Here is a 72089-nt window from a genome sequence, read left to right as displayed (position 1 = left end):
TTATGGGGAATTAAACATTAAAGGGGGTTTAAACAGGATATTTTAAACTAAAGGAGCAGCATTTTCTTTAAGAATAAAGATGTGAAAATGATTGTGCACATTTGTTTGTGTGTTTTCTAGGAGTTTGATCCATTCCATCAGAAGAGATCAGACTCTTCAGGACTTCTGCTGTGTGTTTGTGTAAACTTTACTAATATTTAAAGATGGAGACTCCTGATCTGGACACAGATAATGTTTCTACACTATCAAACAACTGGTAATCTACAACATCCTTGTGTTCTAGTCTTTAAGTATTCACATCTAAATTATTATTAGTAAATATGAAATGATTTAACCAAATGTTTTACTATTACAGTATATAACTATACACATCTAACAGTCACTAATTCACAGTAAAAATGTATTGTTTAATGTAAGTAAAATAAAGAGTTTATATAAATGACTAAAGGACTGTGTATAATGTTGTACAGTAAACTCAGGAGAAAGAGATCAGAATCACCAACACACAGCTGTATCTCCATGAAGAGTGATGCATCATCCTCCTGTGTTTAAAGATGGAGACCCATCATTTCCACACAGGTACAGTAACATCTCCTCACTGTTAATGTCACTGATAAAGTCACACTTAAAGGGAAATTTAACTACATAAATAGGATGACAAACTAAATAGGTTTCCTATGTAGGTTTCCTTCAGGTTCTCTAGTTTACTCCCACCTCCCAAACACATACCAGTAGAGTACCATACCCTACTGTATGTGTGATGGACTGGTGTCACATTCAGGCTGTAGTGTTATACTGGTTATAGTTAGGGATTTTATGCCTGTGAACCTTTCTAACATGATTTCTTATAAACTGTATCTGTATTTGTATCTGTTAAAAACACATTACCTGTTCATTCAGAGTGATGGATTCAGTCACATCTCTAACAGACACACAGAAATAAACCTAGAATAACTAGAGTTAAAATAGGACCAGAGATTTTTCTGAAGTTTTATAATGTTCCATAGTCATGTGGAAAACTACCACTACTGTAGTGTGAACTGATGAAATGATCAACTACAATTTTCATTCACAGTGATCTACAGAAGACTGGAAACAGAACAGAAACGAAGATCACAGATACAGAGTAATTATGAAGTAGTAGTAGTAGATGAAGGAAAACACATAGTGAGAACATCATAAAAAAAACTATCTGTGGTGACCAGTCAGACCAGTGATCTTAAAGTCTAATAATTGAAAGTCCATGTCTCACCACATCTTCCTGTTTCTCCATATCACAGGCACGACCCAGAATCTGCTGCTGGAAATGAAATCCAGAAAAAGTTCAAATCAAATTTGATGAAGAAGTTTCAGTGTTTGAATGGAGTGATAATAAACTTGGGAACCCAAACACTCCTGAGTGAGATCTACACAGAGCTCTACATCACAGAGGGAGACAGTGGAGAAGTCAATAATGAACATGAGGTGAGACAGATCGAGGCAGCATCCAGGAGAAGAACAACAGAGGAAACACCAATCACATGCAATGACATTTTTAATCCTTTATCTGAACAAGACAAACCCATCAGAACTGTGCTGACAAAGGGTGTCGCTGGCATCGGAAAAACAGTCTCTGTGCAGAAGTTCATTCTGGACTGGGCTGAAGGGAAAGTAAATCAGGACGTCCACCTCATATTTCCACTTCCTTCCAGAGAGCTGAACTTGATGAAGGACCAGACACTGAGTCTGATGGAGCTCCTTCATGTCTTTTTTAAGGAAACAAAAGAAACAGAAATGTCCAGTTTGGAAAAGGTTCTGTTCATTTTTGACGGTTTGGACGAGTGTCGTTTTCCTCTAGATTTCCAGAACACAGTGAGAGTGTGTGATGTAACTGAATCAGCATCAGTGCCTGTGCTGCTGATAAACCTGATCAAAGGGAATCTGCTTCCCTCTGCTCTCATTTGGATCACCTCCAGACCTGCAGCAGCTGATCAAATCCCCTCTGAGTGTGTGGATCGAGTCACAGAGGTACGAGGGCTCAATGACCCACAGAAGGAGGAGTACTTCAGGAAGAGGATCAGTGATCAGAGCCTGGCCAATAATATCATCACACACCTGAAGTCATTAAGAAGCCTCTACATCATGTGTCACATCCCAGTCTTCTGCTGGATTTCAGCCACTGTTCTAGAGAGAATGTTGGGTGAAGCAGAGAGTGGAGAGATCCCCAAGACTCTGACTCAAATGTACACACACTTCCTCATCATTCAGACAAACATCATCAGAGAAAAATAATCAAAGAAGCAGGAGAGTGATGAAGAAATGCTTCTTAAACTGGGACAACTGGCTTTTCAGCAGCTGAAGAAAGGGAACCTGATCTTCTATGATGAAGACCTGAGAGAGTGTGGTATTGATGTGAGAGAAGCAGCAGTGTACTCAGGTGTGTGTACTCAGATCTTCAGAGAGGAGTTTGGACTTCACCAGAGTAAAGTGTACTGCTTTGTTCATCTGAGCATTTAGGAGCATCTCGCAGCTCTGTATGTGTACCTGACCTTCATAAAGGAGAAGAGAAATGTTCTTAAACAGAATCAAGATTCTAAACGTTTGATGAAAGAAAAAAGAATATCGGATATACACAAGAGTGCAGTAGCTCAGACTTTACAAAGCCTAATCTTAATGAAGGAGAAGAGAAATGTTCTGATACAAAAGCAGAGCTTCAATTGGTGGATGATATATTTTAAATTTATATGCATCTCAGATGTACACAAGAGTGCTGTAGATCAGACTTTAGAAAGTCGGACTGGACATCTGGTTCTTTTCCTTCTTTTTCTTCTGGGTCTCTCACTGGAGTCCAATCATAAACTCTTAGATGTTTTAGTAACACAGACAGAAAGTAGCTTCCAGAACATAAAGAAAACGTTTCAGTACATAAAGAAGAAGATCAGTAAAAATCTTCCTACAGAGAAATCCATCAATCTGTTCCACTGTCTGAATGAACTGGGCGATAATTCTCTAGTGGAGGAAATCCAACACTACCTGAAATCTGGAAAACAAAGTGAACTTTCTTCTTCACAGTGGTCTGCTCTGGTGTTTGTGTTACTGACATCAGCACAGGAGCTGGATGAGTTTGACCTGAGTAAATATTTCAGTACAGATAAGATAACAGAAGATGTTGTTCTGAAGATTATGCCTGTGATTACAGCATCCAGTAAAGCAATGTACTGTAAGTAAATCTGAATATAACTGTTCTACTGTTACAGTGTTAGAGAGAAACTGAACACACTCTAATATGGACTTTGGGATGTTCTGACCTGAAGGTGATACAGAGTGGAGTTAATGTAAATAGATAAATTAGGGAATAAAAACTGCATTAATAAATGAATGATACTGAAGGGCAGCTATTAAACATGTAGAAGCAGCTGATTACATTTGAGAGAGTTTTGAAGTTTTGTAGTTATGACTTATCTTAATATCTTAAAATAATTAGGAAGTTAATGCTGGGTTTATGTTGGATATTTGATGTACATTTAGCACACCTGTTTATAGAACCATGTTTACTGCATTAATGAAAAATTACCTTAATTACTAGGTTTTATTTGTGAGGTGGAAATTCAATTCTATTCAAGTTTATTTGTATAGCGACTTGTACAATTGTCATTGTCCCAAAGCAGCTTTACAGAACATAAACTTAGAACAAAAGGTTAATATAAAGAATAATATAAATATTAATAGAATACAAAATTCAAGAGTAATATTAGATATATTTAAATGTCTATGGATTTATCCTCAATGAGCAAGTCTGAGGTGACTCAGGTGACTTGGGGAGGAAAAACTCCCTAGAATTGAAGGAAGAAACCTTGAGAGGAACCAGACTCAAAGGGGAACCGAATTTGTATTGTACAGAATTGTACAGAATTATTTTTAATTCATTTATTTTTTATACATTTAAATTGTTCTCTGTAGTTCTGTACTTCTACCCATTTTGCTATTTTTCCTTATACTTCTGCTTTACTAAAATAAGGAACAGACGTAAAACACATTTCACTACATGTCATACTGTGTATGTTTATGTATGTGACAAATAACATTTTATATTTAATTAATGTCTGTAATGGGCACGGTGGCTTAGTGGTTAGCACGTTCGCCTCACACCTCCAGGGTTGGGGGTTCGATTCCCACCTCCACCTTGTGTGTGTGGAGTTTGCATGTTCTCCCCGTGCCTCGGGGGTTTCCTCCGGGTACTCCGGTTTCCTCCCCCGGTCCAAAGACATGCATGGTAGGTTGATTGGCATCTCTGGAAAATTGTCCGTAGTGTGTGATTGCGTGAGTGAATGAGAGTGTGTGTGTGCCCTGCGATGGGTTGGCATTCCGTCCAGGGTGTATCCTGCCTTGATGCCCGATGACGCCTGAGATAGGCACAGGCTCCCCGTGACCTGAGGTAGTTCGGATAAGCGGTAGAAAATGAATGAATGAATGATAATGTCTGTAATATAATGGATTACAGACATTGTAACTTTGAATGAAAATAACTTTAAATTTCCACAGAAATTATTTTGTCTTTACTGTGAGCATGACGTATCTCAATATAAAGTGAACTGATTCAATTTGATCAACTAACAATTTGAAATATTTATTTTATTATGGATTAAAAGTGCCTCCTGGCAAGAAATTAAAGAGCAAATATTAAACATTTCCACAATAAAATTGCTTGATCATTGTAGTGACCAATGAATAGGCCATTATGAAATTATCTGACTTTGATCAACTAACAATTAAACTGTCCAATCAAAAATCAATCAAAAATCAATCAAATTTGGAAATGAATCAAAATGTCAATTATATTAAAACATAGACAGTGAGTTTAAAGAGCTATTACTTCAAAATCCTACAGTAAAATTGTTTAGCTGTTTATTGTGAGCCTAGAGAAGGGCATTCTTAAGTGATCTGAACGCTATTGTTGAACGCTGTTTCTCTATTTATTGTTAATTTGTGTATTGTCTTGTAAATTTTTTTGCTTGAACTGTCTTTTGTCCTGCACTGTCCTGTCTGTCTTGTCCTGCACTGTGTGCACCAGGTTGCATAGATGCACTTTATGTGTCTACTTACTAAGTCCTTAGCTCTGTCTTTGTTTTATGTAGCACCACAATCCTGGAGAAATGTTGTCTCATTACACTGTGTACTGTAACAGCTATATATGGTTGTAATGACAATAAAAGCTTCTTCTCAAGAAAGATCTGTTCATGTGAACTCAGATTAAAACAGAGATTTTGTTGAGATGTGAAGCAGAGAAAAGTTACAGAAAATATTTACATTCATATTTTATTTCTCACATACACAACCATACACAGTACGACATGTAGTGAAATGTTTTTAAACTGTCTGTGATTTAAACATAAAATAAAATAGAATAATAAAAAAAAGAAAATAGAATAAAAATAGAATAGTTGTAACAAATAGAAATGTAAGATTCAGTGGATCAGAGGCAGAACAATGTGACTGTTTTAATAAATTTCAGATGTGTTAAATACTGCAATATATGAAATATGTTATGTGTAAAATAAAATCTGGCTGATGTATCAGTGTTGTGTATGAAAGTCCAGAAAAAGTCCAAGTTCTAGTCTTATGTGTTGGCCTGGTCTCTAAAGTATGTGTTACTCAGTCCACAATAATACACACTGTCTACAGTCCGGGTCGACACTCGAGCCCCAGTAAAATGTTCCTGATAAATCAGTGTCTGATTATGTAGATTACAGTAGATATGTCTGAAAATAGGCTTCGTCTTCATCAAACATTAATATTTACATCATGATTTAAAACATGAAGACTGATTGTAATGTTAGCTGAAGTGAAAATATCCCGTACCCTTCCGTCATAAGCCCTGCCCATCACAGTGCCCCGCCCATCACTGTGTCCCACCCCATTACTTTGTCCCACCCCCTTTACTGTGCACTGCTTTTCACTTTTCTCTGTAGTATCTGTAATATCACACCGACAGGCACGGGCAAGAGTAAAAAAGGTTCCACGGTTTATTGTGTTCAGCCAAAACATGTAAAAGCCAAAACATCATCCACCATTGGCTTAGAAGCATCGCCTGCTCATCTTCTCACCCAACTAATCCCACGGGAACAACTAAGGTCTCACGGGAAAGGTCTGATAAATGCAGTGTTGAAAAGAAACTATAGTCACAATAGCTACCAGCCATGGGAAATATAGAAGCATAGAAGGACAGATTCGTGTGAACATCTCTAAAGTGAAAATTTCCACTACACATTATATGATGAAAAACAAACAAACAAACAAACAAATAAATAAAGGCTTTGATGGTGTTTTTGCTGAAAAAATAAATAAATAAATCTGTGTTTTCAGGGTTCTGTAAAATTCTTAAGGGCCTGTGATCAAAGTGATTAAGCATTAGAAACGTCCCTGTGTACAACCAGTGAAGAGTGTGTCATTGTGTCTCTCTGCAGGTTGTGTGAGTGTGGTGTCTCAGATGAAGGCTGTGCTGCTCTGACTTCAGCTCTGAGATCAAACCCCTCACACCTGAGAGAACTGGATCTGTCTGATAATAAACTAGGAGACTCAGGAAAGAAGATGCTGTCTGATCTTAAGGATGATAAACATTACAAACTACAGACACTGGAGTGAGTAATCAATCAATCAATCAATCAACTTTTATTTATAGAGCACCTTACAACAGCCAAAAGGAGCACAAGGTGCTTTCCAGAGAAACAGCAATAAAAACAATAAAAATCAATAAGAACACAAAGAACATAAAATAGCAGTTGAAACAGGGTCTACATGTTAAAAGCTTGTTTGATTAAATGAGTTTTCAACTGCGATTTAAAAACACTCAGCACAGTAATGGATCGTAAGTGTGCTGGAAGTGCATTCCACAGCTTTGGACCCATGATGGCAAATGACCGGCCTCCAAACTTCTCATATTTGTATTTGGGAATGAACAGAGAGGTATGTCCAGAGGAGCGGAGAGTTCTGGCTGGTTTGTAGACTTTTATTAATTCGGCGAGGTAGGCTGGGGCAAGACCATTGATGGCCTTAAACACAAAAAGAAGGATCTTATACTCCACCCTAAACCGCACCGGAAGCCAGTGAAGCGAGTGGAGGACAGGGGTGATGTGTGAGCGTTTAGAGGTGTTGGAGAGAAGACGTGCTGCCGCGTTTTGTACCATTTGAAGCCGATTGAGAAGTGATTGGTTAAGTCCAGTGTAGAGAGCATTACAGTAGTCAATCCTAGAACTGATGAAGGCATGTATAGCTTTTTCAATGTCCGCTTGAGACAAAAATGATTTTACTTTACTGAGTAGTCTTAGCTGGTAAAAGCTCGCCTTCACTACTGCACTGATCTGCTTATCGAAGTGCATACTCTTGTCAAAGAGAACACCCAGGTTACGCACGGTAGAAGCAAACTGAGGTGTTAGAGGACCAAAACTAAAAGAACTGCTGGGTGAATCTGGGCTAAACAGGATGTACTCAGTCTTTTCTTCATTCAGATGAAGGAAGTTCTGGGAAAGCCACTGTTTGACATCATGAAGGCAGTTATGGAGCAGGTCCAGTGCAGAACGATTACTCAGAATCACAGGAAGATAGATCTGGAGATCGTCAGCATAGAAATGAAATTGAACGTTATGATTGGAGATGAGTTGACCAAGTGGCAGCATATAAAGTGAGAACAGAGTAGGACCAAGAATAGATCCTTGAGGCACACCAGATGACAGAGGAGCAACCGAGGAAGAATAATCATTAAGCATTACTGAAAAGGTTGTGTTAGTGAAGTATGATGAGAACCAATTTAGCACCGCACCCTGCAGACCAACCACATTTTGTAGACGAGAGATGAGGATGGCATGATCCACGGTGTCAAATGCAGCGGTTAGGTCCAGTAACACCAAAACCACAGAGCTTTTACCATCCAGGGCTCCAAGAATGTCATTATGGACCCTCAATAGCGCTGATTCAGTGCTATGTCTAGACCTGAAACCGGACTGAAATGTATCACCAATGCCGTGCAGTTGAAGGTGAGACTGAAGCTGTGCGAAAACAAGCTTCTCCATCAACTTAGACAGAAATGACAGGTTATATATAGGACGGAAGTTGGAGAGTATGGAGGGATCAAGGTTGGGTTTCTTGAGCAGCGGTCTAACAATAGCGTGTTTGAGAGCAGAGGGGACAGTACCCACCCTAAAACAGCTGTTTATGAAGGGGACAAGGATGGGTCCTAAGATGTCAATAGCCTCCTTCAAAATCCTGGCAGGAACAGCATCTAGGGGGCAGGTGGTAGGCTTCAACTCATGGACTGCTTTTTTGAGGTCCACCAGAGTAACTGCAACAAAGTTCTCTAACACACATTGCGCCGCACGAGTAGACATGGCAACTATGGGGACTTGTGTAATGGTTTGCCTAACAGACAAAACCTTGTCCAAAAAATGTTGCTTGAATGCATTGCATGCGTTTACAGATACGTCATTCAAGGCGACAGACACCGGATTCATAACAGAATTGATAGTGCTGAATAAAATTCCAGGGCGGTGGCTATTTCTATTGATGAGAGCAGAAAGATACTGTCCTTTAGCTTCCTTCAGAGCACTCTGATAGGTGGCAAGACTGTCTCTGAACATCTCCAGTGACACCTGCAGCCTGTCCTTCTTCCATTTTCGCTCAGCCTGTCTACACCGGCGCCTGAGGGCCCGAGTTGTATCATTGAGCCAGGGGTCCAATGCACCATTGGTCGACTTTACCTTGTAAGGCGCAACAGAGTCCATAATCTGGGAGCAGATGGTATGGAAGGAGGCGAGGAAACGGTCCGGGCAAAGAGGCGATGCTAATTCAGCAGTAGAGGCGAGATCAGAAACAGAGAAGGCAGCAACAAAATCATTGACTGTGGATGAGGTAATAATGCGACGGCGATGGGGGGCAATAGACGTTGGTGCAGGTGGAACAGCACAAATGTCAAACCGTATGAGAGAGTGGTCAGAGATAGGAAAATCCATGACCTCACAGGTTGACACAATCACCCCACGAGAGATAATAAGGTCAAGAGTGTGACCTAATCTATGGGTGGGACAGGAAATGGATTGAGCCAGATCTAATGAGTCTAAAAGTGCCTTAAATTCATTTGCAGGTTTATCAGAGGGGCAGCAAACATGAATGTTAAAGTCACCACAGATTAGAATATTGTCAAACTTTGCTAAAAACTCTGTCAAAAATTCTGAGAACTCAATTAAAAAATCCTTATTTAATTTGGGCGGCCGGTAGATTACTGCACATAAAATTGGACAGGGTAGTGTAAGCACAAATACTTGTAACTCAAAACTGGAAAACCCTCTAGTGGACAACTGGCGGCACTTCAGGGACTGTCTATGAATGGTGGCTATCCCCCCGCCCCTACCCGTTTGCCGCGGCGTGTTTAGGTAAAGATAACCAGAGGGGAGGATTTCCGAAAAGGCGCTGACGTCACCTGGGGGAAGCCAAGTTTCGGTGAGGATAAACAGATCCAGATTGTGAGAAGAGATGACATCATTGAGGACAAATGTTTTGTTATTGAGCGATCTGGTGTTACAAAGTGCCATGCGGAACGTGGACAAGTTGACAGGCGACGATGTCACACGAGGAATTGGACGGAGGTTTCCTTGGACACAACCCCGGGTGGATGTTTCAGCGCGGCGGGGACACGGAAACGAAACGCCAGTGCTGGAGCCAACCAGCCGAAGCCATCGGTAGCATTCCCGCGATCTTCTAGCATTTTCACATCCTGGTTGATCTTGACCTCTCGGAGACGAAGAATCCAGGTGAGTCCTAAGCCTGACATGTAACCCGCCTCTCCGACCGCGTCTTCTGCGGCGCTTCCTGCCTGGTAGCAGACAGTCAGGGCGTCTCAGGAAAGGAGGAATTAATGTCAACAGTGGCGGTGGTGGTTTAAAGGACTGGGTACTTAAAAGTCGATTAGTTGTAAAACGCAGTTCCAGCAGCATGGTGCGATCATACACAATCAACGACGAGACAGTAGCAAAAACAAACATGAAAAAGCAGAAGAGCAAGTGGCAGGCCAAACACAGCGGAAAAAATAAAAAGAAAAAAAAAAAAACAAAAAAAAAAAAACAAATGACCTTAGTAATGAGTAATGACCTTTTAATAAAAGTTTAACCTCATTATCATTACACATTGATACACATTACATTTCTTTTCAATAACTTTCAGATTATTAGGTTAGGAAATGTCACTATATTCTGTTTAATCAGAATTTTTCTAACGATTCTCTTTAATGCTGTTTTGTGTTCAGTAAAATTCATGTGAAGGCAGAAAACAGGGATTCAGACAGTCTACAAAAAGTCACAAATGTGTTCATGAGAGTGATTGTTACTGAACATTGTGTCTTCTGTCATTCCTGTAAAATTCACCTCAGTTTGTTCTTAAAGTTTGCACTTAAATATAAATGTAGAACAAGATCTAAATGACAAAGTAGTGTTTGTTATTTAAAAAAGCTCCTGTGATTGGATAAGAGCAGTGATGTGATGGGTAAAGATCTGTTCATTATCCTGTTAGAACTTGTGGAAGTTCTCATTTGTTCTAGTTAAATGTTAGAACACAGATGTTAGTAAGAATGAAGAAATGTTGAATGGTTCATTATAAACAGGAGATGATAATGTTTCTGTTGGAGCAGAGATGATTACATGCTGTTGGTCATGAAGTACCACAGTCCACTTTGTGCTGATTAATTCACATGTTTTTCTTTCATATTCAGGTTCTAATGAATATCTGTGTGTGATGAAGATTCCAGTGTTCCTGCATTACCATGATGGAGAATAGAGAACATGTTTATTAACACATCACTCATTTAAGTTCTAACACATTAAACAGACTCAGAGACATGAGAAGTGTGTGTTCATCGTGTACAGTGAATCAGACTAAACACAATTCTACACTGAGTTTATAATGACCTCTGATCCCTGGATAAAATTCCCTGGACCTCAATCCCATAAAAACCTGAGGGATTATTTGTAACAGCAGGACAAAAAGCACATGAACTTGAGCTGAACCCAGTCAGTGGAAGAAAAATAAAAGGAACACTTTCAAGACCTGGAATTCTCACCTGTTAGGTCTGGCATCCGGTTGAGTTCATCTGAGGAGTTCATCTGAGGAAACCCCTAGGAGAGTCGCTGCTTGTCCAGTCAAATAAGTGGACCAGAAACACACCATTTATTTGTTGTTTTAATTATGGAAAATAACGATATATTTCAAACCACTGTTGTACACAGTGTTATTTTAAGTGTTATGCCAATAATGACAAAGTACTTTTTTAATTTGTTTTGCAGAAAAAAATACCATTTTTGTTAATGATTTTTTTACAATTACGTACAAATTTATGTGAAATGACAATATTTAACTGAATTTAAACATGTTGCCCATTATATATTTTTTTTTACTTTTTTCACTCTAACAATCTAACATTTTTCCTTGTAAATTTAAGGTAACTCTTGTTAGTTTTATATTTATATGTACTTTTACATTTCGACTTTGCAATTCTGGATACAAATTTAGTCTAACTTTTGACAAATCTATACAAAAATTTTCTTTGCTTACATCATTAACTGAAATACATTAGAGACTGTCGCTATTTACAGTGAGAAGTGTAACAATTACAGCTTATATTGTCCCATATCAGGGATGGCTAATGGCCTAACCACTGCAGTCAACACCTTGGACCTGGCTGGCCCAGAGCTATGCAGAACGATAAAGACAACAGATGGATTTGCAATAAACTCACTCCATGCAAGTAAATGGAAGTCTAAATAGCTATGAATGCGAATTAGTGCTGCTTTGGACAGAGGTATAACCTTAAACTAACTGGTCATGTAACACTTCAACACAATAAAAAGTCAAATGTCATTGTCTTGTGTGCAAAGTTGAAATTTTGGCATAAGTCTGGTTCTAAAGGAAAGGTGAAAGATTTGTTAAAATTCAAGAGCTTTTTTTATATAGGCTTACATACAGTATGCCATAACAGTATGATGCAGCAGTGTTTACTCTGTAGCTGTTTTCTAGCAGTAGTGGCTGTAGAAGATTTTTTGTTGATTGTTTCATCTCTATTTCTGTCAGTACAAATTTTGGTTCTTGTGCAGATAATGGTACAAAAACATTTATATTATGGCACTTAATATTTAAAGAACCATTACTACACACTGGGCCTACAGTGCATATTGTAGGGCACTCTAGTAGGGTGAACACCAAAAAAACAGCACAGAGTAGGGATTAGGGTGCAAAACACAGTCTTAATTTACTGTTTTCCAGCCAGCAGCGGTGAGATAAAGGCCAAGAAGTGTGGCACAGGCCATGCAGGCAGTCGAAGACTAGAGACTAGCTAGAGACTCCCTCTAGCTGCATGCATGTGCTTCTGTGACAATATGGATCAGTGTGTTGGAGTTCTGATGGAAAACAGACTGAAAAAAATCCTACATAAGAACGGAATGACTATTCAAACCATTGTCCTGAAAACACATTCAAGCTGTTATTAACCTTTGACCAATGAATTAAATATAACAGATTACAAGTAGACACAGTTCTTTTTTTTTTTTTTTTAAAGAAATATTTGTAAAATTTTTATTTCCTGCCTTACCTTAGTCAAATTTTAGTTTGGAGCATGACCATAAAGAGTGGACCAATGTGCCATCTACAGTTTTACATTTATTGCAGAGTGGAGATACTGTAGGATATATTTTATGAAGTTTTGATTTTGAATAATGGAGCCTATGAATTACCTTAAATTGAATCAAATTATGTCTAGCATTCACAGAGCATGTATGTATGTTTCTCAAGCATTCCTCCCACGAATTTTCATGGATGTTAAAACCCATTTCCTCCTACCAGTCAAGTTTTATTTTCTCTCTATTGGTGTTAACTTTGACTAGCAGTACATTGTAGAAATGAGACACACCACTGCTTATACCAGGATGTACCTTTATGATGTTCTCTAAATTGGGATTTAACTTCAAAATCTGGAATGTTCTTTCTGATGAAATCTCACCTGCAAATAGCGGAAAATATTTGCAGAGGCCATGCCGGTGCTGCTTTAGTTGGTCAAAGGAGCTAAATTTGCCTTCATTGTATAGGTCTTTAATTGTGGTTATGCCTATTTGTTTCCAATGAAAAAAGAACTTATCGTGTAGTCCTGGGGGGAAAGCATGATTATGGCAAATCGGAGTATACAGATATACATCTGGAATTTCCAAATATTTCTTGATTTGTTTCCATACTTTAATTGAATTAGAAATAACTGTATTTCCATTATAACACTTTAAGTCTATTTTAATGGGACTGTTAAGCATGGCAATTAATGAAGTCTTATTACAGGAAGCTTCCTCTATTGCTAACCATTCTGGTTTGTCTGGCTCCATTAAACTGCTCTTTATCCACCACACTAAAGTGTTTAGGTTAGCTGCCCAATACTAATTTTTAAAGTTTGGAAGCCCAAACGCTCCTTGATCCTTGGATTTATTAAGATGTTTTTTATTAATCCTTGCTGTCTTATTGACCCAAATAAAGCTGGTTATAATAGATTCTAGCTGTTTAAAAAGATAAAGGGGAATAGAAAAAGGGATAGCTTGAAATATATATAAAAATCTTGGAAGTATAACCATTTTATAGCGTTTATTTTGCCTACCCTGGACATGGGGAGTGTTTTCTAAAAGGTTATATTGTCTTTAAGTTGATCAACTTGCTTTGTCCAGTTTGTTTTTAAAAGCATGTTGGACTTTTTAGTAATTATTATACCTAAATATTTGAAATGCTGATTTGCAAGGAGTTCTTGATCATGGTCATCAGAAATTGGCATTAGTTCACTTTTTTCCCAATTAATTGTGAATCCAGAGAAACTGCCAAATTCTTCAATAAGCTTGAGTAGTGGTGGAATGGACTTTGCAGGATTAGAAATATACAAGAGAATATCGTCTGCATACAGATATTGGGGTCTGCCCATTATCGTTATAGGTAGTGATGGCCAGTTCGTGAACGAATCGTTCTTTTGAACCAGTTCTTTTTAGTGAACTGGATGAACCGGTTCACCAAATCGGACTGATTCATTCTAAACAGTTCGCTTCTTGAGTCAGCGCTGATCCACAAGTTACTAAAGTTACTAACTTTCGGTCATGCCTGACAGTCGGTCCGACTCTAAATAAACTAATATCCTGGAGTATATGTAACTCCTGCACACTGAACGAGACATGTTGTGCTGAGAGAACTGTGAGCTCAAGCTGTTGATACTGCGCATGCGTGAATTACTGAACCAATACAGCGAATCATCAGTACAGAACTGAGAACTGCTTGTTTCGGACACGTCCGAGAACCGATGAACTGATACAGCGAATCATCAGTACACTGAACTGAGAACTGGTTCTTTCGGACGCGTCCTAGAACCGATGAACTGATACAGCGAATCATCAGTACACTGAACTGAGAACTGGTTCTTTCGGACGCGTCCTAGAACCGATGAACTGATACAGCGAATCATCAGTACAATGAACTGAGAACTGGTTCTTTCGGACACGTCCGAGAACCGATGAGCTGTTGATATTGCGCATGCGTGAACCTTCAGAGCAAATTATACATATTGGGATATGCATAGTAACTAGTAGGGATGAGCGAGTACAGCATTATCTGTATCTGTATCTGTATCTGTTAACCATATGAATTATCCGTATCTGTACTCGGAGTGGGTGGGGCCTAACCCGGATGTAGGCGGGGCTTGTCATGAAATGGGCGGGGCTTTAACTGGTAATAATTAATTTGTAATATTTATAACACTAGCTTATTACCTTTATGTTTTTATGAAATACAGCAAAAACGTGTCAGACACTCAGTGTCTGGTTACTGGTTAGAGACAGCTGAAGGTTTAAAAAAGAAAAAAATCTCCGACAGGCAGAGACGCAATGCGAGTCGCATTCTACCAAGCAAGCACCACGTCTGAACGAACCCATGTTTACCAGAACTCTACTGGTTAGTAAGTACGTATTATTAACTTTACAACCCGAAGTAAAAAGCTGAACAAACCCTAAACGTTAACGGAAAAGACCCGCGAACCCGAGTGACTGAGGGAGAGACAGAGAGCTGTTCTGTGTGTGACTGTGAGTGAGCAGGGCGAGACACAGCAACACAATACATCTGTATGTGTGTAGGGGAGGGGCGCTGTGACTAGCCTATCACAGAACGCTGACACAATCAGCTACCCAATGATGATTTTGATTCAATCCGAGCACAGATATTGTCTCGTATTACTCGTATAATACTCGTACTCGGCAGAAGTGCTTTATCCGTTCATATCTACTACTGATTGAAAAAATGTAAATGGCGCCGATCATATCTAAGCCTAATAGTGAATTGAATGTACAAATCTACCAGAGGGTAAGGTGACTTGAGCCAGGCCACCACCCACCCTATTGTATTTTATAGCTACTGATTGAAAAAATAAAAACGAAAAAAAATCATTGAAAACTATGGCATACTAAGTGGAAGAGTGTAAGAGATGAAAGCTGTCAAATTGTGTGCTGTGCTTAGTGAAAAACAATGGGGCATTTTAGTTTTAGCTAAATGCTAAGCTAAATTGCTTGGCTAAATGCTAAACTAAATACTCCTTAGTGATAAAAACACTAATTCAAGCTAAACAACCTGACAGTAAACAATAACAATGATGCTGCAAAAGGCATTATTTAAACGGGCCTTCAAGCTTTTGAAGCCAAGCGAATGGCGCCGATAAAAACACTGAAATGTGACAAAGTACTACTTTAAAAAAAATAAATAAATAAAAATAAATAAATCATTGAAAACTATGGCATACTAAGTGGAAGAGTGGAAGAGATGAAAGCTTGGCTAAATGCTAAATTAATACTCCTTAGTGATAAAAAACACTAATTTAAGCTAAACAACATGAGAGTAAACAATAACAATGATGCTGCACAAGGCATTATTTAAACGGGAGCTACAATTCTATCGCATCACAGCCTAAGCTTTTGAAGCCAAACAAATGGCGCCGATCATATCTAAGCCTAATAGTGAATTGAAACTACAAATCTACCTGAGGGTAAGGTGACTTGAGCTAGGCCACCAACCACCCTGTGTTATTTTATAGCTACTGATTGAAAAAATAAAAGGATGGGGCCCTGGTTGCGCCATACCGGGCGACGTCAAGGGACCTTGCTTTGTGGGAATCAGCTGACTTCGACTGGGGACATCCTCGGACGGTGGAAGAAGTACTTTGAGGTTCTCCTCAACGCCACCGACATGTCTTCCACTGGGGAAGCAGAGGCCGAGGGCTCAGTTGTGGACTCATCAATCCCCCAAACTGAGGTCACTGAGGTAGTTGAGAAGCTTCTCAGTGGCAAGGCACCGTGGTGGATGAGATCCGCCCTGAGTACCTCAAGTCTCTGGATGTTGTGGGGCTGTCTTGGTTGACACTCCTCTGCAACATCGCGTGGCGGCTGGGGACATTGCCTCTGGACTGGCAGACTGGGGTGGTTGTCCCTCTGTTTAAGAAGGGGGACCGGAGGGTGTGTTCCAACTACAGGGGATCACACTCTTCAGCCTCCCCGGAAAAGTCTATGCCATGGTACTGGAGAGGAGAATTCGGCCGATAGTCGAACCTCGGATCCAGGAGGAACAATGCGGATTTCGTCCCAGTCGTGGAACACTGGACCATCTCTATACCCTCACCAGGTTGCTGGAGGGTTCATGGGAGTTTCCCCAACAGTCCAAATGTGCTTTGTGGATCTGGAGAAGGCATTCGACTGTGTCCCTCGTGGTGACCTGTGGGGGTGCTCTGGGAGTATGGGGTCCGGGGCCCTCTGCTAAGGGCTGTCTGGTCCCTGTATGACCTGAGCAGGAGTTTGGTTCACATTGCCGGCAGTAAGTCAGACTTGTTCCCGGTGCATGTTGGACTCTGGCAGGGCTGCCCTTTGTCACTGGTCCTGTTCATTATTTATATGGACAGTTTTTCTTGGCGCAGTCGGGGGCCGGAGGGAGTCAGGTTTGGGGACCATGGGATTTCGTCTCTGCTTTTGTCCTGTTGGTGTTGTCCTGTTGGCTTCCTCAAATCAGGACCTTCAGCATGCTCTGGGACGGTTTGCAGCTGAGTGTGAAGCGGCGGGGATGAGAATCAGCACCTCCAAGTCTGAGGCCATGGCTGTCAGCCAGAAAAGGATGGCTTGCCCTCTTCAGGTTGGTGGAGAGCTCCTGCCTCAAGTGGAGGAGTTTAAGTATCTTGGGGTCTTGTTCACGAGTTAGGGAAGGATGGAGCGGGAGATTGGTGACAGGCGGATCGGTGTATCTTCTGCAGTGATGCAGTCGATATACCGGTCTGTTGTGGTGAAGAAAGAGCTGAGCCACAAGGCAAAGCTCTCTATTTACCAGTCGATCTACGTTCCTACCCTCACCTATGGTCATGAGCTTTGGGTGATGACCGAAAGGACAAGATCCCGGAAACAGGCGGTCAAAATGAGTTTCCTCCGCAGGGTTGCTTGGTGCTCCAGTCAGCTGAGGTGGCTCGGGCATCTGTTCCAGATGCCTCCTGGACGCCTTCCTGTGGAGGTGTTCCGGGCATGTCCAACCGGGAGGAGGCCCCGGGCAAGACCTAGGACACGCTGGAGGGACTATGTCTCTCGGCTGGCCTGGGAATGCCTCTGTATTCCCCTGGAAGAGCTGGAGGAAGTGTCTGGGGAAAGAGAAGTCTGGGCATCCCTGCTTAGACTGCTGCTCCTGCGACCCGGCCCCGGATAAGCGGTAGAAGATGGATGGATGGATGGATGGATGGATGAGAGTTAATGACCTAGAAAAGATCATGAAACAAAGAGTTTTATCCGCTATGTTTGCCAACCTTTTCGAATGTAAAACTAGTCATGTATTATGTATCTTACCCTATGTATCTGATGTGTGTGTTTTTAAACTGCTCAGAAAGGAGAATGTTGATATTCCAAAATATTACCCGATTGATTTTTTGATGCAGAAAAATGTAAATCTTGCTCACGTGGTGTCTTTTTGAAATAAAATCCTTAAACTATTCGAGTGTTTTGATCATTGATGTTCTGATACTTCAAAATGAATGAGCAGCTGTTGAAGAAACAAGGTTTTTGTGAAAAACATAGATGAACAATGGCAAGCTGATTTAGTCTTAAATGATGTAAATGATGATGCAAAATTTTTGATAACGTGTTTAGATATTTTACCTAAATACGGTAGGGTGCGTGTGTTACGAAACAAGACCGGCGGTGAAGTAACTAAAGCTTTTGATTCCATTCTAAGGGAAGGTAGAGTCCCAAAATAATTACAAACTGATCAAGGGAAAGAATTTTTTAACAAAACTTTTCAAAACTTCAAAACAAAAAAAAACACGACATTGTACATTTTGCCATGGGCAAGGGTCAGAAAGCTGCGGTGTGTGAAAGGTTCAACAGAACACTAAAGACCAAGATGTGGAGATATTTTACAGCGTTTAACACGCAAAAATACACGGACAGGGTTCAGGAAATGGTTCATGCTTATAACCACAACCGTCATTCCAGCATCAAAATAAAACCTGCTCAGGTCAGCGAAGCCAATTCTTTCACAGTATTTAAAACTCTTTACGGACTACAGTCGTTAAAACCCAAGAAAATAAAATTCAAGTTTAAAACCGGTGATGTTGTTAGAATATCCCGTTCTAAAGGACAGTTTGAAAAAGGATACGAACAAAATTTTACAGATGAATATTTTTCAATTTCCGAGCGGATCCCTAGAGACCCCCTGTATATAAATTACGATTCTATGATGGTGAAAAAATTGAGGAAAGATTTTATGAGCCTGAGTTACAAAAAATCATTATAGGTAATGACAAGTCATTCAAAATAGAGAAAATCTTTCCTGAAAAGATTCAAAACCGGAAAAATGTCTGTCTGGTGAAGTGGGTGGGCTGGCCTGATAAATTTAATTCCTGGGTTCCTGCTGAAGATGTAGCAAACATTGTGCTTTAGTGTTTAAAAAGACTCATCACAATCATAACTGTTAACTATAATTGATAACCATTGATGAGTGTGGATTCTATGTGACTCTTCCGAGCAACACGTCGAAGGAAGACGTGTAAGATATCTCACTACACGACTAAATTTGTCAAGCCCGTTGATTTGAAAGTAAACTGGGAAGTATCGCTTTCAGAGGTTCAGTATGTTCACAGTTGGGATACATTGTCAGAAAATGATTCTTTGTGTTATGTTTTTTGGAGGGAAGGAAATAAAACACACAACATTGTATTAAAGATAAATCACAGATATTATAAAAGTATTGAAGAACTGGTTGACAAAATCAATGATGTAATAAAACTATCCAAACTCAGCATGACTATAGTTTATAACCCTGTGAAAAATAAAATACGTATTGGAGACACCTCAAATCCATATTTCTTTAAAACCAGCGGAAAATTAGCATATATGCTTGGCTTAACCCTGGATAAAGCGCTAAAGCTGCGCGACTCAGAAGCACCACACCCTGCTGATATTCATGCCGGATTTTACACAATGTATGTATATATGGACATTATCGAGTACCAAAGAGTTGGCGATAGCTTTGTCCCGCTACTCAGATGCGTACATATACCGGGGGAAGTCGTCACTATTTCTTACGATAAGCCACACTACGTACTGCTCATCAAGAATCACATAATAATAATAATAATAATAATAATAATAATAATAATAATAATAATAATAACTTTATTTTCTATAGCACCTTTAAACGTAGATCTCAAAGCGCTTCACAGAAGAAAAAAGGAAACATGCAGTTATACAAATAATACTGTAAGTTAAAATAAGTAAGATATAAAAACACACAAAAATAAAAACATACTATCAAAACAAGTAACAAAATCAAATTCAAGTAAAAGCTACCCTAAAGAATTAAGCTTTAAGGGATGATTTAAAGACACTAAGGGATTCTGCTTGCCTAATCTGAACAGGCATGGAATTCCAGAGTCTTGGAGCTACAGAAGAAAATGCCCTATCACCCATACTGTAGATTTAAAATGGGTATGTGGGATGATTAAAAGGCCAGATTCTGAAGAGCGGAGAACACGCACTGGTGTGTACGGGGCTAAAAGCTCAGTAAGGTAGAGAGGAGCCAAACCATTCAAAGCTTTGTAGGTAAGCATAAGAACTTTAAAATCCACCCGATATCTGACTGGGAGCCAATGCAAGGACTCCAAAACTGGAGTGATGTGATCCCTTGCCCTGGTTCCAGTCAGGATTCGGGCGGCTGAATTTTGGACCAGCTGTAATTTATTTAGGGTAGCGTTTGAAACCCCAACCAGCAAATCATTACAATAATCAATGTGGGAAAACACAAAGATATTGATCAGCTTTTCAGACACCGGGAGTGACAGCATAGGACGTAATTTGGCAATGTTTTTTAAATGAAATTATGTCTTTACAGTGTTCTGAACATGGGGAACAAATGTTAAATGTGCATCAAATATCACCCCTAAATTTTTTAGTTTTGTTTGGAATTCTAGTGTAGAGCCATCCACACTTAAAGATAAAGACCCAGCCTTACGTAATTGGTAGGGTGAACCAATGAGTATTACTTCTGTCTTGTCACTGTTCAGACACAAGACATTTCCAGACATCCATTTTTTTTATCTCAGAGATACATTGAGAGAGAAAAGACACAGCCACCTTAACATCAGGTTTTGAATGTACATAAACCTGAGTGTCATCTGCATAAAAGTGAAAGTTGAGACCAAGTGATCTTAAAAGTTGACCCAATGGATAAATGTAAATGCTAAAAAGTAAGGGTCCCAAGTTTGATCCTTGAGGAACACCAGATTTCACATCATCAATATCAGACCTGTAACCACCCATAGTAATGAACTGCTTACGATCTGACAGATAAGACTCAAACCAGCTCAATGCAGTCCCAGAGACACCAAACACAGACTCTAACCGAGTAAGTAAAATTGAGTGATCAACAGTGTCAAATACGGCACTGAGATCAAGAAGAATCAAGATAGAAAGACTCAGAATCAGAAGCTATTAGCAAATCATTAGTGACCTTAACTAAAGCTGTTTCAGTGCTGTGGAGTTTACGGAATCCAGATTGAAGGGGCTCAAAAAGATTGTTTGTAGTTAGATAAAATTTCAATTGATTAGCAACAATTTGCTCTAAAATTTTGGAGAGAAACGGAAGATTGGATATGGGGCGGAAATTATTGAGATTATCAAAGTTGATATTATTTTTTTTTTGGTACGGGGGTCACAGTGGCAATTTTAAATGCTGCTGGCACCACACCAGTACACAAAGAATCATTGATAATGCTTAATACAGCTGGACATAAGGTGATAAAACATGATTGAAACAGCCTGGTTTGTACAGGTTCAACAATTGAAGTGGCAGCTTTCAATTTTGAAACCTCATTGCAAAGGGAATTCAAGTCCAATGTGGAGAAGTTTGAGAGATGGATACCAGAAAATTTTGAAGCAGGTGAAGGAGAAACAGACATAGGAAGAGAAGAAATAATACATTCACGAGTGTAATCAATCTTGGAGCTAAAGAATTCAAGAAGCTTATTACAAAGGTGAGTTGAGGCAGAACCAGTCAAAGAGTTATTACATTTAAGTAGTTTGCTCATGGAATGAAACAATTGTCTTGGGTTATTCTGATTGTTATCAACAATCTGTGCAAAATAAGCAGATCTTGCTGCTGCAATTTTAGTCTTACATTCAAGTAAGTGGTCTTTCCATGCCAGCCGGTGGACAGTCAGGCCAGACACACGCCACCTACGCTCCATTGTACTACATGATGTCGCAGATCATCATTAAACCAAGGAGAGGATTGTCCAAAGGAAACGAATCGTGATTTCAAAGGGGCAAATAAATCCAGGCCAGATGAAAGAACAGAGTTCACCATGAAGACTTTGTCTTCCAATGCAGCAGATGGAGAAAAACAACTTAAAGATTATTCAGTATCAATGTATTCAGCAAAATCAGAGGGGTCAATAGATCTCCATTTGTGATACTTTATAATGCGCGAAGAGGTAGTGCTCATGTCAAGCAGTTCCATATTAAAATAGACAGCAAGATGATCAGATAGTCCTAAGTCAGAGGTGGACAACTGGGACACATATGAACCCTTTAGGATCATTAAGTCAAGAGTGTGGCCTTTATTATGAGTAGGACAGTCCACTAGCTGGTTCAAATCGAAACACTCCAATAGATATGAAAAGTCTTTTGTTGTTATAGAATCTTTTATGTCCATGTGGATGTTAAAGTCACTCAAAATGAGAATTCTCTCAAATTTGAGGCACAATAAGGACAACATATCTGTGAATTCAGACAAAAAGTCTTTATTCAAGTTAGGAGGCCTATATACTGTAGCTATGGCAGTGGATAGGGAGGCAGATACACTCAGTACAAGGCATTCAAACGAGTTAAACTGAGGGACATCCACAGGGCTCATAATAAGTTCATAAGGTGATTATATAGAACAATGATTCCCCCACCTCTACCAGAGGATTGCGGGAGATCAAACAATCCATATCCAGCAGGAGTAATTTCATTGAAAAGAAGACTATCACCATTTGTGCCAGGTTTCCGTTAGACACACAAGGTCCAATTTTTCTTCTGTAATGATGTCAGATAACATCACAGCCTTGTTATTGACAGAACGCGCATTGAAAAGTGCCGATTTCAGCACACGGGGAACAACTGATAAAAACACTTGCTTAAGAGCCGATAGGTTGTTAAAATTAACCCCATAGGCCTACACAACAGCCTTTGAGTTTTGCGCAGATATGTAGGATAAACGACATTATTTGATGACAAGCAAGAGAAGATCGCCCAAGTGTGCGATGTATATAGCGCTTTGGTCTCAATATCCCAGCATATTCGCAGCGAGCATACTGCATATGTCATTCGCAAAACAAAGCTTTCCTTTAAGGTCTAACAGTTCACGAGCAGTGTACCTTAAAGCCAGGTTGGAGAAGTCCACACCAGCTGTAACCTCACAATGTTGTAAGTCCTGGGAGACACTGCAGGAGAGTAGATTCCAGCAGGAGACAAACAATAAAAACAGTAATTCAACGGATGATGCGATTTCACATGGCATATAAAATAGGCAGTCTTCACATGCTCCAAAACCCCCTTAAAGCTCAAATCACAAAATAAACAAACAAAAAAAATGATCAGGAGAGGAGCGGCAGCCAAAAAATGCCAGCGTACCCTGTCACATTACAGATATCGTGATCGAAGTCAAGTCGGATCAGAACAAACACATACCTTTTACTTACGGGAAGTTTATAGCTAAACTACACTTCAGACCAGCTAAACATTCCTTCTGTTTGTAAAAAAAAAAAAAAAAAAAAAATTATAGATAAAGGATACGTTAACCCACAGACCTACATAGATTATTACGTCAGTCAAGCCGGAAATGGACTCCCGGGATTTCAAGGAGCACCCACCATGTATGGTTCGGGGTTAGGAGGATTGTTTAGAGGATTATTTAGAATGGCAATTCCATTCCTCAAAAAGGGGCTTGCTATAGCCAAACCTCATTTAAAAACTGCCAAAGGTATTGCAGTTGATGTTGTGACTAAAATTATCAGTAAAATGCAAATCAGGACGGGTCGGGTCGGGTCAGGACGGGTCGGGTCGTATCCTAATAAAAGGCGTAGGGTAACTAAAACTAAGACCAGTGTTAAAAAGAACAAGGCGAGAGTCAACAAGTGTCAACCTGTCTCTCAAAAAAAAAAGAAGTTGAACATTTTCTAAAATTATGGCTTTCTTACACGGACTATCCGCAGAGTGTACAGAGACTGAATTGGATATTTTCACACTACCTTATACACAGACGAGTATTGAAAAATACACATATCGAAATACCCCCGCTTTCTGCTCTGACTGACAACGGTCCTCTGGAGTTCTTCGTGGCTGAAAATGGTGAAGATTACCTGGATTTGAACAATACATTTTTACATGTTGCCTGTAAAATCGTGAACGCTGATGGCACCAACATAGCTAACAATGCAAAGGAGGGGGTTGTTAACTATCCTATAGCTTCTCTTTTTTCAGAGGTTGACGTCTTATTTCTCAATCTAGCAATACATATCCACACCGAGTATTTTTGACTGTCTCCTTAACTATGGGAAGGACACTTTGGAAACACAATTTTGTACAGGATTATTCTACAAAGACACAGCGAGACTTATGGATGCCACTGATCCCGCAGATCGCAATGAAGGTCTTAAACGAAGGGCCCAGTTTAGTGCTGAAAGCAACACTTTTGACCGCATTGGTCACATTCACTCAGATATATTTTTTCAAGATAAACTTTTACTGAACGGCATTGATTTGAGGATTAAAATGGTTCGAAGTAAAAATGAATTTTGCTTAATGAAGGAAGGCAACATAAATTTTGCTCTGAAAATTCTCAACGCATCTATTTTCATGAAGAAAGTTTCTGTATCACACCGTCAGTGAAACTCGGACATGTGCATGCGCTGCTTTCAGCCAGTGCTAAATATCCCATTGAGAGAAGTATGCATGAAGACTTTCAGTCTGGCCACTGGGAGTCGCATTTGTTCACAAGAGAATCTTTTCCTCTAACCTTTGCCTAAAACCATAATATTTGGCATGGTGGACAACGACGCCTTCAGCGGGTCATACAATAAAAATCCTTTTAATTTTAAACACTACGACGCAGAGTTTGTAGCTTTGTACGTAGATGGTACTCAATATCCTGCAAAGCCATTTCCCCGATTTCCAATCCGATAATGCGGTTCGTGAATTCTATTCTTTAATTTTAGCATCAGGAAAGCAATTAAAAGATCAAGCATTGGCGATAAACAGAGAAGAGTATTCGCATGGTTATACTTTGTTTGCATTCAATCTGAATCCTGACGACGACTGCGGTCAACACCTGTCATTAATAAAGTCAGGGAACATGCGAATGGAACTCAGATTTCGACAAGCCCTGCCAAGAACGGTGAATCTACAGTAATAGTCTATGCTAGTTTTGACAGCATTCTAGAAATAAACAACCGAAGAAACGTACTCATAGATTACCAGTAACGCATGGATACCAAAGAAGTAGCTGATGTTATGAGAAGTTGCCACCTTCTAGAAAACATATTCCGAGGTGTTGTGGCTAGCGACGAATTACCTACAATCCCCCTGAGACAATTCCCCGCCATGTTCATTGTGAATACACATCCGAGACACATGCCGGGTGAGCACTGGCTAGCGTTATGTCTTAATAATGAGTTCTCCGGTGGGTTTTTTGACTCCTACGGAAACAGACCGGACTACGCACTCTTTCCTGAATCTATTCATTACTTTTTGAGTAAGAACTGTCGTGAAATAAAATACAACCCTGTACAAGTTCAAGATTTTACTTCAGTTTGTTGCGGACAGCGTGTGCATATTTTCTGTGTCATAGAGTTAAAGGTTATAAGTTTAATCGTATTATGTCTATGTATAGCAAGGATTTAAATAGAAATGACAGGAGGCAGTTGTGTCTTTTGCTAAAAAAATTATCCTAGAGTAAATAAAAAACACTCGTTTAGTTATGTGCAATGTGTAAACTCTCTGAAAATGTTTCATTCACCTGTGTGTACTAACACTAGTGTACTATTTAATCATGATGCTTCACAAGAAAATTCTTACTGTATAAATATTTTATTGAAATAAAAGTAAAAAATACAATGGAGCAAACGTAATCGTCATAAGTCATTTTCAAAAATCATGCCAATCACTACGAATAAGAACAGGAGGTGGAGAATCATAGTCTCTGCTTTTAAACAGTGAAGGCGTGATGCTTTGAGAGGTTTGGGGGTCATTAGATCTTTTGATGTCAGATATTTTGTGCCGAACAGTGCCGTTAGGTATTGTTGAAAAGGGGATATTTAGTCTAGCTACAGTATGCAACAATTCGGTCCAACCTAATAGCCTCCGATCGTTGGAAACTTTATGAGTTGCCATGAGATTTTTAAGCAGATCCACCATGTGAGATCCTTTGATCGTGTTCCCGATTAAAATAAATTCACCCTTGTCATTCCACGAAGCAGCATCGCCTGATTTTAAAAGTTTTTCAATAATGTACGAGGCATTTCTTTTATACCTCACTGAAATGTTAGTGTAACAAGGTTAAAATTGTTTTATTTCACAAGATTTTCCTGTTAATATGCATTGGATACAGTTCTACAATTGTTTAAAACAGTGTTTATAAAAATACATTAAAAAGGGTCTGTAAGGAGGTGATGGTTTCTCCCCCCCCTCCTTTTACAACAAAGTGGTTCAGCCCAGGTAGCCATACCTGCTGTATTGCTCTTTTAGCGGTCTTTTCCGTCTTAATTCTGAATGAAAGAGGTATGCTGTGTTCCATGCTACAGATCAGCTGTTAGCATAGGTTGAAAATAATGCACACACAGAAATACACAATGTTTAAAATGTTTTTATTTATTTTGTTAGATATTCACAGATGTAAGATCATATATATTTAACATATGTTTATTGGTATATTTGGGATTGTTATTTTTATTGGCAGTGTTACTGATGTGTGAGCTGAGGCAGCCGTGAAGGCCTGTCTATATAAAAATACATTCTCTATGCAGGTATGCACTGATGAACCATATTTTTGTGGTTTTAAGCTTATACTGTCATGTTTAATGCTCTGCCCTGTATAAGTTTAAGTGCACGGAGTTACTGCGATTTCTCCGTTTCTGTCTTTTCTCTTTTTGCTTTGTCCTTTTCGCGTTTTTCTCGCTTTTCCGTCTTTCTCCTGAACGAAAGAGTGTTACTGATGTGTGAGCTGAGGCTGCCGTGAAGGCCTGTCTATATAAAAATACATTCTCTATGCAGACCCAATCCAGCGACCTCCTGTCTTTCTTCACTCATTCCAAACACAACGCAGACCACAGAAGCATACGGTTACATTAGCAAGCACCTGATGTGTGATATCATCACTGTGTGGGTGTGAAACTTTGGTCACAGTTGCTTCTGTTTTGCTTTCTGGTATTTTTGGTAGGGTCAGATTCAGTTGATCTGTTTCTTGATCACTCAGTTTAACCAAGTTTAAACACTTTTGCAGGACCGATGTGTAGAGTTTTACCTTCTCGTATTCATTCAGATCCATCCTTGACAAAATTTGACACATTGCTACGTCTAAGTTGTTTTCAACAGTCCTTCTTAAACTCTCTTTTTCTGTCGTGGTATTTCTAAGGTTGTCAAGTTGATGTTGAGGGACTAAATACATTTTCTCAGCGGTCTCCATGTTAACTGTTACGAGATGCTATCAAGCTGCTTATAAGCCACACTGAGTAGCGGTAAAAGAAATCCTCCAGTTTGATTAATTACTTTCCTTTACTTTTCTACAGTTGCTCTTTTATCCACGAAAAGTTTTATCCATTTTTTCTGCTTTTTTAATTCTTTGTACTGTTTCACTGTTAGAGGGATTGTACCTCTGAACACGTTTAAAGCTAATTCACATATGCTAAGAATGAGTTCAGTTGGTGCATCGCGCAATATAACTTTTCTTTTCCGGGATGGAGCCTCGTGAAATGCTTTCAACAACGGAAGTGTTTTTTTCAAGCGTATAGACATTGTTTTCAGTAAAACTTTTTCTTCTTCTGCTTTGGAACAAACACAGCTGATTTTTCTTGCAGTAACAAACCTGATCGGAGTCTGAAGTCTTCTGGGGCCTGTTTCAGAAAGGTGGTTCAACCAACTCTGAGTTTAAACTTGAACTCTGAGTTGACAAACCCTGAGATGGGAAACTCTGAGTTTTCGGTTACAGAACAGCTGAAAAGAGTTAGTTTTATCAACTCTAAATTGACTGACTCTGAGTTAAGTGCGTGCACCACAACTTAAAAAAGCCATTATCAATGGAGCGCAGATATAACGAGTTACCATGGCAACAGCGTCAGACAAAATAAGTTATTTTATTATATTTCTCACCAGCAGAACTCTAAGTGCTTATGCAAGCATATGGAGAATATGAACTTGATCTATGAATATGGAGATGAACTTGAACTATGAATATGGAGAATTTTTTTAAAAAAAAGCAACACTGCTGTATAAAGCAATAGTGGATTTAACATCAAATTTTAAAAGGTGTATTAAATATATATATATATATATATATATATATATATATATATATATATATATATATATATATATATATTTATTATTATTATTATAAAAAAGGTATATTTTTAATGTAAATTTCTCCCTATAGTTACACACTTTGTTCACTCACTCACTCATTTTCTACCGCTTATCCGAACTACCTCAGGTCACGGGGAGCCTGTGCCTATCTCAGGCATCATCGGGCATCAAGGCAGGATACACCCTGGACGGATTGCCAACCCATTGCAGGGCACACACACACTCTCATTCACTCACACACTACGGACAATTTTCCAGAGATGCCAATCAACCTACCATGCATGTCTTTGGACTGGGGGAGGAAACCATAGTACCCGGAGGAAACCCCCGAGGCACGGGGAGAACATGCAAACTCCACACACACAAGGTGGAGGCGGGAATCGAACCCCCAACCCTGGAGGACACTTTGTTCAATTCAAGGATAATTCATGCAAATGTATATTGTTTATTTGAAAGCATTAGAATAGGCCGTAAGGTGAAGCCATTTTTCGTTTCATCCCGTTCCCATATATGGGGCACTAAATTCTTTTCATTCCAATAAAAAGAGCTATTGGTTTTGAGCAAGAAAATAAAAGTTCTCCATGTATAATCCTGCAGTTTATTTTTTATTAGTGTTTAAAATCGGCAATAGTTCCTTCATCGCGTAATCATATTTTGATCATGAGTGATTCGGCTTTGCTTTCGGATTCTTTCGGATTCGGAAATTACGGTCAGACCTCATTCTAAACTCCGTAAAAAGGATTATAAACAATGCTATATGCATCTCACATCTATAAAGAAAGAAGAAACGAAGGATTTTACACGTATATGATGGGATACATACAGAAATAGCATCAAACGGTGGCTTGGTTTGCATGGTGAGAATCAGAGAATAGCAGAAACATACAAACGTTGTCTAGAAATTGAATTTGAAAATGTTCCCGAAGACGCTGGATTTCATTCCACTTGCTACAGGCGTTTCATTGACAAAAAGCGCCTGGATGCAGCAGAAAAACGTGTCATACAGCATCCTGAAATTCAAGATTCTCACAAAGACCAGTCTGTGTCATCGAGTAGTAGTACCTCAACAACTGAATGTCCTAAAAAGAAACTTAGGTCCATGACGGGCCTGCCAATAGCTTGTGCAGGTCCTGTGCTTCCTGCCTTGTGCATAATTTGTAAGAAAATGGACAAGTACATTACTGTGGCAGGCAAACGACAGAAGGACCATCTTTCACAGGCAGAAACATTGTGTGCAGGTGGGTACACACACACACAAAAGTTTTAACTTTAAAGTTTTATGCTATATGCTGCATACCATGGCTAAATTTAGATTACAATTACATAATTTATGTAATGTTTTTCAAATTATTTATCGTTTTGCATACAGCTACAGCCAAAATACTCAATATTGTTTAACGGTTAACTGTTTTTATATAATGTTTTTTTTTTTATTTACAATCTTGTTTTGTAATGTGTAATATATAATATTTATTTACAGGCCAGTTGCTGAAAGCTGCTGAGATAAAGGAAGACACTAGCATTCTTGTGCATATTCAAGACAAAGTCTCTCTGGAGGTCACTGTTACAGACAGTACACCAGGTTCTTGACGAAGTCTACTGCAACAGTTACGGGGACCTCAGAAGAACAGTGAGTTAATATATTGACTATCAAATGATAATTAAAAATTAATTTCAAAGGTAAAACATCTATCTGCATAGTCTGTATATTTGTCTGTAAACAGTTTTGACTGCACAACTCCGTAATTCACAGTAATTCAATATGATCAAATGTGTAGTGGTTTGTGAAGGGTGAATGAACAAGTAATGTTTTATTACCAATTATAGTATTGTATATTTAAAATAGAAGCCAGTGTGAAATAGTTATGGCACAAAGTAATATCATATATAATCTTTTCTGTGTTTTCTTTTCAGAAATGAGCCAACCTTCGATGTCAGCTACAAGATCTTCTGTGAGAGCATTATCCGTCATAGAATAATTGTAAACCAAGATGTGCTGACAATGATGCAGCTAAGAAGGATCTTTTTAAATCTTGTGAAAAAACATGAAGTTCTTGATGCTTCCAACTACAGGTAATTAAAACAAAACAAGTTTCTATTTATTACACAGCTTTGAAAACAATGTTTATGCAACATTTTTATTTTTTCTTACACAAATTGGATTTATAATAATGATAATCATAATCATATTTTATAACGTGTAGAAGCTGTTACACAGTGTATTTTAATTAAGTTGTTTTCAGTGGGAATATATCTTTATTTATACTGTTGTGATCATCTTTCGATGTATCTTTGTTTCAGGCAGGATAAATTGAAGAGGTGGTTGAGTCGTGATTTCCCCCAGCTGGAGTTTCACTCTCCCAAAAAGTGCAACATCAGTGAGCTGGTTTTTGTTGAGACACTGTCTGCAGATAAGCTGATCGACAGGCTCCCTCATCCATCAGGTACAGAAACAACAGAGTCAACTGAGGTAACTAGCCAAAGACGGTGAAAACATGTCAAGTAAAACAGCCAGTCCTCAAAGACAAACTTCAGTGGGCTCTATCAATAGTGCAGAGGACACAAGGACACTTTATAGTGCAGCATTAATATTAAAGATGCTTCTATGTGACTCTTCCAGTATGACATGTCCATGGCCACCCACATCAGATGATTTAAATGTGAGTGAAGCAAAATCTGTTGTGCCACTCGAACTGTACAATCTAATTTCCTGGATTATTGGTGCAACTGAGGAACCGACACTGGCCCATTATGTTGATATTACAGATGATTTGAACCTAAAAGTGATATCTATTTGTCAAGACATTGTGTATCTTACATCTAAGGGCCGTAGGCAGACACCCAAATCATTGTGTCTTGGTCTAACCATTCGCCATTTAACTGGTTCATCACAGATTGTGTCACTTCTAAATAGACTAGGACATTGTGCATCATGGGACACAGTTGTCAGTCTAGACAGTAGCCTTGCCCAACTTCAACTAGTAGAGGGCAGAGACAAAATACCAAAGGGGTTTTCAAAGAAGGTTCATACAATACTTGTGTGGGACAATATTGACTTTGGGGAGGAAACATTATCGGGTCGTGGAACTACTCACCACACAAATGGGATTATGCTTCAAAGTGCTGTAGTTCAACCTGTGTCAACAACAAACAGACAACCACTACAAAAGGGAGTTTCCTCATTCAAAGCACCCCCTTGCCTCCCTATCGAACAGTAACATCAGACTAAAAAGCAAGGACCACAGAACTTGTTTTCATCATGTCTTCCATTACCAGGAGACACATACAAGTTGAACACAATGTCTGCTGCACAAACTGAACTGGCATATGTTTTTTTAAAGTCCAAAGATGCTGAAAGATGCACAATCCCAAGCTGGACAGGTTTCCATACATTGCTTCAAGGTGATGGCACTCTGCAAAAGTCATTGAGGCTTCACCAACAGAGATGTCAACAGTAAACACAATTCTGAAGCGAAGTGTCCAAATTGCTGATCAGTTAGAATTGGACCATATAGTGTTAGTTTTTGACCAAGCTATATATGCCAAAGCTCAGCAGATCCGCTGGAAAGACAATGACTTTACTCAGCGTATAGTGATTAGACTAGGTGAATTTCACACATGCATGTCCTACCTGAGCATTCTAGGAAAACGGTTTGGAGATGCAGGACTGCAAGACATTGGGTCTGAAGTTGTTGCCCCAGTATCCATCAGTGGAGTGATCAGTGGTCATCACTACAACCGCAGCATGAGGGCACACAAGCTTCTATATGAGAGTCTGCAACGCATTAGAGTTCTCACCTTCTTAGACTCTTTGCCACCAGAGGAGAGAAAGAAGTGTATGGATGTCATTCATGAGATCAAATGTGCATTCCAGGACAGAACCATGGATGTTATGTGCGCAAATGTGTTCAAAATATGTAGAGTTTGTAAAAAGAAAAAGTACAGAAAACCCAACGTTTGCCTTCTGGAGTTCATACATTGACATGGTACAGATAATCCTTTTGTTTGTGAGAGCAACACGAGAATCAGACTGGCAGCTTCACCTGTCAACAGTGTGCTTGATGATGCCATGGTTTTTGCTTATGATCGTGTAAATTATGCTAGTTATTTACCTTCATACTGGCTGGAAATGGTCAGTTTGCCTCTCACACATCCTTCTTGTCACAGTGAGCTTAGTGTTAAAGGCCAGTGGACTGTCCAACATCAAAGTGTCCATGGATTTGCTTCAATTGCTTGTGACCAGGCCATTGAACAAACATGCAACAGAGATTCCAAGTCAAAGGGTGGTTGGACAGGGATAACACAGAATCGAGCTGCTGTATATCGCTGGATATTGTCTCAACATGAAAGGGCTGCCATAGCAAGACAATGTGAGGCAATGGCAGGTAAAACTCCCGATATAAGGAAACGTAAAGACCTTGACAGCACAGGAATTCATGCTGATAAAAAGGCTGTGAACAGAATAATTTCCACCCTAGATTGCATGCTGAATCCATTTGAGACACAAGAAGATGGCATTGTGTGTCTTAGCTCTGGGACAGTCGCAGCTGAAGAAATCATGTGGGATTTGCTCACAGCTCCGGAAAGGGGGGAAAATGCTGTCAGAGAGTTTATGGACCAAAGACTGATATCACAATCAGTTGATGTATTTGCTCCCTAGATTTACCATGTAGGTTGTATCTTTTCACAGGGGTTGGCAACAAAACGAGGATCATTGATTTGGCTAAGGTGTCATCAGCTCTTTGCACTTTGGCACTTATTGGGATCCATACCTTTTCAGGTTGTGACTCTACAAGTGCCTTTTATGGCAAAGGCAAAAGAAAGGCATTTTCTGTTGCTTGTGAGAAAGAGGAATACCTAAATGCATTTACAAATCTGGGTAAAAGTTTTAACCTGGACCAGTCTACCTTTGACATACTTTGCAAATATGTGTGCCACCTCTATGGCCAGTCATCTGCCGAAAATGTGAATGATGCAAGGTACAAAGCATTCTGCATGGCATCATCGGCTTTGCCAGAACTATCCATGCCCCTGACAAGTGATGCCCTGCACCAACACTGCAAAAGGGCAAATTACCAAGCAGCCATAATGAGACATTCTCTGAAAGGTATAATGTGTGCCCCTTCACCCATTGGCAATGGATGGCACCTTGAGGATGTGGAGTTAACAGTGACCTGGATGACTAGAAATCCTGCACCTGAAAGTGTTTTGCAGGTAGTCCACTGCAGTTGCAAACAAGGCAAATGTGAGACTGGAAGATGCTCCTGTGTGTCTGCAAGATTTTCTTGTACTGATTTTTGTCGGTGCAAAAATTGTGCAAATGTTTCAAAGGAAACGGAGGAAAGAGCTACATGGGATGATGGCTTTGATGATGATACTTATGAGTAAAGATGTGCTGTGCATTATTTTAAGCTTATTTTTAGTTGTAATGAATCTGTTGTGGAATTGTTCATTTTTTGCATTATTTGTAATTAAAGGGGGGGTCGCATTTTGAGTGATTTCAGAAAACAAAGTGTGCTGCTTGTTTATGTTTCTCTGATTGCACAGTGCCTACTGAAAATTGTAATGCATAATACATCACAGTTTTGCTAAAATTACTATGTGTATGTTTAATTTTGATTGGTGCCAATCCATGAAATTAAAGCATATTTCCTACAAATTTGCCATATTCTATGGTCTACATTCACACTTGAGTGTTTACTGCACCAATACCTTTCTCAAATGTTTAGGTACATGTATAAAGGTCAATTTGAGAGAGATTTTATGTTGCTAAAATGAAAATAAAGTTATAAGCAAAGCCAGCAGCATTTATGGATCGTGGCAAAAAACTGCAGCATTTTTTGTGGAGAACTTTTAACATAAAGTCCAAAAGGGTGTTGTCTATGCAAAAATGCATTTAAAAAGTAGTGCCCAGACGTGGGAACGAAAATCACTTTCTAGCCACTTTTTCCTAGTTCACCTTATGGCCTAGAAGTGCAGTTTCTTGTCTCACCTTACTGTTCAAGTGGTTGGGATTTACAAAGTAATTAATAAGTAAGTAGACCAAAATAGTAAGTAGACCAATACTTTCTAGAGATAATAATTATTACATTAATCTAATTAGACTTGTTGAAGATGTAATTTGTAGTTAGTAATTAAGAACTATTTTAGAGTAAATTCCCGACTTATAGCGTATCAGCGTCAGTTCAGGCAGGCCACATAGTCAAGCTCGGCTATCAGCTGATGTCAATTTGCTAACCCCGCCCATCAGCTGATCTGATTCCTAAGCGCGCTATTGGTCCCTTTCAAACAGGGCGCCCTATTTAAATGCTTTTTTCAGTCTGTCTGCTTGGCTGTTTCCTCCGCATTGCTGCTGTGGCGATTTAAACTCGGCAGCTAATTAGAGTTTAAACCGCAAGCTATCTCCTTTTGTGTTTGCGATATGGAACTATAAGAGGTTGTGATTACTATTAGTATACTCGAGCCGAAGGGGAGGTTTGAAGGCGCTTTGGACTTACGGTAAATCGATACAGTGCGCATGTTTGTGTATAATGGTGTGGTTGTTGAGCAGGAAGCGACCTTAGGGCTGGCGTGTTGTGCAGTCTGTTATGCTATGCTACCTTAGGCTATGCTTCGCTATGCTATGTATGTTATGCTATGCTTGGTTATATTGTATGTTGCGCTATGTTATAAGATAAGGTTATGCTATGCTTTTGCATTGCTCGTCATGATGGGTTATGCCATGCTTGCTATACTAGGCTAGATTACCTCATGCTAGGTAATGCATGCCTTGATATGCCTTGCTAAGCCAGCTCGTTATGGTATGCTAGGTTATGCTATGTTATGTTATGCTAGCTGGGCTTACCTTGCTAGGCTATGTTACGTTATGCTAGGCCAGGTTAGGTTACGTTATGCCATGCCCTGATAGGCTATGTTGCGTTACGTTATGCCATGCCTCGCCAGGCTGTTAGGTTACGTTATGCTATGTCCTGCTCAGCTATGTTAGGTTACCTTATGCCATGCCTCGCCAGGTTGTTAGGTTATCGGGTTACTTTGTGCTGTGCCTTGCTGGACTGTGCTGGGTTACGTTGTGCTATGCCTTGCTAGGCTATGTTGTGTTACGTTATGTTGTGCTGTGCCTTGCTGGGCTGTGTTGTGTTGCGTTGCGCTGTGTTTATGTATCATTGGCTATTGTGATGCGTGGTGCTGTGCCTCGCTGGGCTGTAGTGATATTTATGCGGTGCCTTGCTAAGCATGATTTTGCGTTGTGCTGTGCCCTGCTGGGCTGTTTTGCTTTACACTATGCGATGCCTTGCTGGGCTGTGTCGGGTTGCGTTGTGCTGGGCCGTGTTGTGTTGCGTTACGCTGGGTTATGCCATGCCTTGCTGGGCGTTATGTTGCGTTGTGTTAGGACTCTCTGGGCTGTTATGATGCGTTATGCCATGCCTTGCTAGGCGTTGTTACGTTATGCGATGCCTCGCTAGGCTATGTTATGCTTTGCCCTGCTAGGTGGTTATGCCATGCCTTGCTTGCCGTTATGATGCGTTATGTTGGGACTCGCTAGGCTGTTGTGATATGTTATGCAGGAAATGTTTACTGACAAATGGTCTAACTTCTTAACTTGAAAATGGTTAAATGCTAGCCAGCAATGACATGAAAAGCTTGATTAAATTTCTCTCCTCCTTGTAGAAGCTCTGCAGCAGTGTCCAGCGAACGATAGTGACCTGGTGGATTGATGATGGCTACTGGCTCTGCTTGTATTTTGTTCTTTTAAAAAAAAAAAAAAAGTTCCAAAGCTGGGAAAGGCACTGTGAAGCATCCTAACCACTGCTTCTTCAATTATTTAATAGCTGGACTTATCCAAGGTTTTCACAGGAGTCTTGGTTGCCTACTCATTAGTTTGCCTATAATAATTTGCTTTCTGCTGTTAAAGAACCTGAAATTTGTCGATTCTTTGTTGGGAAAGGAAGGTAAAACTGGATTTCTTGTTGGGCCTTTTGGAAGTCTCCTTTCTCGGGTTGTTGGATGGATCCTAGGGGGATGGCTACTCAGGGGATATTCAGGGAGGAGGTGCTTGGTTTCTCGTGTTCTGTTTGTGATGCTGCTAGCTCTGCTGCTGCTGCTAGCTCTGCTGCTCCTCTGCTGCTGTCCCTAAAGGTAGCTGAACCAGGAGTGGACTTTTTTTTTTTTTTTTTTTTTTTAAAAAAAGGTTCTGGTTGGTCCTTGAAAAATTGGGATGGCATGATCATGATGTTCTGGAGTCTTCTGCAGCCTTGAATTGTATACAGACGCTGCACCTTCTGTTGGTTTTGGGGGGTTTTTTAATATTCAGTGGTTGTTAGTAATTGGCAAAGGAACTGCTTTCCGTGCCTGATAATAACATGTTCTCTGCTCTGTTGGTGTTTTACTAATATGTTTGGCTAGTGAAATGCTCGCTTTAATCCTCTGCTGGCTCTTCAGTTAGCAGGAAGAGCCAGGGAGGATTGCCTGGTATGGTCTGTTTGGGGCGGGATTTTGTCTTGCTGCTTTCCCAGTTAAATGGGAGATTGTCCCCCCACGAAGCTGCTGCTGTTCCCTGACTAGCTTTCATGGAGCTCATGAAAAGGATGGGGAATTCAGAACAGAGCCATACTGCCAAATGTAAATTTTATAAGCTTGCAAATAAAAAATTTAAATGTCAACGAATTGTCTTATTTTGACTCAAGTGGTCCTGACTGAACTACAATTCTCAAAGAAACGTAAGGCAACGCAATGCATCTGCTCGAATGTAAGAGCACTGAAGCGATGGCTGATGTTTCTGATGTAAGGATGGATGAGATTATGGATCTTATTGACTGTAAAGAAAAACGGTACCGCTCAAATAAAAATGCAAAGGGATGTGACACAAATCCACTCTTGGCTCAAAAGAATTAATACGGACTCTTCATCAACAGGATCGTCCATATAAGGACACGCCATTTCATTCATTTTACATTTACGGCATTTAGCAGACCCCCTTACCCAGAGTGACTCATTTTGTTTCAATTTGAGCAATTGTGTACATCGCTCCCGACCAGGTTAGGTTCACAGAGTAAGTTACTATGGTAACCGACTCTGAGTATAAGTTACCTCTCTTTCAGAAACGGGCTTAACTTAACCTGCTTTCTCAGGTTTAACATACCTCCCTTTCTGAAACTGAAAACCCAGAGTTTCCCTCATTTCAGGTTTAACATACTCAGAGTTTTCACTTAACCTCCTTTCTGAAACAGGCCCCTGGTGTATTTGATTTTAAGTCAACAAATAAATAACCGTACGGTCTGGTGGTAGCGTCTTAAACATTCTAAAAAGTATTTGCTGTTACCCGGATATATTTGCCAAGCTAGCACACTGATCTGTAATTTATCTCTAGGGTTTTTCAAATTGATTGTTCTACTAGACTTGCCTTGAAAAAACAAATTCTGAACCAGATATATGACGCTCAGATTTCTGTGATGTGTGTATTTAGTAAAAGCTTTTTCCACCTCCTCGTTTTTACTCGCAGATTCCATCAAGTCATCTATTACCACCAAGTTTGTTTTACTGGGGGGAAACATTTCATCATCACACAAAGAATCAGGGATTCCATGAATATAATTTATGTTTATTTTGGTCATCAATTCATTGTACAAAGGCTGCCAACATGAATAAATCCACACAATATTTTCAGGAACTTTGGACAATAACTCTTTATAATTTTCCAGCAGCATTTCGATAAAATAAGATTTCCCACTATTACTAGGCCCGCATACAATACATGAAAAGGGCAGTTGCAGCCTCGTGTTGAAAGAAGTCACATTCATATTTTCCTTGACAAGTGTTCACAACTGTATGATGACAACAATCAAATGAACAACATACATTCATACATACATATATACACAAAAAATACAACAGTATAGGTGTCAATACCCGTAAGGGAGAGTTGTGAAATCAGGAAATAAAACACGTTTATCGTACACAACCCTGAACCTTTTTACTTGTGTCTGGTTTCTCAAATGAAACCCCTTTTTATCTCGAGTGATTTGTTTGTGCGATGTTATAAGTTGACTGGGTTTATCGGGGTATTTCACTCGATCGATCACCAGATATGTCAAAGATTTTAAATTGATAACTTTGGAATTGGTATAATTTTGAGTAATACCCTTAGCCTTCATAGTTGTTTTTCCTTTTTTAGTTTTGTAACCATAGGTTTTAGGGCCCGTGCTTACGAACTCTACTATTTGATCACCATCGTCTAGCTCGCTGGTAAGACCCCCAAATAATCGCTCAAAAGCGGCATCCAATCCCCTTCCTGCTCTGTCTGTTTTATGTAGCACCATGATCCTGGAGAATCGTTGTCTCATTTCACTGTGTACTGTAACAGCTATAAATATGGCTAAAATAAAAGCTTCTTGACTTAACTTGAATTGACATAATAGCTTTTTTTATCAAGCTATCCTATTTACCCACCAGCATACAACCGATTTTTTCCCCTATGGTTTTGCACATGACTGGATGCATGACTGCGAAGGAGCAGTGCTTGTGGAGGATAAACTGAAATTAGCTGTATCTCCTGATGTGCTAGCAACAGAGACACAGGCAGCACTAGTTCTGCTTTATAAGCTTAAAAACAAGACATTGCACAATACATCAAGTTGTAACAACAGTTGAATAAATGTAATAACATATTAATGTTGGTTAAATTATGAGTATTTGTTAGCTGCTGCACAGTAAACTAATTAAAAATAATTCTATTAATAATAATTCCACTACTGCCTAAAACAGATGAGATGGAAAAAAAAAAGATTGATACACAACAGAAAGAAGGCGTTTGTGCTCATATTCATTCATTCCCAGGTGAGTGTCCTCATAAAGGTGCAGTCTAAAATGACTGAGATTAAACAAACCCAGTTTGGGTCAATTCTGAAATCCGTGTTTAGAATAGTTTTTCTAAAGAATATTCTACAGAATTATCTATACATGATATTCATTTTACACAACAAAAATAGACACTGTATTTATGTACTTTATTCCCTCTAAATGTATGGTGTATTTATACAAGGCATTTTAACCCTTTTTTTCCTCGGGTCTATCTGACCCTGCTGGAAGATTAAATGAAAGTTTAATGTGTCATAACTTGGATTTTTTTCCACGTATTTGCCTGAAATTTACCAGGTTTGTTCCAAATTATGAACTTTGAAAAACTGAAAATTAATCTTGTCTATTTTTGTTGAACTATGTGTTCGGACCACTATATACTTTGCGTTTTGGATCCTCCCAGGTTAGTTGGACCCGGCCAAATTTAGTGGGGCAGTAGGTCACACTTTTGCCCTTTTCAGCGCAATGAACATACATACAGACACAAAAATGCACACATAAAATGTCCTCTAACACACGCACCCAAAACACACACTCACACACCACACACACACCACACACACACAAACACACACACAAATTGGGCATTGCATTTCATTAGGCCTCCGGAAAAAAAAAGCAAACACTTGTTATATGCATTTGTCCAGCTGGGGGCAAAATCTGATCTACCAACAAGCTTCACACACGCGAACACACACACACACACACACACATTCAAACACTGTTCAAAGCATTGGGCATTGCATTTCAGTTGGCCTCTAGACAAAACAAAGGCTACACATTTGTAAACATTTCACACACACACACACACATTCATATTTCTATAAAGAAGTTCAAAAATAAAATACGTGTTTTGCAAATCATATTTGTATCCCCTGTCTTATTTATAAATTTAGTTGCATCAGTCAGCTTTGGCCTGGAGATATGCTGAGTAATGTTTGACATTTATCAGTCAGTGGTTATTCAAAATAATATTTAATAATTTCTGCTTATTGTACTCAAAAACAAGGCATAATTTCATAAGGTTTATCGTTCATAAATTAAGTATAATAAAAAAACATAAGGAGTGTAAAAAGTTTTATTCACAAAATTATGCCATGTTTTTGAGTGGTGGGTGTGTGTGTGTGTGTGTGTGTGTGTAGCCTGTTCTCGGTTGATTAGATGACATCTGGTATGCAAAATAGATATTACACACAGAATGGTGATTATTGTAGAATTTTTGATTTATAAGCATTCAAGTCAATTTGGCCTGGAAAAAAACAGGTTTTATTATTTGCTGACATTAAAAATGGTCAAAATGGTTTCAAAACAATCTCCTGCCTTTGAAATATATCAGCCTGTATAATAATTCCATGTTTTTTTACTAATAAAAACATATATACATTTTTGTATATAAATAAGGTTTATTAAACCAAATATAATTTTTTTGCAAAATATATGTTAATATGTTGGAAACAAGTTAGACTAAAAAGGTGAAAAAAAGGCTATCATATATACTTCATTTTTTATAAGCAGTCAAAACAGACAAGGTCAAGTTGACTACTCGATCCTACTGTAATTCCCATAGGAGGAAAATACAAGGGTTAAGTACCTTTATACAATATAATTTTAGTTACAGTAAGTATCCAGTAAAATAGCTATAAGTATACATGTGTAAAAAGTATAAATCATGTTACAATAATAAACAAATAAATCACACAAACAGTAAAATCACAAACCATCAAAACTACATTATACAACAGTTAGTGGAGGAATATTAATTTGATTTGATTAGAAGAGTTCTGATATTTAGTATAACATCACTGGAACATTAATTACCCAAAGGACAAAGTGATAAATGTGACTTGTAGTGAGTCTCCTATGGGCTTCATCAGATAAACTCCTCAGATAAACTCCAATCCTATCATGTGAGAAATCCACCAATGTCCTGAAACTGTTCCTGTCCATTTTATTTTCTCTTCCACTGACTGGGTTCAGCTCAAGTTCATGTGGGTTTTCACCTGCTGTTCCAAATAATCCCTCAGGTTTTTATGGGATTGACGTCCAGGGAATTTTATCCAGGGATCAGAGGTCATCATAAACTCAGTGTAGAATTGTGTTTAGTCTGATTCACTGTACACGATGAACACACACTTCTCACGTCTCTTGAGTCTGTTTAATGTGTTAGAACTAAATGAGTGATGTGTTAATAAACATGTTCTCTATTCTCCATCATGGCAATGCAGGAACACTGGAGTCTTCATCACACACAGATATTCATTAGAGCCTGAAGAAAGAAAAACATGAATTAATCAGCACAAAGTGGACTGTGGTACTTCATGATCAACAGCATGTAATCATCTCTGCTCCAACAGAAACATTATCATCTCCTGTTTATAATGAATCATTCAACATTTCTTCATTCTTACTAACATCTGTGTTCTAACATTTAACTAGAACAAATGAGAACTTCCACAAGTTCCAACAGGATAATGAGCAGATCTTTACCCATCACATCACTGCTCTTATTCAATCACAGGAGCTTTTTTTAAATAACAAACACTACTGTGTCATTTAGATGTTGTTCTACATTTATATTTAAGTGCAGACTTTAAGAACAAACTGAGGTGAATTTTACAGGAATTACAGAAGACACAATGTTTATTAACAATCAGTCACATGAACTCATTTGTGACTTTTTGTAGACTGTCTGAATCCCTGTTTTATGCCTTCACATGAATTTTACATCAACACACTTTACTGAACACAAAACAGCATTAAAGAGAATCGTTATAAAAATACTGATTAAACAGAATATAGAAATTTTCAAACCTGATAATCTGAAAGTTATTGAAGATAAATGTAATGTGTATCAATGTGTAATGATAATGAGGTTAAACTTTTATTAAAAGGTCATTACTCACCTGAGGGTCTGTAGTTTGTAATGTTCATCATGCTCAAGATCAGAGAGAATCTTCACTCCTGAGTCTCCTAGAATATTATAGGACAGATCCAGTTCTCTCAGGTGTGAGGGGTTTGATCTTAGAGCTAAAGTCAGAGCAGCACAGCCTTCATCTGAGACACCACACTTATACAACCTGTATAGAGACACAATGACACACTCTTCACTAGTTGTACACAGGGACGTTTCTAGAGTTTAATCACTTTGATCCAGGCCCACAAGAATTTTACAGAAACCTGAAAACACAGATTTATTTATTTATTTTTTTGGCAAAAACACCAACAAAACATCTGTTTATTTATTTATTTGTTCGTTTGTTTGTTTTTCATCATATAATGTAAGAAACATGAATGTAACTTTGTGCTGCAGATCGTTTTATTATTTCAGTTTTACATTTTTTCACTGTAAAGATCTTTGCTACAATTACACATTTAAACCTTTTTAGCTAAACAACCTTAAATCCACAACTAGTATTTTTGTAAGAAAACTAACTAACTAGTCATCTAAATGAATAAATCACTTCAAAAAGCTTTCACTGATGACTAAATCACATCCAGTTTTAGAAGATTTTAGAAATAAGAAGAGAAAAGAAAACCTTCTTTTTAACAGTTAACAATTTAACATTATTGATCAAATAATGCTCCAGCTGTGACAGAGCCCCCCCGCGAGCGGCTCCTGACGTGAGGATGCGTGCGGCACCGGGGTCTACCCCAGGGTCGAGGGGCCGGCCTGTCCGGGTGCCGTTGTTGGAAATCGGCGGTGAGCGAGGGGTCCAGGATGTCCCCCGCCTCGACCCAGGAGCGCTCCTCCGGACCATACCCCTCCCAGTCGACTAAATATTCGAGAACGCCGCCCCGGCATCTGGAGTCCAATAAATCACGAACCTGTTAAGCCTACTCGCCGTCGGCCAGTAGTGGTGGCGGGTCTGATGGATCAGCAACCTTCTTGGTTCCCCCCAGGTCTGCTAGCAGGCTTCAGCAGCGAGACGTGGAAGGTGGGCAAGATGCGGTAGGTGGGAGGTAAAGCCAAGCGGTAAGACACTGGGTTTATATATGTCTGACAATCTTGAAAGGACCCATGTACTTAGGGCTGAGCTTCCGGCAGGGCAGGCGGAGACGGATATCACGGGTGGAGAGCCAGACCCACTGACTGGGTTGATAGTCGGGATGCGGACGGCGATGCTTGTCGGCCTGGGTCTTTTATCTCCCGATGGCCCTCTGTAGCTGGCGGTGCACCGCGCTCCACGTCTCCTCGCTCCGGCGAAATCACTCGTCCACGGCCGGTAGGTCAGATGGCTCGCCAGACCACGGGAACGGGAGGTTGGTAACCCAGTATGCACTGGAATGGCGTGAGGCCTGTAGCGGGTTTGATGAGCGAGTTTTGCACGTATTCCACCCACATAATGTATTTAATCTAGTCGGACTGATTGTTATGGCAGTATGAGCAGAGGATGCGGGTGATTTCCTGGTTCAGGTGCTCCGTCTGTCCGTTAGCCTGTGGGTGGTACCCTGAGGTGAGGCTGACATTGATGTTCAGCTGTTTGAGGAACGCCGACCAGACTCGTGATGTGAATTGGGAATCGGAAACTGTGTCTTCGGGCAAGCCGAAAAAGCGAAACACGCATTTGCAGAGGGCTTCGGCTGTCTCTAAAGCCGTGGGGAGCTTAGGTATCGGGATCAGGCGGCGGGCTTTCGAAAACTGGTCGATGACGGTGAGGATTACTGTACAGTTGTTGGACCTGGGCAGGTCTGTGATGAAGTCAATGGCGATGTGGGACCAGGGCTGCGTCAGCTGACAGTGATGGCCACCAGGACTGGTTTTGCGCAAGGTGGATAATTCCTGAGATGCCTGGATGGCCAGAGCTGGGAGTTGTATGTAGGAGGTCCAGGAGGGCGGTGCGTAGCTCCTCAGGCATGTATGTTTTCGTGGGAGGACAGTCTACTGGAGGAGGAGACTGCGCATTGGCCTGGGCGATTTCTGTCATAATGTCCCACTGGACCGGGGCCAGGATGCGGACCTCGGGGATGATGGGCTCTGCAGGTGCATCCTGGTCAGGTTCCCGGTGCATACGTGACAGTGCATCGGCTTTTGCGTTCTTGGTTCCTGGTCTGTAGGTCATGGTAAATTTGAAGCGCGTAAAGAACATGGCCCATCGTGCCTGGCGTGGGTTCATGCGTTTAGCAGAGCGTAGATATTCGAGATTTTTGTGATCGCTGAGAACGGTGAAAGGGTGCTGTGCGCCCTCTAGCCAGTGCCGCCACACCTCGAAAGACGCCTTCATGGCGAGTAGCTCTGTTGTAGTTGCGCTCCGTGGGTGACAGCTTTCGCGAGAAGTATGCACATGGAAACATTTTGTTCGCTGGGCCTTGGCGCTGGGACAGGACGGCTCCGATTCCCGTGCTGGAGGCATCCACCTCGACTATGAACGGTCGTGTCGGATCAGGATGATGAAGGATGGGCGCCGAGGTGAAACTTTCCTTCAGACATTGAAAGGCCATGACCGCTTCTGGTGACCACGAGAGACGGGCTGGTGCTTTCTTCATCATGGACATGAGAGGTGCCGCTATCGCGCTGAACCCGCGGATAAAAAAGGTAGAAGTTTGCGAACCCTAGGAAGCGCTGCAGCTCCTTTATAGTTTTTGGCTGCGGCCACTGTAGTACTGCCTGCACCTTCGAGTCGTCCATGGCGACCCCCTCTGCCGAAATGACGTAGCTCAGGAAGACCGGTCGACGTCTGGTGAAATTCGCACTTCTCCGACTTGGCGTAGAGTCGGTGCTGGATCAGGCGCTTCAATACGGCTCATACATGCTTGACGTGGTCCCCCATGGTTTTGGAGTAGATTAAGATGTTGTCAATGTACATGATTACCCAGCGGTCCAGCATGTTGCGGAACACGTCATTGACGAAGGACTGGAACCCTGCTGGGCTGTTAGAAAGTCCGAACGGCATGACCAAGTATTCGTAGTGGGCGGATTGGGTTGAAAAGGCGGTTTTCCATTCATCTCCCTCTCTGTTGCGGATGAGGTTATATGCGCTGCGTAAATCCAGCTTGGTGAAGTAGCGAGCCCTGCGGAGCTGCTCCAAGGCCAATCGCACGAGTGGGAGAGAATACCGAAACTTCACCGTGATTTCATTCAGCGCACGGTAGTCGATACACGGTCGGAGGCCTCCGTCTTTCTTTTTAACAAAAAAGAACCCAGAGGATGCTGGAGATACTGAGTGCCAAATGAACCCCTTCCTGAGCTCCTCCTTGATGTATTCGTTCATGGCTGCTGATTCTGGTTGTGACAGAGGAAAAATCCTCCCTCTGGGAGGTCGTGTGGCGACAGTTCGGTGGCTTTAGCCTTGCTGAATGCCTCCGCGAAGTCCAGGTATTCCGTTGGGAGGCCGGGCACATCGGTGGTGGAAGGTGCGGTGGCCGTGGTGTTGAGTTGGAGTGGCCCTTTTGCGGGCTGGAGGTGTTGGGTGCACTTCTTACCCCAGCTCGAAATCCACGTTTCCGACCAAGAGATGACTGGGTTGTGTAGCTTGAGCCACGGCAGGCCCAGGATGAGTGAGTGACGAGGAGAGTGGATGATGTGGAAGTGGATGGTTTCGTGGTGATGGGACCCCACCTGCAGCTGGAGGTCCCGAGTGACAAACTTGATGCTTTCCTCTCCGAGGGGCCGGCCATCTATCGCCTCCACTGCCAAGGGAGAAACACATTCGGTTACTGGCATATCGTTGGCCTTGGCCAACTCCCCCGACCTAAAGTTCCCCGCTGCGCCTGAGTTGAGGAGCGCCAGTTTAATCTTTTTCCCCCACCTCCAAGTACACATTAATTTGGGCACAGTTCAGTGATCGGGGAGTGAAAAGGTTCAGACTCAGAGCGTTCCGCTTGCTGGGCGGCCTGCTGGGACAGGCAGACAGCATGTTTCCGGGTTCTCCGCAGTATAGGCAGAGTCGGCTGCGGATGTGTCGTGCTCTCTCTTCGGGGGTGAGGTGTGTGTAGTCCAGCTGCATGGGCTCAGTGCTCTCGGGATGGAAGGCGCGTACGGGGGTCTGATGGGTTCTCATCAGGTTGTCGATCTGAATGGAGAACTCCATGAACTCGGACAGGCTTCTCCCCTCTCCCCGGCAGGCGAGCTCAGCTTACAGGTCCGGGTTCAAGCCCTTATGGTATAGCAGCCTGAGGGGTCTCTCCTCCCAGCCTGCCTCCGCGGCGAGGGTGTAGAATGCCCGCGCGTAGTTGGCAGTGTTGCGATTTCCCTGGGTTATGGCCAGCAGGCGCTCCTCTGTGCTTTCTCCAGTAGTGCAGTGATCAAAGACGGCGCGAAACTGAGCGAGGAAGTGCTCAAAGGTGGGAAACGCGGTACCGTCCTCTCTCCATACTGCGGTGGCCCACTCCAGCACCTTGCCGACAAATGCGATACGGCTGGCTTCGGTCGGGTAGAGAGTGGGCTGTTGCGCCACAAAGAGAGAGCACTGCATCAGGAAGCCTCTACACTTCCCGGGGTCTCTGTTACATTTACATTTACGGCATTTAACAGACACCCTTATCCAGAGTGACTTACAACTGAGCAACTGAGGGTTAAGGGCCTTGCTCAGGGGCCCAGCAGTGGCAGCTTGGTGGACATGGGGTTCGAACCCATGACCTTCCGATCAGTAGCCCAACACCTTAACCACTGAGCTACCACATCCCATTAAACTTCCCGTTAAACTTGTCCAGGAAGGCGAGCTGAGGACTGGCGACCGTGGGAGTGGTATATGCGGTGGGTGGAGGAGGTACTGCCGGCGGCGCAGGGCCAGACGCCCCGGTGGTCCCTTGCAGATTCTGTAGTGCTGCGGCAAGCTCTCCGGTGAGCGAGGTGAGCCGGGTCAGCTGCTGATGGTGGCTGGCGAGCTGCTGGGCTTGGGCGGCGAGTTCCGTCGCGAGCTGGAGGATGGCTGCTGGATCGCTCGGCGACAAAGTCTCCTGTAATGAGGCGTCGTAAGGCCGGTGATCCATTTGTAGCTTATTTTATTAATCGTAGACAAACGGGCATGGTCAGGGCAGGCAAACACAACAACGTAGAGCAGGCAGAAATCGTAAACGGGAAACAGGCAAAAAGGACAGGACAGGCAGCAAACAATCAAGAAACCAAAGACAGAAACAGAATCAAAACCAGAACAGAAAACAACCAAGGAAACGCTCAGACTGACTGCTAACGCAAATTGAGACTTCGCACCGGGGTCAAGTTCAAGTGCGCTTAAGTAGCGTGGGAAATAGGCTACAGCTGGTGGCGTAATTAGCCCCGGTGTGGGAATTGTGATAACTGCAGTCCGGGAGTGGCTAGTACTCCGGAGATGCTTCTCTGTGTTGGTGCACAGGAAGCGAGGCAGGTATTGTAGCCGTGACAGTCATACTGTGTATGGTTGTGTATGTGAGAAATAAAATATACATGTAAATGTTTTCTGAATCTTTTCTCTGATTCACATCACAACAAAATCTCTGTTTTAATCCGAGTTCACATGAACAGATCTTTCTTGAGAAGATCAGACTGTCAGTAATCAGACCTAAAACAGGGTCAGACTCTAATTAGTTTTTGGAGAAGTTGTTAGTTCATTTGGTGTATTTTTTAAACCCAGACTGTGAAAGTGTAAATGGTTTATTACGACCTGGATGAAGATTAGACCATTATTTAATATTAATGTTTTAATATATGATCTTACCCCAGTATCTCCAGTTTACAGTGAGGATTCTCCAGTACAGCAGAGAGATTCTTCACTCCAGAGTCTCCTAGTTTATTATCAGACAGATCCAGTTCTCTCAGGTGTGAGGGGTTTGATCTCAGAGCTGAAGTCAGAGCAGCACAGCCTTCATCTGAGACACCACACTTACGCAACCTGTATAGAGACACAATGACACACTCTTCACTGGTTGTACAAAGGGACATTTCTAGTGTTTAATCACTTTGGTCACAGGCCCACAAGAATTTTACAGAAACCTGCAAACATAGATTTATTTATTTATTTATTTATTTATTCGGCAAAAATACCAACAAAGCCTTTATTTATTTATTTATTTATTTATTTATTTATTCATTCATTTATTCATTTGTGTGTTTTTCATCATATCATGTAAGAAACATTACACTTTGTGCTACAGATCATTTTAAATGCCACAAATCTGTGGCAAATAAATCAGATCTGTAAAACAGGAAGTCCTCATTCATTTAAATCCACATTCACATACTACTCATTAACCCAGTGATGTGTTAGTCTGATAGTTACATCTCCTCAGTCCTCAGATACAATGTGGGATTATTAATTATCATCTGACTGCAAGTCGAGATTTCTACAGAGAAAAGTGAAAAAAGGGGCACAGTGAGGGGGTGGGGTACAATGAGCGGGCGGGGCACAGTGATTAGATTAGATTAGATTCAACTTTATTGTCATTACACATGTACAAATACAAGGAAACGAAATGCAGTTTAGGTCTAACCAGAGTGCAATAGTAGCAAGTGCAGGATAAACAGTTTGTACAAGATTTAAATAAGTTAAATGGTAATATGGAGTGATTTACAGTTGTGTGCATACTATGAACAAATATACAGATCTACATAAGATATGTGCTGTAACAAAATATATGGTTAATATTATAAACAGTAATTTACAGATTGTATGTTCTATGAATATAATATGCAAATGAATATATATGTACTATAAATATAATGTACAGATGAATATATATATATATATATATATATATATATACGGTAAAGGGCAGAGAGCTCCAGTCCGACTGAGACGCCAGCAAGGTGGAGGTGGAGTACTGGTTTGGGCTGGTATCATCAAAGATGAGCTTGTGGGGCCTTTTCGGGTTGAGGATGGGGTCAAGCTCAACTCCCAGTCCTACTGCCAGTTTCTGGAAGACACCTTCTTCAAGCAGTGGTACAGGAAGAAGTCTGCATCCTTCAAGAAAAACATGATTTTCATGCAGGACAATGCTCCATCACACGCGTCCAAGTACTCCACAGCGTGGCTGGCAAGAAAGGGTCTAAAAGAAGAAAAACTAATGACATGGCCTCCTTGTTCACCTGATCTGAACCCCATAGAGAACCTGTGGTCCATCATCAAATGTGAGATTTACAAGGAGGGAAAACAGTACACCTCTCTGAAGAGTGTCTGGGAGGCTGTGGTTGCTGCTGCACGCAATGTTGACGGTGAACAGATCAAAACACTGACAGAATCCATGGATGGCAGGCTTTTGAGTGTATATATATATATATATATATATATATATTCATTCATTCATTCATCTTCTACCGCTTATCCGAACTACCTCGGGTCACGGGGAGCCTGTGCCTATCTCAGGCATCATTGGGCATCAAGGCAGGATACACCCTGGACGGAATGCCAACCCATCGCAGGGCACACACACACTCATTCACTCACGCAATCACACACTAGGGACAATTTTACAGAGATGCCAATCAACCTACCATGCATGTCTTTGGACCGGGGGAGGAAACTGGAGTACCCAGAGGAACGGGGAGAACATGCAAACTCCACACACGCAAGGTGGAGGCGGGAATCGAACCCCCAACAGTGGAGGTGTGAGGCGAACGTGCACCACTAAGCCACCATGCCCCTACACATAACATATTTCATATATTGCAGTATTTAACACATCTGAACTTTATTAACACAGTCACATTGTTCTGCCACTGAACCATATTCAGATTTATTTTTCTACTCGATTAAACTGATTCTTACATTTCTATTTGTTACAACTATTCTATTTTTATTCTGTTTTCTTTTTTTTATTATTTTATTTTATGTTTAAATCACAGACAGTTAAAACATTTCACTACATATTGTACTGTGTATGGTTGTGTATGTGAGAAATAAAATATAAATGTAAATGTTTTCTGTAACTTTTCTCTGCTTCACATCTCAACAAAATCTCTGTTTTAATCCGACTTCACATGAACAGATCTTTCTTGAGAAGATCAGACTGTCAGTAATCAGACCTAAAACAGGGTCAGACTCTAATTAGTTTTTGGAGAAGTTGTTAGTTCATTGGTGTAATTTTTAAACCCAGACTGTGAAAGTGTAAATGGTTTATTCAGTATTGACAAGAACAACTGTGACTGTGTTTTATTTATACAGAATGTGTTTATCTATTATTATGACCTGGATGAAGATTAGACCATGATTTATTATTAATAATCTAAATAATCTTACCTCAGTGTCTCCAGTTTACAGTGAGGATTCTCCAGTACAGCAGAGAGAATCTTCACTCCTGAGTCTACTAGTTTATTCCAGGACAGATTCAGTTCTCTCAGGTGTGAGGGGTTTGATCTCAGAGCTGAAGTCAGAGCAGCACAGCCTTCATCTGAGACACCACAACTACACAACCTGTAGAGAGACACAATGACACATTCTTCATCAACATATTTTTAAAACCATTAATAAAATATTGTCACATATATTCAATAAAAACTGAAACCTTTATAGTGAGAATGTTTCCTCACATCAAATAGACTATAACAAAATAAATGTTCATCTATTACACTGCAGAAAGACATGAAACAGTTTAACTCTGTAAACAATATGGACAGAAATGGATTTACACTTTAATCAGTTTACTTTTGTAGCAGAGATGTTTTAAATTATTTTAATATTTCCAACATCAAATTTCCATCTGATCACTAATTAAATCATCATCATCATCATCATCATCAGCTGATAAACAGGTTTGTGAACTTCAGAATATATAATCAGTACAAATCTGTTCTTAACTTGTTTAAAAGTGTTTCTATTACTAAAGTATACAACACACCAGACAAGACACAACCTTGTCTAACACCTCTATAAACTTTATAAGGAACCACATAAGTCACCATTAACTTTCAGTATACTTTCAACATCACTGTACAAAACCTTTATCACGGAAACAAAATCAGGACTAAAACTAAATGCTGTGAACACATTCATAAATAGTTGTGTTTGACTCGGTCAAAAGTCTTTTCTAGGTCTACTGACACTAGATCAAAATCTGGTTAAGACTCTTACTGATATCTAAATTATCCCAGATAACAGAAATATTATAAAAATTCATCTTCCTGGGACACAACCTGTCTGATCACGATGGATGACTTGTTCTAAGACTTCACTCAGTCTGTTGGCCAAAACCTTGGAGAGTAATTTATAATCTCTGAATAACAAACTCAGCAGTCTCCAGTTTTTAATATCATTTGGGTCAGGTGTAGGTTCCCCTTCAGAGAGGGCTTTTAGTACTGGGGGAATTTTGTTACTCTCTTGTGGTCCTCATTAAAGCTAGATCATGTTGTTAGACTTGTGTTTCTAACAAAAACCTTGACAACACAAATGTATAGTACAAATACTGACATGTATAGTGTAGGTTTAGTTCATTCACCTCTAAATCATTCTGTTTTCTACAGTGGAGTCTTATTACAATTTAATTTTATTCTAACAGTTAGAGTGTAAAACAGACCCACTTGTACACTGAACAGAATTTTACATGTTCTTATAGTATAATACAGAGAACTTCTTTATTTCTGTTCTGTTTATAACAAGTTTTACTGATTTGACTGTAAAAAAATAGTGAACATAATGTGAACATAATTGAAATAAAAAAGCTGATAGCTGACAGATAACTGACTCTTGATGATCATTTTAACCTTCATCATGCAGCCCTTCTGCCCCCTGATGGAGGGTAAATCCATCAATTCTAAATTCTGGAAGTGTGAGCTGACCAGAGACTCTTGTGTAATTTTAGTCTCCAAGTTCTATTTATTTCCATCATTTCCATGTCAGTGCTGCTTTTAAACCCTGCAGCTCACACAGTACATTTAGTTTGTGTCCCAGCTCCAGTTTGTGTGATTAGTTCCAATGTTTTAGTAAATTTCACAGTAATTTCAGACACATGGCAGTTACATCAGAGACTTTGAGAAATCATCAGTGTGCAGTGAAAAGAAACAATCTTCCTCCTCAGGACAATGATGAGGAACCTAAAACTTCTGCTTCAGTCTCACTATTAGAAAATGTGTCTTACTGAGGAGCAGGTCATGTGACTCTCAGAGAGATGATCTTACCTCAGTGTCTCCACTTTACAGTTAGGATTCTCCAGTACAGCAGAGAAACTCTTCACTCCTGAGTCTCCTAGTTTATAATCGGACATATCCAGTTCTCTCAGGTGTGAATGGTTTGATCTCAGAGCTGAAGTCAGAGCAGTACAGCCTTCATCTGAGATACCACAATTACACAACCTATAGAGAGACATAATGGACATTTTTTTTAATTACACATATAGTCCATGATAAATCATGAACGGAAATACAACTAACAAAATGGCTGAGATTTATTTTCAGTCTATGAGGAGATTCATTATAACTGTCTTATTATGATTTAGTTTGGTGATATTTAAAATAATTTTATTTAAGTGATTTTAACAGAATAGTGAATGAACCACCACCACATCATATATTATTAAATAAATTTATTCAGTTTTTTAATTGGAGTTTAAATGACTTTGTGTTGGTGTTGCCCCATGCCCTCCTAAACCAACTGCAGTTCTGTTCTTCAGCTCTCAGATGAGTCCAATCTCCACCCTGACACTGTTCTCCAGTTTTAACACAAACTGAAACACATTTCATCTTATTATATCCTCTGATTACAGTGTAGGAGTTTCAGGGGTTGAGACACAGTGTGGTGTCTGTTTCAGAGAAGATAAACTCTTTATTAAACTAGTCTGTTACAGTACATGACTACACACCACACAGAAATGTTACTGAGCAATGTCACTCAATGAAGCTTCTTAAAGCAGCAGCTCCTGGTGAGTGGCAACTGGGGTTTATTAATAATTCTAACATTATAACAGAGTTTATGTAGCTGGGCCAGGACTCCAAATGGGTGTGACCAGGACCCATATTGATATTAAATTTACTTGAGCTGCAAAGGTTTTGCTGGCATTAAAAATAATGACTCAGGATTTTTAGAATTTTTCTCTTATTTACTCATTTATTTATAACTTTACTGCATACAGTAAGTGATTCTGAAGAGAAATCATTATCACTTAATGACTAATCTATTTGTTCTGAATGTTGTAGTGTTACAGAACATTTCAGGTGAAAAACAACACTGTACTGTATATAACTGCTGCTTTTAGTGAGTTATTGTGACTCTCAGAGAGATGACCTTACCTCAGTGTCTCCACTTTACAGTGAGGATTCTCCAGTACAGCAGAGAGAATCTTCACTCCTGAGTCTCCTAGTTTATTCTCAGACAGAATCAGTTTTTTCACAGTCAGATGAAGTTCTCTCAGTTTGGAGGTTTCTGATCTGAGTGCTGAGTCCAGAGATGACCAACTTTTTACTCCAAGTGAATCACAGCTGATACTAAAGGAAATAAAATAAAACATAATGAACTCACACTAGTGCAAATGATCAAACACGTCCTCAAAGCTTTCACTGAACCTTCTCATTTTTATAAATACTGAAAGTACAAACACCAATTAGACAATATGGTAACAGTGACACTGCAGTCGACATCTACATGTTGATGTCATTAAAACGGTAAAGTCTGGATGTTCCAGTAGGAGCATAAACAAGCTCCAGTTAGTCCTGAACGTAGTACCTAGAGTCCTAACTAGAACCAGAAGATATGAACACATCACTCCTATCTTATCCAGTCTGCATTGGCCCCAGGATTTGTTTAGTCACGATTTTTATGAACAGTTTTTCCTAGGTAAAGGAGCAGATCTTACTTCAGTTAATCGTGCTTTCTGAAAGCACAGTTGAACTAGCCACACATATATTTTATGGGTGCAGCCTTTAGATACTTAGCGCTAATAGTGATGAAAACAGAACGCGAGCGTCCGTAAGCTCCTACTGCACAGAACAATAAATTACTACAAAATAATAGTTTTGTAATAAATGCGTGACAAAACAAATACAAATCAATCTATAATATTTAGAATAAGAATAAATCCTTAATGTTTTAATAATCATTTCATATTAAAAATGAGGTACATAAAGAAAAAGAAAAATGTATTTTTAAAATCCATTATAAAATATACTGTCCAAATTGTTAGTTGATAAACCATTATACATCATTTGTGCATGACCTAATGTATAGAGAAAATAAAGTACAACCAATTTTACTGTGGAATTTTTTTATAATCCCTCAAAATCACCATATCTTTTACAAATTTAAAAGTGTTAATTGATAAAACTCACTCAGATCACTCATAATGACCTACTCTATGCTCACAATAAAGATCAAATAATTCTGCTCTGGAATTCTGAAGTAATTTACATTCAAACTAGATATTTCTGTCTATTGTATTCAACCAGAATCCGAATTTGATCCATTATAAAATGAACATTTCGAGATGTTAGTTCTCGAAATGCTCGATGCTCACTACAAACATCTAAACAATTTTACTGTAGGTAAAAGTAATACTGAAGTAATAGCTCTTTAAACTCACTGTCTATGTTTCAATATAATTGTAATCTTGATTCATTTCCAAATTTGATTGATTTTTGTTTGGACAGTTTAATTGTTAGTTGATCAAAGTCAGATCATTTCATAATGGCCTATTCTATGGTCACTATAATGATCAAGCAATTTTATTGTGGAAATGTTTAATATTTGCTCTTTAAAATTTTGTCAGGCAGCAATTTTAATCCATGATAAAATAGATATTTCAAATTGGTAGTTGATCAAACTATACACACTTTATATTGAGATACGTCATGCTCACAGTAAAGACAAAATAATTATACTGTGGAAGTTATTTTCATTCAAAGTTACAATGTAATCCATTATATTACAGACATTAATTACATTTAAAATGTTATTTGTCACATACATAAAGATACACAGTATGACATGTGTAGTGTTCCTTATTTTAGTAAAGCAGAAGTATAAGGAAAAATAGCAAAATGGGTAGACCTACAGAACTACAAATTAAAAAAATTAAAATGTACATACAATTAAGATGTAGATACAGTAAAAAATAAATGAATTAAAAATAATTCTGTACAATGAGCGGTGAATGGGATGGAGTATGGATGAGTACAGTCCCTGACAAAAGTCTTGTCGCTTATCTATTTTGTAGAAACACCTGCTATTAACCTGACTTTTAATTAATCAATTGGTGTTAGAAATAGCTCATATGAAAAGCTAAAACCCTCCCAAATGATGTTTAATGCACTGAAATAAATTAGTTTCACTGAAAAACGATTTATCATTTAATCAAGACAGAAAGGTCAAATTTTGGCAAGACAAAAGTTTTGTCGCCTATACAGAAATTTAACAAATTTACTGCAAATACAAAAATATGTCAGCAAATTAAGTAGTGGTGCTGTGAGATCCAAATTTAATATCTTGTATGACTTCCATGAACTTGAAGAACTGCATCCATGCGGTTTGGCAAGGAATCATACAATTTATTGATGAAGTCATCAGGAATAGCAAAGAAAGCAGTCTTGCATGCCTCCCAGAGTTCATCGATATTCTTTGGTTTTGTCTTCCATGCTTCCTCTTTTATCCTACCCCACATATGCTCAATGATGTTCATGTCTGGTGACTGGGCTGGCCAATCCTGGAGCATTTTGATCTTCTTCGCCTTGAGGAACTTTGATGCGGAGATAGAAGTATGCGATGGAGCACCATCCTGTTGCAGAATTTGGCCTCTTTTATGGTTGGGAATATAAGAGGTAGCTAAGATTTCTTGGTATTTTAGACTATTGATGTTACCTTCCACCCTGCAGATCTCTGGCACACCCCTATACTGGATGTAACCCCAGACCATGATTTTTCCGCCACCAAACTTCACTGTTTTCTGGGTGAATCTGGGATTCATGCGGGCTCCAGTAGGTCTCCTGCAATATTTGTGGCGACTGTGGTGTAATTCAACAGACGATTCATCTGAAAAATACACCTTCTGCCACTTTTCCAGCGTCCATCCTTTTAGCAGGCTGTGGGCCTTGGCAAATGCCACACGATTTTTCAATTGTCTTTTGTTAGTGCTGGCTTCTGGTCATTGATTCGACCAAGGAGGCCATTTCGAGACAAAATCCGACAAACTATAGGCTGGCCTTGGATTTTTGAGCCAACCAACGGTCCTCTCGAGCAGTTGTCTTGCGGGTTCTGCCTGAGCTGGGCTTGTCCAAAACGTCTCCAGTCTCTTCAAATCTTTTTTTTATCCTCTGTACCTGACGCTGAGACACATTGAAGGTGTCTGCCACATCAGCAGTGGATCTGGTCTTCAGCCTCTAGATAATCAAAACTTTAGTCTCAGGGTGAATCTTAGGCATGTTTGCAGAGGTCTAGTTGCAGTTGATGTGAAGGTCTGGTGTACTGGGGTTCTTTATATACACACACCTGAGACCTAATTGATCTATTATTAGTCACAGGTGAAGCTCATATAACAAGGCGACAACACTTATGTCTTTGCAAAAATTGACTCAATGGGCTTTACCAAGATGTGAATATTAGAATACTTTTTGACAGTTTCGTTTTGCACTGAAAGATTATTACAAAAGCTGTAGGGATTAAAATGGGCCATTTCTTGTAAAAAAATCTTGATTAGAAATATATTTCAGCGGCACTTCAGGTCAATTTGTACACAAGCGACAAGACTTTTGTCAGGGACTGTAGATTATATATAATTTACATATATACAGGCATTGCATATATAATTCTACTAATTAACTTTAATCCATAACTAGATTTGTAAAGTTCGTCGAGACAAACTTTGATGTTGGCTTTGACGGTGCAAGTATTCGCAAAGGCCGGTGCTTTTTGGAGGCGAGTGGACATAAGGGTTAGTGTTACTTTTGGAGGCAAGTGGACAGAAAGATTGTGAAAGCTACTGGACCGCTAGGGTGCCAATACTTTTGGAGGCGAGCGGACATGAGCATGTGACATGATCCGAATACCCATGAGGCAGTTCCCCTCATTGTGTTGAGTGTTTTGATATGTCACATGTCCATGTTGTGCAAATTTTTTATTTTCACGTGATGACACGTGACGACACGTGACATGACGTGACCATAACACACGTGAGGCACTTCCCCTCAATGGGCTGAGTGTTTTGATATGTCACATGTCCATGTTGTGCAAATTTTTTATTTTCACGTGATGACACGTGACGACACGTGACGTGACGTGACCATAACACACGTGAGGCACTTCCCTTCATTGGGCTGAGTGTTTTGATATATGACATGTCCATGCTGTGCTAATTTTTGATTTCGCTTATTTTGGGGGCGGGGCTACACGTGACGTCACGTGACGTGACCAAAATACACGTGGGGCAGTTCCCCTCATTGTGCTGAGTGTTTTGATATGTCACATGTCCATGTTGTGCAAATTTTTGATTTCGCTTATTTTGGGGGCGGGGCTACACGTGACGTCACGTGACGTTACCAAAATACACGTGGGGCAGTTCCCCTCATTGTGTTGAGTGTTTTGATATGTCACATGTCCATGTTGTGCAAATTTTTTATTTTCACGTGATGACACGTGACGACACGTGACGTGACGTGACCATAACACACGTGAGGCACTTCCCCTCATTGGGCTGAGTGTTTTGATATGTCACATGTCCATGTTGTGCAAATTTTTGATTTCGCTTATTTTGGGGGCGGGGCTATACACGTGACGTCACGTGACGTGACCAAAATACACGTGGGGCAGTTCCCCTCATTGGGCTGAGTGTTTTGATATATGACATGTCCATATTGTGCTCATTTTTGATTTCGCTTATTCTGGGGGCGGGGCTACACGTGACGTCACCAGTATACCCGGTGGGGTGCCAATACTTTTGGCAAAAAGTGGCTACTGAGGGTTTGGACATTTCATGTCAATACTGCAGTCATTATGGGATTCTACTTATTATTATACTGCATAGAACACAGGAGAGAAGCCGTGCCTGAGCTCTGCGCACGCTGCGTGTGTGAAAGCTTAGAGGAATTTTAGGAATTCCCCATTCAAGTCTATGGGACGTTCCATCGTCGACTACGGGAAAACCGAAAGTTCCGTCGGAACGCCGAGTCCGGAACTTTGTCCGGAGTAACGTCCTAAAGAACCTGTCCGAGTTTGGTGTAAATCGCTCGAAAACTTGCCGAGTTATAAACCTCCAAAGTTTATAATGGAAGTGGATACGAAAAAAGGCCACTTTGAGCTTCCGTACCGGGAATGCCGGAATTCCGATCGCTTAGAAAAGTAGTAGCAACAAACTTCAGACCAGGGTCTACGACATATCCGAATTTGGTGCATGTGGCTCGAAAGCCCTAGGACGAGTTACTCTTGATAAATTTGTGGCTAAGAATAATAATAATAATAATAATAATAATAATAATAATAATAATAATAATAATAAGCTTATAAAGGAAATCAGAATGTTGGCTTCTACAAAGCCAACATAATAAAAGGATTGATTAATCTTTATTTTAAGCATAGAGTACGTCAACCAGAAGTGACATGAGTCAGTTTGATCAACAATCAATGTGAATTTTCCATTTTGTAATGGATTAAATGTTGCCCACTGGCTGAATTATATTAATTTAATGATGTAATCAATGTAATTGTCATGGTTGAGGCGCTTGCCTCGTCATCCGATCGCCACCAGAGGGAACCTTCTACTAGTATTAGTAGTTTCTAGACTACACTTCCCATAACCCTCTTACTGGGGACTGATTGCGCCACCACCTGCTTCCAGTCACCAATTTCCTATATAAACGGAACTCCTCACAATACCACCTCACAAATAAAACCTAGGTAATTAAGGTAATTTTTTCATTATTGCATGGTTCTTTATGTCTGGTACACAGGTGTGTTTAATATTAGTGATGGTGAAGTGGAGCTTTATTGAAGCAGTGAAGCTTTCAACCGAATTGTGTTGGTAAAAGGTTCATTACTTGAAGCTTTTCAAATCAGAGCTCGATGAGGACCTCTGCTGGTGAAAGCACTATCACAGAATGTTCCACAACCAACGTATTAATTTTAGAAGTACAAATTAATGGATTGACAAATTAAGGATAGATTAATAAATAAATAAATCATATATATAAATACATGACCAAAGCTTGTTCCATTGCATATGCATGGTAACTCCAAACAAAAATGTAATAAAGAGAACTTTTTCTATGGTGAATGTGGACATTTTGACTGTTTTTAGAAAAAAAAAATCAAACTCATGAATTTTGAAGGTAAAGTGCAGACACACTTTTACACGATTATAAATCTGCCTTACAGACTACTGTACTGTAGGCTAGATGGATGCTTTGTGCTTAATTATGTTTTATTAACAATCTGCAATCAGGCGTCCACCTGTTCAGCATGACTATATAGACACACAGTCTTATTTGTAAGTGTAAACTCGTGAAATGAACATTGTAAGTGTTCTTGAATGAGTGACATGGATGATGTATTATTATTATTATTATTATTATTATTATTAAAGGACAGCTGCTGGGAGCAAATCAAACACTGGACCTAAAAACAGATTAAGGATAGACCTTGTCTCAAAAGTATAAAGTGTGAACCATTTAAAAAAGATCACGGTATTAAGCGCTGCACAAAAGGCTTTTCTTGCATTCCTATATTTTTCAACTTATTACTACTATCCAATAAATATATATATATATATATATATATATATATATATATATATATATATATATATATATATATATATATATATATATGACAAAATATAAGACATGAAATGTTACATTAAATCGTATAATTGCCCAGTGATGAATGAGATTTAAGTTATAAATTTAGGCCTCACAACAAACCATATATATCCACCTTATTGGGCGAAATCAAATGAAAGTGTTCCCACATTTCAGAACGTGATTTTTGTTTTGTAACAGGCTCCATTGACAACTCGCAGCAATAAGCTCTCCTAAACTCACTATACAGTAATAGATTCCATGTGATACTCCAATACAACACACGAGGGCGCGCCACGTGTCGTGCACGATTTTAAACCTTTGAATCTGATAACGAAGCGTTCACGTGGAAGTGTGTGAAACGAAGCTTTGGACGTCATTGGTAACATCACTATTTAATATACATCAAACATCCAACATAAACCCAGAATTGACCTCCTAATTATTTTAAGATATTAAGATAAGTCATAACTACAAAACTACAAATGTAATCACCTGCTTCTAAATGTTTAATAGCTGCCCTTCAGTATCATTCATTCATTAATGCAGTTTTTATTCCCTAATTTATCTATTTACATTAACTCCACTCTGTATCACCTTCAGGTCAGAACATCCCAAAATCCATATTAGAGTGTGTTCAGTTTCTCTCTGACACTGTAACAGTAGAACAGTTATATTCAGATTTACTTACATTGCTTTACTGGATGCTGTAATCACAGGCATCATCTTCAGAACCACGTCTTCTGTTATCTTATCTGTACTGAAATATTTACTCAGGTCAAACTCATCCAGCTCCTGTGCTGATGTCAGTAACACAAACACCAGAGCAGACCACTGTGAAGAAGAAAGTTCACTTTGTTTTCCAGATTTCAGGTAGTGTTGGATTTCCTCCACTAGAGAATTATCACCCAGTTCATTCAGACAGTGGAACAGATTGATGGATTTCTCTGTAGGATAATCGATACTGATCTTCTCCTTAATGTACTGAACTGTTTCCTGTGTGCTCTGTGAGCTACTTCCTGTCTGTGTTACTAAAACATGTAAGAGTTTCTGGATGGACTCCAGTGAGAGACCCAGAAGAAAGCGAATGAAAAGATCCAAATGTCCAGTCTTACTTTGTAAAGCCTGAAATACAGCACTCTTGTGTACATCTGAGATTGCATCTTCTTTCGTCCAACATTTATCATCTTGATTCTGTATCAGAACATTTCTCTTCTCCTTCATGAAGGTCAGGTGCACATACAGAGCTGCGAGATGCTCCTGAATGCTCAGATGAACAAAGCAGTACACTTTACTCTGGTGAAGCCCAAACTCCTCTCTGAAGATCTGAGTACACACACCTGAGTACACTGCTGCTTCTCTCACATCAATACCACACTCTCTCAGGTCTTCATCATAGAAGATCAGGTTCCCTTTCTTCAGCTGCTGAAAAGCCAGTTGTCCCAGTTTAAGAAGCATTTCTTCATCACTCTCCTGCTTCTTTGAGTATTTTTCTCTTATGATGTTTGTCTGAATGATGAGGAAGTGTGTGTACATTTGAGTCAGAGTCTTGGGAATCTCTCTACTCTCTGCTTCACCCAACATTCTCTCTAGAACAGTGGCTGAAATCCAGCAGAAGACTGGGATGTGACACATGATGTAGAGGCTTCTTAATGACTTCAGGTGTGTGATGATGTTATTGGCCAGGCCCTGATCTCTGATCCGCTTCCTGAAGTACTCTTCCTTCTGTGGGTCATTGAACCCTCGTACCTCTGTGACTCGATCCACACACTCAGAGGGGATTTGATCAGCTGCTGCAGGTCTGGAGGTGATCCAGATGAGAGCAGAAGGAAGCAGATTCCCTTTGATCAGGTTTATCAGCAGCACAGGCACTGATGCTGATTCAGTTACATCACACACTGTCACTGTGTCCTGGAAATCTAGAGGAAAACGACACTCATCCAATCCGTCAAAAATTAACAGAATCTTTTCCAAACTGGACATTTCTGTTTCTTTTGTTTCCTTAAAGAATATATCAATGAGCTCCATCAGGCTCACTTTCTGGTCCTTCATCAAGTTCAGCTCTCTGAAAGGAAGTGGAAATATTAGGTGGACGTCCTGATTTACTTTCCCTTCAGTCCAGTCCAGAATGAACTTCTGCACAGAGACTGTTTTTCCGATGCCAGCGACTCCCTTTGTCAGCACAGTTCTGATGGGTTTGTCTTGTTCAGATAAAGGCTTAAAGATGTCATTGCATTTGATTGGTTTTTCCTCTGTTGTTGTTCTCCTGGATGCTGCCTCGATCTGTCTCACCTCATGTTCATTATTGACTTCTCCACTGTCTCCCTCTGTGATATAGAGCTCTGTGTAGATCTCATTCAGCAGTGTTTGGGTTCCCAGGTTTATCATCACTCCATTCAAACACTGAAACTTCTTCATCAGATTTAATTTGAACTTTTTCTGGAATTCGTTTAAAGCAGCAGATTCTGGCTCATGCCTGTGATATGGAGACGCAGGAAGATGTGGTGAGACATCAGGTTTATGATATCAGTATTTCAGTGTCAAAGTCATGTTGGTTTTTCATGTTGGATCTTACCCTGTATCTGTCATCTTCGTTTCTGTTCTGTTTTCTGTCTTCTGTAGATCACTGTGAATGAAAATTGAAGTTGATCATTTCATCAGTTCACACTACAGTAGTGGTAGTTTTCTCACTACTTAAGACCACATGACTATGGAACATTATAAAACTTCAGAAAAATCTCTGGTCCTATTTTAACTCTAGTTATTCTAGGTTTATTTCTGTGTGTCTGTTAGAGATATGACTGAATCCATCACTCTGAATGAACAGGTAATGTGTTCTAAACAGATACAAATACAGATACAGTTTATAAGAAATCATGTCAGAAAGGTTCACAGGTATAAAATCCCTAACTATACCCAGTATAACACTACAGCCTGAATGTGACACCAGTCAATCACACATAGGGGCAATTTATCTTCACCAGTCCACCTACTGGTATGTGTTTGGGAAATGGGAGGAAACTAGAGAACCTGAAGGAAACCTACATGGAGAAGTAGAGAACATGTGAAACTCTATAAAGATAGACAGTGGGGACCCTGGAACTGTGAGGCAGCAACTTGTGTTTCATCAAAACTTACTTAATAATAAGTTTAATAATCAGGATTTATTCAATAATAAAAAAACATGTGTAGCCTAGTGGTCTAGGTCCTGGACTATTGATAAGAAGGTTGTGAGTTTGAATCCCAGGTCTACCACTGCAGGGCCCCTCAGCAAGGCAGGGAGTTGCATAAAATGAGATCTAAACGTTAGACACTCTGGATACGGATGTCTGCCAAATGCCATAAATGTAAACATTTCTGTCAATCTGCAGATAATTTCATGATCTTTCTGTATGACTTCATTCAGTGCTTTTCTCTGTCTCAGAATTAAGTCTCAGATTAAAGGATTAAGTCTGTGCTTTAATGCCCAGTACATAATTTAAGAAAAAACAGTCATTGCCTGTGTCCATATATTGGTATATACAATCACCATAAACACAACACTCTTCATGGACACAACACCAACCAATGGTGAACTCTGTCTCTAGAGTTTAAAACAAAAGCATATCCTTAATTTATCCTTGATATGCTTTTGTTACACTCAGTGTATTAAACATCCCTGTTCATGTCTTACAGTAATCACACAATGGCTCTGTAGATTTCCTGATTGAATTCTGGTGTAACTCTAGAAGATTCTTATGGCTGGGTATAATGTCAGTGAATAAATAATGATGCTAAGTGGTGGTCTAGTCTGCAATGACCAAACATACAGTGAACCAAAAAATGTATTTGGACATTTAAGGTATACTTACAAACATGAATTTCACTGCATTACAAAACAACACATCAAACTAAGTGTCATTTATTTTAAAAGATACCACAAGCTCGCTTTTCAAGAAGAAAAATTAATAATTTCCCAAAAAATAGACTTCAATATTAAGAATTTAATTATTTAATTAATTTAGACCCAGGCTACATTGTAGATCATAATCAGTGGTTTAGTATTTAGTATGTCATCCTGTTTATCTATTTAAATTAATCTTTAAATGTGACTTTAGCACTGACATTAACAGTGAGGAGATGTTACCTGTGTAGAAGTGATGAGTCTCCATCTTTAAACATCAGAGGAACCTCCATAGACTGATCACTCTTCATGGAGATACAGCTGTGTGTTGGTGATTCTGATCTCTTTCTCTTGAGTTTACTGTACAACATTATACACAGTACTTTAGTCATTTATATAAATGCTTTATTTTGCTTACAGTATATTTCCCTTTAAATGTGACTTTAGCAGTGACATTAACAGTGAGGAGACGTTACCTGTGTAGAAGTGATGAGTCTCCATCTTTAAACATCAGAGGAACCTCCATAGACTGATCACTCTTCATGGAGATACAGCTGTGTGTTGGTGATTCTGATCTCTTTCTCTTGAGTTTACTGTGAAACATTATACACAGTCCTTTAGTCATTTATATAAACTCTTTACTGTGTTTAACTTGTTAATATAATAAGAACTTAATTTTACTTACAATGAACAAAATAAAAATAAAATCTGCTAAGTAGTGACTTGTATTTAATATTAAAACCTTTGGTTAAATTATTATTTTCATATTAAGTAATTTAGATGTCAATATTTAATGACTAAAACACAAGGATGTTGTAGATTACCAGTTGTTTGATGGTGTAGAAACATTATCTGTGTCCAGATCAGGAGTCTCCATCTTTAAATATTAGTAAAGTTTACACAAAAACACAGCTGAAGTCCTGAAGAGTCTGATCTCTTCTGATGGAATGGATCACACTCCTAGAAAACAGACAAACAAATGTGCACAATCATTTTCACATCTTTATTCTTGAAGAAAAATGCTGCTCCTTTAGTTTAAAATATCCTGTGTTTATAGTATTGAGTGATCGGCTTACACACAAGGACTGACCTCTCACATTCTCATCACTATTCAGTTATTACAGTGTTTTATCATCATCAGAGTCTCTCTCACACACACAATGGTTCTGCATGTCAAACCGAGTGTAGAAATCATTCAGCGCATCTGGGAGGGAGGCATCGCTATCACAAGCAGGTGAAGCTGTCTTGTAGTTCGTGATCACCTGTATGCCCTACCACCTGCACCGGGTGTCTCCACTGTCCTGGAAGTGGCTGTGGATTGTCTGGGCATGTGCGCACTTTGCCTCTCTGATGGCTCAGGACAGTTTGGCCCTTGCTGTCTCTAGTCTTCAGCAGCGCACGCACTTTAGCATCATCCACGGCTTCTGGTTGGAGCGTGTGGTGATGGTTTTGGAGACAGTGACATCGTCAATGCACTTGCTGATGTAGCTGGTCACTGATGACGTGTACAACTCGAAGCTGACGAAGTCACCGTTGGTTGCAGCCTCCCTGAAGATGTTCCAGTCAGTGCACTCAAAGCAGTCCTGAAGAGCAGAGGTGGCACCTGCTGGCCATGTTTTCATCTGCTTCAGAACCGGACGAATCAGATTTAGAATCTGACGAGTGGTCTGTATGCTGGAATTAGCATAACAGAGATGTGGTCTGAGTAGCGGAGGTGTGGGCAGGGATCTCACGGCAGGGGGCGGGGCTCCGAAAGATACGCACTGGGAATGTTTGTGTAAACAGGATCCAGCGTGTTTTTCCCTCTTGTAGCAAAGTCCACATACTGATGGAATTTAGGGAGCACTGACTTGAGATTTGCATTATTGAAATCTCCGGCGATGATAAGCAGTCCATTGGGGTGAACATTCTGTAGATCGCTAATAACTCCGTATAGCTCACTTAGCGCCTCTTAGCATTAGCGCCTCTTTAGCATTAGCAATGGGGGGAATGTAAACTCCGACAATGTAAACTGGGGTAAATAAAATGACCTGCATCTAACAGTCACAAACTCTACTGACAATGAGCAGTAACACACACACCACCACCACGCATCTCAGAGTTGATGTAAACACACACACCACCACCACGGGTCCGTTTCAGAAAGGAGGTTCAACCAACTCTGAGTTTAAACTTGAAGTCTGAGTTAATTTACCCTGAGATGGGAAACTGAGTTTTTAGTTACAGAGCAGCTGAAATGAGTTAGTTTTATCAACCCCAATTGACTGACTCTGAGTCAAGCGTGTGCACCTCAACTATAAAAAGCCATTATCAATGGAGCGCAGATATAACGAGTCACCATGGCAACAGTGTCAGACAAAAAAAAAAGCCTGCATATTTCTCACCAGCAGAACTGTTTATGAAAGTGCAGAAATGCATAAGTTTACAATTTAATTCATTTTATACAGTGTTGGGTATAATTAATTACTAAGTAATCGAAATACTGTAATTTAATTAAAGACTATAAAACAATAGTGGATTTAACATCAAATTTTAAAAGGTATATATTTAATGTAACCTTCTCCCTCTAGTTACACACTTCGGTCAATTCAAGGATAATTCATGTAATTGTATATTGTTTATTTGAAAGCATTAGAAGTGCAGTTTCTTGTCTCTCCTTATTGTTCAAGTGGTTCAGGTTGATTTGGGATTTACAAAGGAATTAATAAGTAAGTAGACCAAATTAGTAAGTAGACCAATACTTTCTAGAGATAGTAATTATTACATTAATCTATTTAGACTTGTTAAAGATGTAATTTGTAGTTAGTAATTGAGAACTATTTTAGAGTAAATTCCCAACTGTTATAATACCAGAGGTGAAACTGTAAGAACAGTATTTTATTAAACCTATTAATTTAATTTTCACGTATAGGTGCAATCCTGCAGGCATTAAAAGAATGTGGCAGCAGCTTAAAATGAAATATAAAAACATAATTCAATCAGGTAAGCCTTGAGCATATCACAGGTGTAAAGTACATGGCTTTACAAACATTTGACATATTAAATAACTAAATAGCATTCAGTGTCTAGCAGCGCAGCTACATTTTAATCATGGCTCTAAATGTTCATTCTCATTTGACTACTGAGCCAACAGAAAGAAGGCAGAGGCTCGCAAAACAGGAGGAGGACCTGCACCACCACCTCTGACAAATGCAGAAGAGATGGTCCTGAGCCTGAATGCTGGAAGGCCAATGGCTGAGGGAATCCTGGAGGGACTTCATCAGAGCTAGTCACTCCAGACGATTTAAGTGCCTTCATAAAATGTAAGAGGTCTACCTATAGTATGTGCTGTTTTTTATATAGGCTTTTTGTGATATTTCCATTTATATTACTTTGGGTTGGGTTTTTCCATTGGTCCCAACAGATTCGTATGGTAATCTGTCTCTTGGAGACTCCTGTCCCAACAGAACCCCAGGGAGTTGTAAGTAGCCTACTCAATACACCATAAATTATGACAAATAGTATTATAAAGTGTACTTTATGGAATGCTCATCTTTACAGGATGATGGGGATGATGAAGAAACTGTTTCTGCTGCCACAGAGAGGCCTACAGAGGTAATGTTAATATTATGTCTAGACACTAAACAATCTACACATTCACAATCTAAACCCCTCGAATGTGGAAGAACACCACGAGGAAGGTCCATCAACTTCTGGTGCACAGATGAACACAGTTCAGTGATTTACAGTAAATGCCACAGTTTAATTCTTTAGAACTACATTATGTAACTCTAATCTACTGTATTTTCAGTTGCCAGTTAAGGAGTTATATAGACGTCTTCTTATTAAAAAGATAGAAAAAAGCAGAGAAGATCTAGTATACTTGGACCGCCATGATCCAAAAGACAGATCTGAAAATTGAGATTCTGAAACAAAAGCTAAAGGTGAGTGTATGGTCACAGGTGAATTCTAGGAAGTATTGAAACTATATTAAAATCTAACCTTTTTTTTGGAAATAAAGAACACCATATAAATTGCTGTGATTTTGTGTTTATTCATTTTCTTTTTTGTTTTGTGGTGGTGGATATCATAATTAATTAGCCTTACTAATACTATATGTTCTGCATCCCCGATGTTATACAGAAAACTACCATTTGCAATGAAACGTACAGTAAGGCAACGCAAAGCATCTGCTCGGATGTAAGAGCATGGCCGCGATGGCTGATGTTTCTGATGTAAGGATGGATGAGATTATGGATTTATCTTATTGACTGTAAAGAAAAACGGTACAGCTCAAATAAAAATGCATAGGGATGACAAGAAATCCACTCTGGTCCTCAAAATCCGCTCCCGATGTAAATGTAACTCCCTACAAATTAATACAGCCTCTTCATCAACAAGATCGTCCAAAAAAGGACATTTTATTCCCTTTGATGCTCTCTGTGTAACTGGAATGTGTGCAGTGAATGAGGTGTTTAAACATCGCTTCCTCTTTAAAAAAGGGGAGGAGACCAAAAGAAACTCTGGGTTTACCGAAGAAAACCTGCTCCCGGCCAGGTTAGGTTCACAGAGTAAGTTACTATGGTAACTGTTACTATGGCAACTGACTCTGAGTATAAGTTAGCTCTCTTTCAGAAACGGGCTTGACTTAAGCTGCTTTCTCGGGTTTAACTTACCTCCCTTTCTGAAACGGAAAACCCAGAGTTTCCCTAATTCACTGGAATTAGTGGGTTAAAATACTCAGAGTTTTCACTGCTTTCTGAAACAGACTCCTTTCTCAGTGTTGATGTAAACACACACACTACCACAGAGCTGTATTTCTGTTGGCTCAAAATGATGTGATCCTGTCCAGCGGAACTCTGAGGCCACATTCACACTGCAGGTAAAAGTGGCCCAAATCTGATTTTTTTTGGGGTCAAGTGACCAGGTCAGACTTCTTCAGGAGTGGTGTGAACACTCAAATCTAGCCCAGATCTGATTTTTTCAAATCAGATTCAGACCACTTCCATATGTGGTCCTGAATCAGACTCAAATCTGATTTTTTCCAATGTGGACGCAGTGTGAACAACCAAGGCGCATTTGATGCGACTTTTACGTCAATCTACATCGACATTCGTCACAATTATGCACCGGCGAGTACGCACACAAACGTGACTACGCCTACAAAATGGATCAAATAATCAAAAGTTGCCCTCGACATCCGAAAATTTTCAAAACACTGCACTCTCAAAACACTCTGTGCTGCCATTACACAAACTTTTAGAAAGAAAAGCCAACTTTAGCGCAACGGCGTGCTGCGTGTGACGTCATTGTTATTGTTCGTTTGCGCATGCGGGTCAGTTCGAAACAGCAAACAGTTCACACTGGTATCTGATATAGGCCACATTTTAAAAGGTAATGTGAACAGCCAAGCAAAAAAAATTAGATCTGAGCAAAATATCCGAATTGAGCATTAAGACTTGCAGTGTGAACGTGGCTTGAGTCACGTCTCCGTGAAAACAAACACGCAGCAGTTTCTAAACTCTCGCCGTGTAGCACGTTCGAGTCTGATGTAGTTTATTGTCCAGGGAGCAAACATTGGAGTGTAAAATGGATGGGAGAGCAAATATCCTGTTTAAAAACCCCTTTAATGTTTAATTCCCCATAAAGTGAAGAGAGGAAGCTGTAAGGTCTGTACAGTACATACGTCATACTGAGTTTAATATACAATATATCCACATTCTTCTAACACAAAGTCCATCAAATAATCAAATAACTTACCTTTAGTGAACAGGCCTTGTTCTGTCACATTAATATCACCGTTTCTGCTGCTGATAAAGATGTTTTAACTTGTACAAACGCTTCACAAAATGGAGTCGATTCGGAGGGAGAAACACTTTCACTTTCACTTTCAGAAGGAGTCATGTGTCGTTCAGGGTTGAGTCGACTCTTTGAACCGGCTCTTTTGGTGAACTTAGGAAACGGATTGACAAATGTAAAGGTGAGCAAAAGTGCAATAAAGAGTGACTATATCCATATGGCATTAAAATGCCTTTTCACTGCTTCCTAGCCCACTACATCAATTTCAGACCCATTCCCACAGATTGTTGATGTGTTTTGTCACTTCATGGTTTGTTTTGGTGATTATTTAAAGGTGTAGGAGTTAAAGGAGTTTTACTGCTTTTCAGGTAAACACAATGAATTTCACAACATCTCCCCTTAAATGACGGGCTGTTTAACCCGAGTTCAGCGATACAAATCAGACATTTAATGACTTTCATTTGCTGTCAGTCTGCAGATCTTCCACTGCGCCCCCTGCTGTTTGCGACTGGAGCTGCAGGAGTTTCTTGTTTGTCTCTCTGTCTCTCTATGTACCTGGCCTGTACCACTACACACGCTTCAAACTTCCTTCTTTCACATACTGGTATGATCCTAGTCGGTCCTCGCATGTGATTGGCTGCATGATGTGCCCATCAAAATAAAGTCCTGCCTCCGCCTGCGTTGATTGAACGGTCTGTACGGCTGAAGATTCGACTCTCCCCGAAGGGAGTCAGCTCTTCACGTTCGCTAGAAAGAATCGACTCTTAGAGACGAGAGTTTTCTGTCAGGTCGTGTTTATATATTCTCTGGACCCCTTTTTTATCTTTCACACCAGTCCTCTGTAAATCTCAGCATAGTCTCCAAAAGTGTTTGTGTGTTTGTTCATTGTTCTTTAGTACTGTTCAGTCTCCCTGAATTCGCTGTCAGTCCTCAACATGTGTGAATGTGAGTGTAAAAGACAATCCCATTCACATGGTGTATTTCAGGATTGTCTGAGTGAGGATGAGGAGAAGAATCAGACGGACGAGGTGTCCGGTGCTCCTGTGGACAGAGAGAGCTTCAAGCTGGAGGAGCGAGTGAGGGAGCTGGAGGAACTGCTCTGTGAGACACACAGAGAGTGTGAGAGAAACAACAAGGTGTGTTAGAAGAAACTCACCGTACAGCTATTGAGAAAAGAAGCTCATATTCAGTAGCTAGAAATATGATGAGCATGTGTTGTGTCTGTGAGGAAAATATAAATATGAGGAGCACAACTTGGAATCTGACTGTATTGTTAAACCCATGTGTGTTGTAGGATGGTGAGCGAGCAGAGGAGGCTTACAGCATCCTGCAGTCCCAGAATGAAGAGACATTAAAACAGCAGGATGAGTTACTAATGGTATTAACCTTTTTCCTCTCAAAAGGTTTTTATAACTGTTCTGATGAGCAACATGTTGTACTCTGGAGTGTCTGAATGTGTAGATGTAAATAACATGCTTCTGTTATTGAATTTCCAGGTCTCTCTGCCTGAAGCTGAGAGGAAATACAAGCAGGCGATGAAGACGAATGCCCAACTGGAGAAGGTGAAGTCCAAGCTGATGTCCAGGGTGGACACACTGCATGGCTTGAGGCAGCAGCTGGGCCACCTTCTGTGTGAGACACGCACAGAGTGTATTGAGGCAAAGAGGGTGAGTGAGAAAATCCTTAAACACTTCTTTTAGTAATAATGTGAGGAAGCTTGACTCTCATGCTGCATAGCGAGTTACTTTACAGGCTTTATTTAACTGAGTGAGATAAAAACACCTCCAAAGTTGTGATATGCAAAGAAAGAATTCCATTGTGCTGTAAAGTAAATGTGACAAAATGAAGGTGGCTTCTTCTATAAAAAAATCTATTTTTAATTATTGTTATACAGGAAGTGGCCTGTTGTCTGTGAACATTAAGCACTAACATGTGAACTTAAGCATTGACATTCTTTTCTAAGTCCCTTTAGAAATAATAGATCATAAGGTCATGATGAGTTACTCCAAATGTTATACGTAGTTTAATAAAATAAACAAATGATGCTGGTGTTTATTTGAATAGAGTTAACACATTGTAGATGTGAACATTTATCTTTTCTTTTTGTCCATGGCTGTGTTTTAGGAATGTGATGGAGCGAACCAGCAGCTGAGGATCCTGCAGTCCGAGTACAGTGAGATGAAGGTACAGTGGAGGTGATGGAGATGAAGCTCGCTGAGACATGCAAGAAGTGTGATGACATAAGGAGGGTAAGAGAGAACATCCTTGTATTTAGCTTTAGAAATAATATGAGGACACTTGACATTCATGCTGCATGATAAGTAGCACCACCAGCTACATCATGTAGTTAAACAAAATGTCTAAAATGATTTCTGGTTTTCGGTCTAGTTTGCTGAACCCATTGTAGATAAGAATCATGTAATCTGTGTGTTAGGAGTGTGAGCAAGAGCGGGAGGCTCACGTTAAACAGAAGTTATGTTGTGCAGACTTTAGGAAAGCTTTAAGTGAGTGCAGTCAGTTACTAAAGGTAAGTCATGTGTGTCAGTTGTGGGTCAGAGATGTAAATACAGTAACTCTGGGCATTTTAAACATGGATATTTAGGAACAACTATTTACGCTTTAAAACATACGTGACCATGTGTGTGTGAGGACTCTCATGTTCCTGCTGCTTGATAAGTTACTATATGTTACTATAGTCCAGATGACCCTTGTGTTTTTCTCACACACTGGAAATCAAGTTTTTTACCTCTATATCCTGATGAACTTGTTAATTAGCTGACATTCTGCTTCATGACTATGT

The 72089-nt window shown here is 39.8% G+C and overlaps 2 protein-coding genes and 1 long non-coding RNA gene across 5 annotated transcripts in view; 2 read left to right on the top strand and 1 right to left on the bottom strand.

Annotated features, from left to right (window-relative positions):
* LOC132858978 (uncharacterized) overlaps positions 1 to 532 on the top strand; it is an 897-nt gene extending 365 nt beyond the window's left edge. Inside the window, exons 2-3 of the long non-coding RNA XR_009649689.1 lie at positions 121 to 256; positions 471 to 532. This is a non-coding gene — a long non-coding RNA (uncharacterized LOC132858978). The remainder of the gene's footprint in view (positions 1 to 120; positions 257 to 470) is intronic.
* LOC132858830 (NACHT, LRR and PYD domains-containing protein 12-like) overlaps positions 1 to 11406 on the top strand; it is a 291009-nt gene extending 279603 nt beyond the window's left edge. Inside the window, exons 10-11 of one of the 3 annotated variants that reach the window (XM_060889339.1) lie at positions 6444 to 6617; positions 10733 to 11405. In XM_060889339.1, the coding sequence (XP_060745322.1) occupies positions 6444 to 6617; positions 10733 to 10739 (181 nt within the window). In that variant the 3' untranslated portion in view covers positions 10740 to 11405. Of the gene's footprint in view, positions 1 to 6443; positions 6618 to 10732 lie in introns of all 3 variants that reach the window. The other 2 variants (XM_060889341.1, XM_060889337.1) reach the window with 2 other exon arrangements.
* A 28848-nt stretch (positions 11407 to 40254) lies between these two features.
* On the bottom strand, positions 40255 to 69378 carry LOC132858832 (NLR family CARD domain-containing protein 3-like). The gene is made up of 12 exons (XM_060889342.1): positions 69251 to 69378; positions 64336 to 64471; positions 63988 to 64104; positions 63755 to 63871; positions 62204 to 62254; positions 60320 to 62104; positions 53143 to 53337; positions 52036 to 52209; positions 50162 to 50335; positions 47645 to 47818; positions 41915 to 42088; positions 40255 to 41277 (listed from the first exon to the last, which is right to left on the bottom strand). The coding sequence occupies exons 2-12, from the start codon at positions 64386 to 64388 to the stop codon at positions 41271 to 41273; spliced, it is 3021 nt and encodes a 1006-aa protein (XP_060745325.1). The 5' UTR covers positions 64389 to 64471; positions 69251 to 69378; the 3' UTR covers positions 40255 to 41270.
* Positions 69379 to 72089: the final 2711 nt, after the last annotated feature.

This window comes from Tachysurus vachellii, chromosome 16 (assembly GCF_030014155.1).
Source record: "Tachysurus vachellii isolate PV-2020 chromosome 16, HZAU_Pvac_v1, whole genome shotgun sequence".
Lineage (NCBI taxonomy): Eukaryota > Metazoa > Chordata > Actinopteri > Siluriformes > Bagridae > Tachysurus > Tachysurus vachellii.
The sequence above is the reverse complement of the archived record's forward strand: the minus strand, read 5'-3'. Positions and strand labels throughout refer to the sequence as shown.

Coding starts and splice junctions, on each gene's coding strand:
- LOC132858832 (XM_060889342.1), bottom strand. CDS start 64,388: ATGGAGACTCCTGATCTGGACACAGATAATGTTTCTACACCATCAAAC. Junction 53,338..60,319: donor ACAGCATCCAGTAAAGCAAT/GTAAGTAAATCT, acceptor TATTTCCTTTAG/TATCAGCTGTGATTCACTTG. Junction 42,089..47,644: donor TGTAAACTGGAGATACTGGG/GTAAGATCATAT, acceptor GTCTCTATACAG/GTTGTATAAGTGTGGTGTCT.